The sequence below is a fragment of the Numenius arquata genome, chromosome 3 (assembly GCF_964106895.1).
Source record: "Numenius arquata chromosome 3, bNumArq3.hap1.1, whole genome shotgun sequence".
Classification (NCBI taxonomy): Eukaryota; Metazoa; Chordata; class Aves; order Charadriiformes; family Scolopacidae; genus Numenius; species Numenius arquata.
The window spans coordinates 47292039-47364127 of NC_133578.1; the positions used below are offsets into that span (position 1 = coordinate 47292039).

The 72089-nt window shown below is 43.5% G+C and overlaps 1 protein-coding gene across 1 annotated transcript; it reads right to left on the reverse strand.

Annotated features, from left to right (window-relative positions):
* Nucleotides 1–7925: 7925 nt before the first annotated feature.
* Nucleotides 7926–25045, reverse strand: PAG1 (phosphoprotein membrane anchor with glycosphingolipid microdomains 1). Its single transcript, XM_074145480.1, has 6 exons — nucleotides 24687–25045; nucleotides 21892–21943; nucleotides 17395–17491; nucleotides 14530–15125; nucleotides 10230–10289; nucleotides 7926–8368 (listed from the first exon to the last, which is right to left on the reverse strand). Exons 1-6 carry the CDS (start codon nucleotides 24809–24811, stop codon nucleotides 8018–8020), a joined length of 1281 nt encoding a protein of 426 aa, XP_074001581.1. The 5' UTR covers nucleotides 24812–25045; the 3' UTR covers nucleotides 7926–8017.
* Between the last annotated feature and the right edge of the window lie 47044 nt (nucleotides 25046–72089).

Here is a 72089-nt window from a genome sequence, read left to right on the forward strand (position 1 = left end):
CATAAATATTTTTCCATTATAAAACAATGGATAAAATAATTGCAAGTATTTATCCACTATGTTTTAAGTATGCAGTGTTCCATATATAAAGCAATTTTACGCAGAAGCTCCTATAGCACCCAATTTAAAGTGACTCCTATTGAGGCACGATTTTAATAATAGCTAGTAGAGATAATGATCCATATACTAGACTAGTTTTTGTTGTTCCTATGGAAGTCCTGTAAATTCTCTAACATTAAAGAAAGAAAATATATTTCCCTGAAAATACAAACAAAAATACCTAGCACCAAAGCAAACTTCTTCTAAACTCATAGGGTCCGATCCTGCACCCTTGTCTCATGCAAATAACTCTATTTAAACAAAGTAATCCAGGTTTGTTTGTTTGATTGATTGTTTCTAAAAACCACCTGTGTAAGTCTGGATCTGCACATGGTACTTACATTAGTGCACCTACGTTTGTCAGTTTTGGGTTTATGACAGAACAAAACCATGTATTTAGAATTTATTTATTAATTTCGTTTCTGTTGATCTGGAGGCTTGGTAAAAGATGAGCAAACTGCATCACGGTGGGGCAAAGAGGACTTGCCCCTGCCTCTTTGGGTATAGGGAACACTGAGAAGAATAGTCAGTTCCATCCATCTCCTGTGAGAGTCTCATTAACTCATCCCTTAACTGTAACCTCTTCTACTTCAAAAATCATTCTAAACAGCTAGTCTGTGGCATGGGTGAAGTGCAAATGAAATTTAACTATTGTTCCTTTTACCTTCCTCTTCCTAGCTGCTGCAGAAGACTATACTTGTCTTGCCCCACAGTAAATGCTCTTTTCTGGGTTTGCAGGTGGGTTCTTAGCACACTTCCATCTAGAAAAATCTAGTCAGACTGAGGAGACTGAGGAGAAGTGGCTCACATCTCCCTTTCTTAAATTAAAGGGGTCAGGACTGTGAAGGAAAGGGCCATTCCTAAGCAGTCGTCATCACAGAGACAAGACAGGGCCTGCTGGAAGTCATGAAGGTGGTATGTGTGGAAACTCAGGAGCCACCAGAGTGATCCAGATGCTCATTCGAAGACTTGTTTGCTGGTAGGATGTTCTAAGGAGATTGGTGACGTGACTGTTCTCAAATTCCAGTATCCTCAGACATGTGAGAAGGGAGGTTCTTGTGCTCTTAGGTGTTTTTTTTACTAACACATTTAAACATTGTACCATTTCACCTCTTCATACTTCTTTCCATGCCAGTTGAGTGCTTGCAAGATACACAGCTTCTCGCCTTGAAAGAAAGTGAAGCCATCCACAGAAGTCTGCAAGCCAGGATGTGATTTCTCCAAAACATCTGACTTAAGTCCACGCTTCTAAATCTCCCAGGCACACTAAAAAGGTCCCATTCAGAAGAGTTACGTGAGGCAGTTTCTGTGCCCTCTGGACAGTTGCCGTATTTCATCGAGGACAAAAGAGATACTCAAGACGGTGATGTCTGACCACGGTGGGGAGGAGCAGTTCCTTAAGTAAGAGTGTAGTCCAAATCCAACCTATGCTGAAAGTTAAAATATGAGTGTCTCTTCATAGAAATTAGGAAGTCAAAACATCAACGCTGTCTTTTTTGAAGTCTAAAACTCCCTCCCCAGTATTACCAGATTAGACGGACAAGAGTTGTCTTGTGGTGAATGGGAGGCATTCCGAAATCTCAAAAGAAGCATTTTGAAGTCAAGTGATGCTTACATACTTTGTAAATCATCTAAGATTGTTGCATTATCATAAACTATAAGAAATAACATAGCTGCCCTCTAGACTGAACAATGAATCTCACTTTATATTTTCTGTAACAAACATATGCTTGTTAAAATTAGACAATGAACTTGCAGAGACAGAAACTTTGTCAGATTGTGCTATTGTAACATCACAAATGAAAGCAAATATTTAGGAATGTGTATGGCAAGAGAGTACCACATACAGTAGACAAGATGCTGTGCAGTAACAGTGAGCATCTTTTACATTTTCAGAAACATCTTTATTTTTAGGCACTTTGCTATCGTGTTTGCAGCGACTGTCCTTCTGGCCAGTTTGAAACCGAACACCTCTAGAAACAAGACCTCACAGCTTGAAAAAAACCCAGAACTGTAAGTTTTATGTTACCTTTAGACTGGGCCAATGGGTATGTAATACAAAGATAATCCATGCGTTTGCTACGGAAATTGGGGTGCCCGAGTTAGCTCAGCGAGCAGGTCAGACCAAGTAGAGCATTAAATTGTTCTAGTGATTCTGTTTACAACGTCTGAGCTGGGTCATTGAGAGTTAGCTTAAATATATCTAAATTGTGTAGACACTCTTGCTGACCTTTGGATTACCTGTCAGTTACTTACAGGTCAGTCACTTCTAAGTAACTCACAAGTAAGTGTTATCAATTAATCAATGGGAATCTTGTATTACAAATAAGCTTTCATCTTTCTGTTATCCACAGGAAAGGAACAGTGTCTAGTGTGTGTGATACCCTAATGCACTCCTGGGAAATTACCACAGAGGCATTAATTTGTTTAATACTTTTGTTGTTCAATACTTTTGCAAGCCTGGGATCTTTCTTACTGACCCAGCCAAAAGGGGGGGGCGGTCCTTGAAGAAAGGTAACCCTATGTTTTTATCTTTGTGATATTCTATCCATGGCATTTATCTTTAGCATAATCCTCAACATAAGTTGCTAGCCAGCAAGAGAGAGAAAAATATTTTTTTGAATTTTTTTTTGTTATTATTTTTGAGGCTGAGATCTGCTCTGGTAATGTCTCCAACCATGACCATCCTAAAAGAGATGCTACAAATCAACTTCAGCACCAGGGTATGAAATCATATGAATAGCATTTATGCTTCCCTGCAGGAAGAGACCTGCCCTCGAAAGTCTCCAGCACGCCACCACAGGAGAACCTGTCAGGCTCAGCATCTTTCTGCATTCTCCTGTTTCGAAGTAGATTTCACACACCAAGTTACTTGTGAGACACATAGCAGCCTTATTCAGGCATGTTCCAACCTAAATAAGTAACGTTAGTCTGAAATAACTGGTCGTTTGCCAAACAGCAAAAGTCCCTCATTGGAGTGTGGCCCAAATCAAAGCGCTGCAGAAACAGATTTCTTACAATCGTATTGCAAACACATGTATATGAACAGCAGGACAGAGGAAAAAAGTCCTTAGTCCTTGAGCTGGGCTCTACGATGTTTCCAATCCCACACTGCACAGATGAGAGCCGTGTCTCTAGCTTCAGGCGCTTGGCCTCAACGGCTGCTTTTGAACACCCGTGGCCCAACCTAGTGTTGTTACGCCTGATGACTCCGTTCTGGTTGAGGCCAACAAGAGGCAGGGCAGCACCGTCAGCCTTTTGCAGTCAGAGTAACACAATTAACACTAAGTTCTGGGAAGGAGACAATACTAGAGAGATCACTCTGTGTCACAGCTTTACGCATCAGCTTTCAGAAAGCACATTGAAACCATTTATCCAGCATCTTATAAAAGCACCATTGAAAGGTTGAAAGCACCACACGTACAGAATTGTGATCAAGACAGTGGACAGGAGCTGTTCAGGGAGCCAAGAAGCACGCAGCCCAGAAGAATCCCTGCAGCATGGATTCCCTGAAGGCACAAGAGATGAGGGCTTACACGGCAAGGCAGCTGGTCCTCAGCCAGTTTCTACTGTGGGGATGGTCTCCAGCTCTGGGTGACCCATGGATATGTATCCCCACACTTACTCATCCCTCACCTCATGAATCCTGCTACATGTAAGCAAGCCTGTAATTGATGTTAATAGAAAGACCAAAATGACTAATTGTTCACAGTTGACATGGACAAAGACCACCAACTCCCTGAATCCTCACTGTTGAAAAACTTAGGTTCTTCAAAAGAAGACTGATAATTCTTATTGCAAAGCTTAGTCATCATAGCTACATTACTGGGCTTTTTAGAGAATGTTTGTGAGAGACTATTGCTATTGTAGGGCTACTTGAGGTCTAATACATTTAATGTGTCTCTATAAAGCTGTTTCCAACTTAGACAAGTAAATGTTGGGATCATCCCTTTGTACTTTTGAGTTAAACAAACACAGTATGGAAAAGAGTATGGAAGTACTAGCTACTTAGTAAAAAAGGCACTATAACTGATCTAACCGTGGTAATAGGTACATGCCTGTGCTACAGGTATCTATAAAGAATCTATTTCTCTCTGTGACTGAGAAGGCAATTCTGCAGTCATCGTGGTAGAAAGGGGTGACTGGTTTATGTATAGGGTTAGCATTGGTTTAGGTATGTGGTGTGAACAACTCCCATGGGAGACACAGGTACATGGAAGAGATGTCCAAACTGCATTTCCTATTTCTACCAGTTCACAGAAGGAAATCAGAAATGACCTTTTCACTAGTGCAGTTACACACGTTACAGCTTGTCTTGGCCTTACTGTGGCAATTTGATGCGAGATCTTACTATATAGTTGTGCCAAAAAGTGGAGGCAAAGAAATAGACTGTGAAGCTTCCCTAGAAGATATCACTAGGTAACAAATACTTCCTTTTGGATGTTGACATTTTATTTGGGGATATGGTGAAAGAGGAAAAAGTAGCAATGAAGAGGTAAGCAGAAGAGACTCCCTTTTCTTTACAGTCAGATTAATCTATCCCATGTATTAGTGAAAAGGAAGCATTGGCAACAGCCAGAAAGGAACAGATCTTACTTCTGGGAAGAAGGAACTAAACAGAATCTTGATTTTTTGTCAAGAGATGTAATTATTCACTTAAGAACCTTGGACTGAATTCTAAAACATTTTTCTTTAGCATCAGACTACATAACGGAGATTGTAGGGGAGTTACGGACTCCTCCGTGCATCCTTGTTCAGGAGAGTAATTCCTTTTTGCAGCTGTCAAGAGTCCAACGTGCGGGGGTCTCAATGGCTGAGGGCCGGTACGCATCCCGCAAGCAGCAATCCAAACTCTGAGCTCCTGCCCCACCAGGCTGAGGGTCTGGTGGACAATGACAAGGTTGTGACCAGTCCGAGAGTCACTGAAACAGTCAGGAATGTGCCAGCACTACAGGACTGCACACACAGTGCCAGCTCCTGGTACGAGGCTGTGTGAGGCAGGTTAAAAATAGAAACAAAAGAAAAAAGAGAGGGGGAGGGATTTTGCTGTGGAAAAGGGATGTCTGGGGGTCTCAAGGAAGAGCTGTCAGAACAGGGGCAAGAAAGGAAGGAAGGAAGGACCTGAGTCTTGTGTCCCTTCCTCCAAACCAACCCTCCTGATCCTGCTCTGAAAGACTGTAAAGAGCCACCCGGCAGCCCTCCTCCTCCCTTCGACTTGCTGATCTTGGTGGGGGCACTTCTAGAGTGATGTTTTATTTTCTTCTTTTGCACCTCAAAATTTTACTATCAAGAGTTCAGGGTTATTCTTTGCTATTGTTAACTGGCATTTTCTCTTATCTTTAAACCAGTCTTGAAATCGAATCTGATGAACCTGAAAAACCTCATGGTGCTACTGTTTCTTCAGAAGTGGTCATTCATATAATGAGTAAGACAATCCGTAAGGGATAAACACATCTTGAGATGTATTTGGGAATTTCAGGAGTTGAGGTATACCTGCCACTAAGTCGCGGGAGTCAGACTGAGGACTACATTTATAAATCCGTACCCCTGAGCAAGGAACAGACAGCAAAAAACATAGTTAAAGACTTCAGAAATTCTCCAGACTTAGCACAACAGATCTTCTGAAACATGGTGCATCTTATCTTTGGCGTTAAACAGTGGGAAGAGGAGAGAACACTCAAAGGCGAACTTAATGAATTCACATTCAAGGGAAGAAGGGAAGAGAAATAGAAACTTTTTTTGAGGGGAGAACTCCAGAAAGGAAGACTGAAGTCAGCTTTAAAAAGTGCCGCAATGAAGTGGAAGCAAAGGGTTTGCTGCAGCTGTGGAAGCACGGCAGCAGGGTCATGAACGAGATGGATGTAGACTAGTCTGAACTGCTTCTCCTGAAAGGAAGAGAGTCACAGATCAAGCATGCGGCACTATCCGTCGCGTAAGGTCAAGATCCATGAAGTCTGAATCACCCTGCGGGCAGAGTTTGACTGTACACTTGCACTGCTCCTCAGAGCTGCACTACTTACAGGCAAAGCCCATAAATCAGTACACTTCTTTCAAAGTTATTTCTAATAAATGTGCATAACCAGATCTGTGTTTGCTCTTTATAGTACCAAGTAACATTGAGCGCTGGCCAGTGATCTAAGAAGGACTCAGCCTGGTATATCAAAACCCAGTACTAACTGTGCTGAAACTAAACCTGTTTTAGCTACTACGGAGTAAGACAACCTCAGTTTATGTACTGTTTATTTCAAATTAAAAATAAACTACTCTTCAAGCACATGCCAGATACCATGTATGTGAATGTATTTGACTGTTACCAAGTTTGGACTATAATTTATACTTGTGTCCAAATTACATGTGTATCCTTATATACATGTGTACAAATGTGTATCACACAATGCCGGTTCTCTACTGTTGGACTGTTCTTGTACTGTTGTACTAGTTATTGTACTGTTCTTGAAGAAAACGAAAGTATCAACCCAGTACCTACTTATTTCATCCAAGCACTGTACTGTTTTTAATAGTTACAGAATAACTTGGTATCTTTGAAAAACCAGAGGTTTTCAAACTGCTTTTCAGAGCCCCAAGAAGTTCTTGGTCACCCTTCTGCTCCTTTTAGCAGAGGAACAAGGAGGACCAATGGCAATCCTAGACTAAATCCCACTGTCTCTTCTCCCTCTTTTTTGCCCTTTGGCAGTGTTCTTTTACATAGACTCTATTATTTTGAGCTTAAAAACAGCAAGGCATGCTCCACATCCCTGCTCAAGAAGACCAAAAAAACCCCAAACTAACAAACGAATTGTTCATTTACATACTTCTGAAATAGGAAAAAATTTTAAAGGAAAACCAAATAAAGCCCAAAGAAACAATGGGATTCCTGCTGTTACATAAAACTGTAAGTTAATCTACAAAAACTTTGAAGATGAAAAATATGTTGTAAAAATAAAAAATATCATCCACTCAACGCAGTACACAAATTTTCCTATACAATAAACTAGACAAACATATTAAAATATTTGAAGTTTTAAAAAAAAGGGAAAATTCTTCAAAAAATGACTCAACACTGTTAAGGTTAGACTAAACATCAGGCCAATGCATTCATTTGCACAACTTTTTGCAACATGACGATTGTCTGGTGTGTGTATGTGAAGGCGTACGTGTGCACGAGGGGAACAGAGCAAGAATGCTGAGGGTGTCACTTGCCATTTTAAAGTGGTATTTCACAAATAATCAAACAAAAAAATCTACAAATACCAGTACACATCTCAAATATTGCAAGTCACATTCTACAGCCCTTGACGTTAAAAAAATTAAAAAAAAAAAAAAAAAGCTGACAGAATTAATTCAAGTACATTTGGAGTAGGTCCCTTGTGAAGTTCTTTTGTTTGTACTTCAGTTGCAGTGAATGTGGGCAGAGCTCCTCAAGAGACGGACGTAAGCATGCCTTCCCCAGCCCTGCAGAGTAAGTCGGAATTGAGGTACACTGATCCGTGAGTTGCTCAATGCTGCGGGGGCCCAAACTCAAATGAAAAAAAGATGCTTGAAAACCACTTTGAAGCAAATGACATAAAATAATCTCTTAATACGGAAAGCTATCTTTGTGTAAAGGCAGTCTTTTTGGTATGTATTCCTATCGGGACGACAAGCATGGCACTCCTTCCCAGCTTCTTGGGAGCGAACAACAAAGAAGCCTTTACGTTGTCCTGGTCGTCATTCTGACCTGATGTACCCTTTCCCATGAGACTCCATCTGCCGTCCAGAATAACCTAGCGGGTATCACACCCTGGCTGAAAAGTATGCTGCTGCTTCACAGCTTTTGTTCTCTATTTAGCTTTGTTCCTCAAAAGGAGAAGCACTTCCTTCTCCATGTTTCGCGTTTTCCTTTGAAAATCCCAGCAGAGAAATCTGCCGGCCGGAGTGGTTAAAGTCTGGTGAATTCCCTGTGGTGCTGCAAGTCCCCTATGCTCTCATAGTCATTCTCTCCTGAAAGAGCAGTGTGGTTTGTATTAGGCACAGACAAGGTCCTGTCTTCTTCTTGGCTCACAGACTGGATAGCTTCATAGTCAGGCTCCAGCTCTCCGTTTGGTCTGTCCGCTGACCGAGGCACAGTGGTAGTATTTAGGGTGTTTTCAAAGTCCTTCACACTTGCATAGAGGCCACTGCAAACAGATGGGGACCTCTGCGATGCAATTTCTTGAATACAGGTGTAAGGAGAATCCAGTGCCTTCATGGCCTGTGCCGGCTTACTCACCGACGAGTACATGGCTGAGATCTAGGGAAAGGAGATACCTCCTGAGTATTTAAGCATGGGATAAAGCTTGTGTGCCAGTTTGTACCCCTTCCATCACAAGGACGTTGGTTACTTAAGAAAAGACAGGATCTTCTAATAAAAACATATCCTTTCTTACAAAAAAAAAAGGATTTCTTACAAATACTTTCTTTTCTCACATGCACTTATAAATCGATTTTCTTTCAAAAAAGAATGCTTTATGAAAGAAGTTTATAAACGTAAAAATTCTTTGACCGTAAATCCCCTGCAGGCAAATTAGACCCATGAGAAAAGGGAATGCCTTTGTAAGCAGGAGCTCTTGCAAGTTTTACTACAGTCCTGGAGCCAGCCTGGGCTCAATGGGGAGAGAGGTGTCAAAGGGATGATCAGGTTTAGCTGCTGTAACATAGGAGAAGGATGCTGTTTGATCCTTTGGCTTTTTTAAAATTATTATTATATTTAATGGTAGTGGCTACTTTTCTGCTTTCAGAGACACCTCAACAGGAGAGTAGTTATTTGTTGTATTTATAGGCAGGACCAAGGAGGCACCAAGTCATGTGAAGAGAACACTAAAAATCAGGAATTACCCCCACCAGAAAATAGCAAATAGTCAGTGCCAATCCTGATATGCAAGGTCTGTTCTGTTGACTAAACTCTCCCTACAAAGAGGAGCTGCATCTTAGTCTCAGTGTATCAGAACTTAAGACTTCAGACTGAAACCTCTTAGCTACTATAAACACAAAGAGGGAGTCAGAGCCTCCCTATTAGCTCTAAAAATCCCCTCTGAGTGAGTGGGATGCTTGAGCAAGCGCACGAAGGTGGCCCTTAATGAAGAGGTGAAGGGGAAACTCATGTCCGCACATGTCCCTCCACTCAGGCTTCCCGGGGTTGGTGCACAGCTCTTCTGTTACGTTTAAAGTCTTTCCCAAGGATGCAAGGCCACTCTGGATTTGTATCAATCCAATTAAAATAGTAGATTGGCATGAAAATGTCTGTTACCGTTAAGCAACACTGACTGATGAAGATGAACCAGATTGCTTCTGTTAATTCTGTTTAGTTGGTTGTTTTTTGGTTGTTGTTTTGGTTTTTTTTTTTGTTTTTTTTTTTTTTTTGTTTTGTTTTTTGTTTTTTGTTTTCTTTTTCAATAAGGAGAGACATCCAATTGTAGATGGCAATACTACTTACTTTATACTGATTTCAGCCAAGCAACTAGCATTAAATTACATGAACCCAGTTCAAGAATCAATTTATTCATTAATGACTGGGAGCCCTTTGCCCAGCAGAAAGCATTAGCTCACTCAGCTCATTGCCAAGTTTGTGCTTACTTTTATGTCCGGAGAATGCATTTCTAAATTGCATGCCCGTACTGGAGATGATCACAAGCGACCTTATTTCTGTTTAACTTTTCTGTCTTTGTTTCAATCTCCTCAATTTATTTGAGTAACAGACATTTTAAAGAACAGTTATGTTCTAGCAGTTTTATTGTGCTTCCGTTTATTTCCCAGAGCCCCAAACGCTTTGTTGCACAGGGAAGGTGGAGCATGTTTCAAAAGGCTGCTGATTATTCTTCTTAATATCTTGTCAGCCAAATCAAGAAGCTGTCCTAACGAACAGATATTTGTGGCCTCCTGTTATTTTCTGACACCGTTTTTTAACCTATGGTCCTGATACAGCCATGTGCTAGGATACCTCTGATTTTACGAACATGGCAGTACAAATTCTGTGCAGAGAAACTTTGGCTTTCATTTTCCCTTCAGACAAATTTCACCTTTCTTAGATCCTGCTTAATCATGCACAGCTTATGCTAATTTCTGCCTGGAAAAAGGTCTCTGGTTAGTTATTGAATTTCATGCAAGAAACCTACCTCATCTTCTGTAAGAGATGGATCTTCCTCTCGAGACTTGTAAGACATCGAACTAAGCCTCTGTAAAAAAGAAAGAAGGAAAGGAAAAAAAAAAGGCTCATTACCAGTCAACAGTGTGAAACCTATAATAAAACCCTCCCATTACAATCAACACATTATATTTTATGGTCATTTGCTTACTAGTTCCATCTTACATAGCTAATATCCCTAATATCCAGAGTACATCTCTGGAGATAACAGCCCTGAGGTTAGTAGAGCTTTTTAATGTATCTGCTCTTGTCCTGACCTGAAAAGGGTAAAAATAATGTAGTGGTTAAAACAAACTCTGCCCCATGGTACCCTTGCCTTTACACTTCTAATTAAGCAAGAAAGACTCTGCAAAGGCTTTTGAACAATTAGAAGTCAGCTGTTGTGACACACTAGTTGGCCGTCCATGTGATTTTTCAGATATGCTGTTAGATGACAAAAGAACAATACTCAACTGGCACCTTCCTGGTGACTGTTATCCTTCATTCAGTGAGTCCTGGAAGCGCTGAAAGGGAGATGACATGTTCTCCTCCACCACGAACCGCAGCAGCCATGCAGAGGAGCACTGCCACACAATTGCTCAGACCACAAACACAGAAAAGACCTGCTGCAACCCACCCTGAGATGGGCAGCTCAACCCGCAAAGCATCCCTCTGGGTCCAGTTCACGCAGCAAAGTTACTAAAGGATGGAGGGCTTGGTTTGGTATCAAGTCTAACTTCAAGCATGTAAAGCCTCATGTAGAAATTAGGTCACGAGACACTGGGGGAAAAGCATTTTGCTCTTACGAAAAATGTCTTAGGACCCTTACGGCAACGAAGACCCTGGCTGCCGCACAGCAGCCGCGTGATTCCCCCCGCCCTGGGGCGAGAAGGCTTTGCTGGACTCCTGCTCCACAGTGATTCAGAGGGAGCCTTCCAGCACTGTTTGTAACGGGCTGTAGTTTGGAGTTTAATGCGAATTCTCCACCTACAAGAATTCAGACCTCCTCCACTGCAGACCAAGGTGGACCAGTAGAGCTATTTTTAGCACAGTCAACCAAGTATCACTTCTAGGCACATACTAGACACACAAGACTTTTTTTTTTTTTTTCCACAGAGCCTCATTACAACAGATTTTTTCCTACTTCCATTTTTCTTGGTGTTTTTACTTCTGGTAAATCCCAAGCTTCAAACCCCTAGGGCACATCTGATGAAGACTCTGACCCGAAGCACACTGAAGTCTGCTTGCTGCTCCCAGGGGTCTTCCCTCACACCTAGCAGCCCCCTTGCTTCTTTCTCACCGTCTTGAGAATGAGCTCTTTAACCCGTGGTTTGTTTACTCATAATTTAAAAAAAAAAAAAAGGAAAAGGAAAAAAGAGAAGTTCAAACATATTTTGGCCCTTTATAAGATCTTTAGATCTGCTTCTTTGGATCTGCTTCACTACACCGGCTCAGTTTAGTCTTTCTTATTTGCGGGATATTTTTTCTGTTGAATAAGTTACTAATTTCATCCTCACACATTAAAACAAACACGTGCTTGCAAAATTCTTCAGTGCAGTTATTTTCTGTCATCAGTGTGCCTATAAGCACCGCGTGTCAGGACCCTTCTACAGTTTCCCACTCAAGTTGTTGACAAATACCCCAGGGTGTTGGCAATCCTGTTGTTTCTCTGGGACCTAGCTTGCCTTCTTATAAATGTGAAACCTGTGACACATCAATTTTGAAGGATATTGTCATCTTGAAAACCGAAAAAAATACTTGCTCCTAAACATTTCATACCTAGCATTATTATAAATTATGGTCAAAACCTCAACAACAGCAAAACGCCCAGCATGTGTCCCTATTTGCCTTCCACTTTTGTTCCTCGATAGCCCTTGATTTTTGGTTCTTTGGCTCAGCTGCTGCTCCTGATTCAGGCACCAGAACAAGATGACCATTCTCCTCTGCTGCATTTCTAAGAGATACTTTGCTCATCCTCAGTCTGCCCAAGTTTGAAACCAGATGGCAGCAGCCAAATGTACACACAGAGAGCATTTCTACCACTGCTCACTCTGGAAAGACCCTGATGAAAAAGGAGATCCATACTTCCTTTTTTTTTAATTAAAAAGGAAGAGCTGAAGAAAAACTATTCTGCCTTTCCAATTTTATGAGAAGAACTATGCCCAAGTGCTATTAATGATGTCTTTCTTCACGAAAACCTTCCACAGGATTTGGCTGGGTCGTGGCCAATAACCAATTTAGATACTGCAAAAACCAATTTAGTTTACTGCATGTCTGGCTCTTGAAAGGATCCTTTACCCTTTTCATGCTGTTATATACTAGAACGGTCTCTGGCTTGGTCCACCCAGCCCTCTCCCAAATGAGTGTGCTTCAGGAACTGGCATGGGCTGGGGATCATCCTGGGCAGCATCTTCTACAGGTTGAGGCTGAAACAGCCTGGGCACAATCTGTTCTCTGTCTGTTGGCAGGTACGAGCTGCCTCCCTGCCTGTCCCCTCTTTGTGCTCTACTAAAGCAAAGCCTAATTGTAGCGAGAGAGACTGGCATGACTTACGCCCAACTTCTCTCTTCATCGGGGTCAGGGCAGAGGGTTGAAAAGTTTGGGATAGGGATGTTATGTTAAGCAAGGCAGCTAAGTAGCCTCACAAGAGAGGAAGCAAAAAGAGTCTGTTTAACTAAAAGAGTTATCAGTGTAACATACGTTTCCATAAACATCTTGGGTTTGGTTGCCACATGAGAGAAAACAGGCATTGCTCTGCATTGTTTGATGCAACAAAATAGAGGGAAAAATTATCATCATCACAACAGAAAAACAATCCTGCCACCACCTCCCCACACAACGCCAACAATAATGACATTTATATATTCCATCGATTACCATTTCCAACTCTGCTGCAGCTGTAGCTCTCAAGGCCAGGACAGGCACATGCTTCCATGCATAATGCATGTACCTAACAGCCAACGCAGGAATGATCTGATGCTGCCGAAGCTCTAACTCAGGATGGCTTTAGCTCTGAATAAATTTTAATTAGACAAACACCTTTTTTTTTCTTTTTTTTTTTCTGGCACTTCGGGGACTGCATGTGTCATCTCTTGATTAATCCTTCAAAACCTGAACCGTTCTAATCAATTCCCACTCCTTGCTGTTACTGACGCTGTATACACAATGTACTGGGGAGCTACAGAGCAGCAAATGCTCTTCCTTTGTATCGGTGCCCGGGAAATACAATGATTTTCTGCAAGTCTTTTCACACCTGGTAGGAAAAATGTCACTGTTATGGAAAGCTGTTTCTCTAAAAGTTTAATTAGAAATTACATATGGCCTGAATTTGGGAGGGGGGAATGTTGGTGGATTATTGTTGACAATCACATCTTCCTATTTTACATAATGAGCTCATTATTTGTAAGAATGCGCACTGAAGAGTCTAGATAAAAAAATTTTTATCTATTCTGAAAAATGCAAACTCAACAGTTTATGAAAAGTCTGTGCAATGATATGGAAGGATCCTTAAAATTAATTCTGGTGAAATACTAAAAATGGGAAAATAACTTGTTGATAACGTCATCATGCGATTTTTCAAGGAGCTCACCACTAACTGGTCCTTAGGCTGGGAGAAAGAATAAGGTGCTGACAAAACAGCACTTTGGCCATGATTTCAGCAGGTAGAAATTCATTACTCTGTTTACGTGTGACATACAGCATCTGACAAATACAAAAGCCTACAGTTACAACCTCTCTCTCTTTCTGTCCCTCTCTCCTACAAAGAGAGACGAGACGAGTGGCGTCGAGCAGATGCCTTAATACTTGCACAGCTAAATCAAGGTGGCCCAGCAAAGGAGGCACATCTAAAGTTAGGACATCCACCGAGAATAGCCCCTTTTCCTTTTGTAAATTGAGGTTTCATTAGGAAAAAAAGCAAGGGGGGAATTCTGAACAAGATACAGATGCTGACAGAGATACTGGATACCTCTTGCAATAGCTCCCACAAGTATAACATCACTCAACAAAGAAGCAGAGGCCTCCTGTGCAATTTCTGGATAGTATCTGGGGAAAGCCTTATGAAGTGCATGCTGCAGCAATCCAAATATATAGGCTGCAATAGAATGAGTATGTGCCTATAAGGCAAAGACTATAACGTACATTTTCATATTTCCATATTTTACAGTTTTGTATCTCACCTTGAGTATTTGATGGGTTCTTGGGGTTTTTTTGTTATTAAAAAAAAAAATCCTCTCTCACCCATATGTTCTCTATCATTATTTGGCTGTTTGATAAGCATCTGCAGTATTTACCTTCTCTGGTTTACTTGCTCCTTCCGTCATTTCTTCTTCCACTTCTTTTTCTTGCACATTCTCATTTTCATCAAGAAGTTTCATGGGTACTGGAGGGGGAAGTTCATCCTCTACCTCTGGTGTGTTGTCAAGGGGACTTTCTGAATTAGCGCTTTGGCGACTTTTTTTATTTCGGTCAACAGATGCATATTCTGCTGATTCAATTCTGCAGTCAGGAATCTGATTCTGACCTTCAGCAACCATCAGCAAAGCCTTTGATTTGCTGTTACAGCTCCCTTCCATGCTGGCTACTGTTCCAACATCTTTAATTTCCTTCACAGTTTCATACAAGCAGTCTTCAACTATGTTCTCCTGGGAGGAGCTGTCTTTCAACACTTCATAAGGCCCTTCCATTCCAAGACTTTGATCATTTTCTGCATTTCTAGCTGAGATGATGGTTTCCATGGTGGTGTTAGGGGGAATACTGGGTAGTTCCCGGCTCTGATGACATTTTACAGGCTTTCCAAGACTGTCCTGTGGATCTAGCAGATCAGAGACAGATGTCTGTACTTCTTCGTAAGGCTGGATACAGGCAGTTGTGCTGTCCTCTGAGAGTACTAGAAAAATTTATAAAGAAGTATTTAAAACAAATGCATAACTATAAGGTGAATGCAATTTGGTTTTGTGTCTCATCGGAAAGGATAAATGATACTAATGCCCAGCAATGTCTAGTGATCATCACGCTTTTCATTTATCAAAAGGTTTCAGTTACAGACATTTCTGCACTCTGCTGTTAAAATACCTTTCTCACAACATCTTAAATACTCTGTGCACCCCCAAGTCACATTCACAGTAAGAACCCGGGATGGGCGGGCAGGTGCAGGTGTGCATGGATGTTCAACTGTACTTGGTTATACTGAATGCTTACAGATAGGGAATGCTGGTGGGAGGCCTCAGACCAAGTGCCTTTAAGAAAAAAGCCTTGTTAGCTTTTCCTCTTTCCATTTCTCTGTCCTTTGGAATCAAAAAGGAGAGCGGTTCTTGCTTCGTCCCTACCCAGCCCTCATCTTGTTTAACATGCTGGCCGAATTTTCATCTGAATCTCACCTCGCTGAGCCCTGCTGCAGCCAGCCTCACCGCGCGCTACACCAGAAGCTCCTCACCGGGAGGCTGTGCCGTACTTCTCTTAGTCTCACAGCACATCATGTAGGTTGACAACCTACTAAAGAGCCAGCCATATGCACAAAAGAGAAGACTAGACTTCAGAAAGCAGTGTTAGGCAGAACATGCTGTTTTCAGGCCTGGAAGCGGGTCGTGTATCACTGGCTCTGGAGGGTATTAGGGACTGAAATCTATGGGGCTTCTCATCCTAACAGTGCACATGTATGATATTTGCCTGGGATGCATACATGGGCACATACAAGCATGTTTCAGGTAGTATACGGTATGTAACTTTATGTGACACTACTAGATCTTTGAAAAATCCCTTCTGAGTAGCTTTACTTTTCTTAATACAGTTCCTATGGTGCTCTCAGCAAAATCAACCCATTCTTCTATTTTCTTCAGTGTGTTTGACATAATGACACAATGTGTTGCCAAAGCAATCAGCCACTGGATGGTGCTGCTTCAATAGCCCTGCCCCTGTTCAAAAGGCTAGCAGAAAGAGCAAAACAAAGAACTATTAACAAAAAGAACGCATAAAGTTTAAATAGGAAATTAAAGCACATCGGTTCCTGCTATTCAGAAGGGTTGTTATGCAGAGTGTAAGCTGAGTAATATCAGACAGTCTGAACACTGTCTGCTGGTTGACAGCACGCCTTTTCATAGCAGCTTTGACAGCTGCTCATGTGGTGACCTGTAGCAAAGAGAAACGCTTCCCTTCTGCGGGGCTTTGCCCATCGAGTCGCTTCGTGAGACACACACCTACATGTGCAACGAGCCCAAGGACGGGAGCAGCGTCGGGACCTGCAAAATCAAAGTTTAAAAATTCCTTCGGATACTTGTCTCTGAGGGGTAAAGACTGAAGAGCTCAGCCTCCGGCTGCACAGTGAGATGAGGAGGCAGGAGATGAGGAACGCAGCCCATGGTGTCGGTGCCTGGTGTGGATACAACAGTTGGCTCCTGGCAGCTCTGAGCTGAGTTTATTTTTAGGTGCAGCTGAGTAAAATATTTTCCAGTGATACTTCACTGTGAATCATTTTAAGTGTTCAGCAAAGCAAAAACTAAGGAAAAAAAAAAGGAAGCCTACTTAGGTTGCCTGTTTTCTAAAATACAAAAATACAAGCGATAGCCTTGCACAGCATGGGACTGTGATCCAAAGATGTAGTCCTTGGAGGAGGACCTGAAATATTTCCACAGCCTCCAGGAGCATAGCTCCGAGCTTCAGCTGCATCTTCTGGTCACATCTCAACTCTGTAGCTGGCTGAGATGAGGGAATGCCACAGTCTTTGCCTGATGGCCAGGTCAATCTGCAGATGTAGCTTAGTGGCCCAGAGGAGGACCTTAGTACCCTCCCAGTGTTGGTGGTGGGAAGGACTGGGAGCCGGGGTGTAGGGCTCTGCCAAAGCACGGCAGAGAAGTGGAGATGCAGCCTAAAATGCCAACATCTCCATGGGATGGGCTACTGACCGCCCAGCGAGGCACACATGCTCAGTGTATTTTTTAACTTAATAGTAAGTTTTGTGTGAATTATGTCCTGTGCAAAGAGGACTGACTGCCCTCCAGAGGTGAGCAGAGGGAAACGCAGGGTATTTAGACAAATGGTGTAACTGTGAGCTTGGAAAGCCAATGGCTGGAAAACTGAGGGGACCACCAGTGTGCTGCTAACGTGGGATCAAAGGGATGGCGCCGTTGGTTGTTCCCCCCGCCAAGGGCTGCAGTGCTCACCCTCGCCGTTGCTGAGTGCCCCGTTCTGGTCGCTGCTCGGAGGGGGCTCTGTAGCCGAACTTGTGATCGAGTGGCTGAACACCTCCTTGTCGGAAGGCTGCAACACAAATTAGTGAGATCTAATCACCATTGGATCAGAATAACTGTTGTCATAAATAGATATGTGATGAATTTCATTCTGCTCTCGGGAGCTCTGACTCACAGGTATTATTGGCAGGAGAGTCATAGAATCATAGAATTGTCTAGGTTGGAAAGGACCTTTCGAATCATCCTGTCCAACCATCAACCTAACACTGACAAAAACCATCATTAAACCGTGTCTCTAAGCGCTATCTCTATCCGTATTTTAAATAACGCCAGGGATGGTGACTCAACCAGTTCCCTGGGCAGCCCATTCCAAGGCTTCAAAACCCCTTCAGCGTATAAGTTTTTCCTAATATCCACTGAAAGCCTCCCCTGGCACAACTTGAGGCCATTTCCTCTTGTCCTGTCACCTGTGACCTGGGAGAAGAGACCGACCCCCCCCCCGGCTACACCCTCCTTTCAGGGAGAAGGTCTCCCCTCAGCCTCCTTTTCTCCAGGCTGAACATCCCCAGCTCCCTCAGCCTCTCCTCACAAGACTTGTGCTCCAGACCCCTCACCAGCTCCATTGCCCTTCTCTGGACCCGCTCCAGCCCCTCAATGTCTTTTTTGTGGTGAGGGGCCCAAAACTGGACACAGCCCTCGAGGTGGGGCCTCACCAGTGCCCAGTACAGGGGGACCATCACTGCCCTACTCCTGCTGGCCACGCTCTTCCTGATACAGGCCAGGATGCTGTTGGCCTTCTTGGCCACCCGGGCACACTGCTGGCTCATGTTCAGCCGTCTGTCCACCAACACCCCCAGGTCCTTTTCTGCCAGGCAGCTCCAGCCACTCTGCCCCCAGCCTGTAGCGCTGCAGGGGGTTGGTGTGACCCAAGGGCAGGACCCGGCACTTGGCCTTGTTGAACCTCATCCCATTGGCCTCGGCCCATCCATCCAGCCTGTCCAGGTCCCTCTGCAAAGCCTTCCTACCCTCCAGCAGATCAACACTCCCACCCAACTTGGTGTCATCTGCAAACTTACTGAGGGTGCACTCGATCCCCTCGTCCAGATCATTGATAAAGATGTTAAAGAGAACCGGCCCCAATACCCAGCCCTGGGGGACACCACACGCGACCGGCCGCCAACTGGATTTAATGCCTGGCCCTCCAGCCAGTTTTTAACCCAGCGAAGAGTACTCCTGTCCAACCCATGGGCAGCCAGTTTCTCCAGGAGGATACTGTGGGAGACTATCAAAGGCCTTGCTAAAGTCCAGGTAAACAACATCCACAGCCTTTCCCTCATCCACCAAGTGGGTCACTTTGTCATAGAAGGAGATCAGGTTTGTCAAGCAGGACCTGCCCCTCATGAATCCATGTTGACTGGGCCTGATTGCCTGGTTGTCCTTCACGTGCCGCATGATAGCACTCAGGATGATCTGTTCCATGACCTTCCCAGGCACCGAGGTCAGACCGACAGGCCTGTAGTTCCCTGGATCATCCTTCCGACCCTTCCTGTGGATGGGCGTCACATTTTCCAGACACCAGTCAGCTGGGACCTCCCCAGTTTGCCAGGACTGCTGGTAAATGATGGAAAAGTGGCTCAGTGAGCACTTCCGCCAGCTCCCTCAGTGCCCTCGGGTGGATCCCATCTGGCCCCATAGACTTGTGTATGTCCAGGTGTTCCAGCAGATCCCTCACCATCTCCCCTTGGATTATGGGGGCTCCATTCTGCTCCCTGTCCCTGTCTGCTGGCTCAGGGGTCTGGGTACTCGGGGAACATCTGACTCTACTACTGAAGACTGAGGCAAAGAAGGCATTAAGTACCTCAGCCTTCTCCTCATCCTTTGTCAACGTGTTACCACCTTTATCTGTTAAAGGATGGAGATTCTCCTTAGCCCTCCTTTTGTTACTAATATATTTATACAAACTCTATTTATTGTTCTTAACATCCAAAGCTAGGTTAAGTTCTAGTTGGACTTTGGGTCTCCTAGTTTTCTCCCTGCATAGCCTTACAACATCTCTGCATCCTTCCTGAGTGGCCTGCTCTTTCTTCCAAAGACCATAAACTCTCCTTTTTTCCCCCTACATTGTAACTGTATCTCCTTGTTCAGCCAGGCTGGTCTTTTCCCCCAACAGCTCGTTTTTTGGCACCTGGGGATGGCCTGCTCCTGTGCCTTTAAGATCTCCTTCTTGAAAAACATCCAGCCTTCCTGGACACCTTTGCCCTTCAGGACTGCCTCCCAAGGGACTCTGTCAAGCAGGCTCCTGAGAAGACCAAAGTCTGCCCTCTGGAAGTCCGTGGTGGCAGTTCTGCTGACCCCCCTCCTTGCTTCTCTAAGAATCAAAAGTTCTATCATTTCATGATCACTGTGCCCAAGACGGCCTCCCACCGTCACATCCCCAAGTCCTTCTCTGTACACAAACAGCAGGTCCTGCAGGGCTCCCTCCCTAGTTGGCTCCCTCCCCAGCTGTGTCAGGAAGTTATCCCCAACACACTCCAGGAACCTCCCAGACTGTTCCCCCTCAGCCGTACTGTGTGCCCAGCTGATATCTGGTGGGTTGAAGTCTCCCACAAGGACAAGGGCTAGTGATTTTGAGATTTCTCCCAGCTGCTTGTAGAATATTTCATCTACCTCTACACCCTGGTTGGGCAGTCTGTAACAGACTCCCATCATGGTATCAGCCTTGTTGGCCCTGCCTCTGATTCTTACCCACAGGCACCCAACCCTGTTGTCCCCATCATTAAGTTCTTGACATTCATAAAACTCCCTAACATACAGAGCCACCCCACCTCCTCTCCTTCCTTGCCTGTCCCTTCTGAAGAGTTTGTAGCCATTCATTGCAGCACTCCAGTCATGCGAGTCATGCCACCATGTTTCCATGATGGCGACTACATCATAGCTTTCCTGCTGCACAATGGCTTCCAGCTCCTCCTGTCTGTTGCCCATGCTGTGTGCTTTAGTCTAGAAGCACTTCAGTTGGGCTGCTCCTGCCACCTTTTTGCTAGAAGAAGCCTTAGCTTCTACCTGACCACTCCCAGGTGCATCCATAATTTCTAGCCCATCAATGACCCTTGTGTCTCTGCTGCTGGTTACATCCCCTTCCCCCTTCAAATCTAGTTTAAGGCCCTTTTGATGAGCCCTGCTGACTCCTGTGCAAAGATCCTTTTCTGCCTTTGAGACAAGTGCACCCCATCCATCTCCAGCAGACATGGTGTCATGTAAACCATCCTGTGATCAAAAAAACCAAAGTCCTGCCACTGACACCAGTCTCAGAGCCAGCTATTGATCTGCTGGCCCTTCTTGTTGATTCCCTCATCCTTCCCTGTGACCAGAATGACAGAGGAGAATACTACTTGTGCTCTGGACCCCTTCACCAGTCGTCCCAAGGCCCGGAAGTCTCTCTTGACTGCCTTTGGGTTTCTTGTTAACAGTTCATCTCTGCCTGCCTGAAAAATTAGTAGCAGGTAATAATCTGAAGGTCTTACCAGGGAGGGAAGATTTCTTTTTATATCTTTAACCTGGGCCCCAGGGAGGCAGCAGACTTCCCTGAGAAGTTCGTCTGGTCTGCGTATCGGGATTTCCCCTCCCTTCAGGATGGAGTCACCTATGACAGCGTCCCATTTTTTTTTTCTTAACTGAAGACATTCTGATGCAGGGTGTAGTTTGATTTAACCATGGCGACACCTCTGTGGACATTGAATCATCTTCCTTGTCACGATTGCGTTCCCCTTGCACAGCCTCATACCTATTTTTTAAGGGTACCTGGGAAGGTGGGGGAGTTACTGGGGAGACACGCCTGCTTCGCCGGGCAGGAACATGCTCCCACAGCCCCCTGTCCTCTAAGCTACCCTGTTCGGCCAGGCAGAGAGAGGACGAGGAATCCTCTGTGATGTGTGGCCTTTCTGCCTGCTGGGCCTGGTTCAGGGGACGTAGGCTGCCACTCAAGCATTCCGTCTCCCTCTCGCGCTCCCTGGCGATTCTCAATCTTCTTACCCCATCCCTTGCGGACATACCTGCACCGGAGCTGTGCCTTGGCCAGTCAGACCACACTGACTATACTCAAAGATTTAGGTGCCTGTGTTTAGAGATGTTAAAACAAATAAACGCAAGTATGTCCAGAGTGATCTCCCTTCCATCCTTTATGGTCATTGACATTACCACGGCTTCAACCCGTAAGAAGACAGCAGCTGACAAAGGGAGTGGAAGAAAGGCAGGAGACCTGCAGTACAACAGTGGCAGAAAGAGCATTGAGAAAGTGCAGATTATCGAGGTCTGCACAAGTTCTCCTCCTCTTCCTATTCTGCAACTCTTAAAGTTTCCCTTGCTCAACCATCTCCAAATTCCTGAGCTATTTTCCAACCTGCAATATTTTGCAAGGAGCTCGGTACAAACTAACCACAAGACAGACACAAGCTGCCACAAATAAATACTTACCACCTTCATCAGATTTTCATGATCTCCATTCTGATGTTTGGCCTTCTTTTCCCTTAATGAAAAAGATGTATGAACTGTTACTACAGATTATGCTAATACACAAATCATAGAATCACAGAATCATAGAATCGTCTAGGTTGGAAGAGACCCTTGGGATCATCGAGTCCAACCATCTACCCTACTCTACAAAGTTCTCCCCTACACCATATCCCCCAACACCACATCTAAGCGACTCTTGAACTCATCCAAGCATGGTGACTCAACCACCTCCCTGGGCAGCCTGTTCCAGTGTCTGACCACTCTTTCTGTGAAGAATTTCTTCCTAATGTCCAGTCTAAACCCACCCTGTTGCAGCTTGAATCCATTCCCTCTTGTTCTATTGCTATTTGCTTGTGAGAAGAGACCAGTACCAACCATTAATCATTAACCAGTGCCAATCATTAATAGACCTTACACACCCGCAGGGAACAGAGTTGTGATTCACAATAATATTGAAAATAGAATAACTAAAAATTATTACAGGGACTGGTATGACCTCTGTGTAAGGTCACCATCGAGGCAGAGTGGTGATAAACATATCTGAAGAGGTACAACAAACACACATAACCCATTTTCTCCTTCAGTGTAAGATCACAGTAAGGAGTAACTGATGATAAATAATAGAAATACTATTATCCTTGACTTACTCATATCTGAAATGCTTAGAGAGATACATGTTTTGGTGACAGACTGACTACCTGGGGAGTTCCTTAAAGTGTGTCAGTAAAATGAGTTCTTCCTATGAAGAATTAGAAAAGTCCCACAAAATCCAGCCTACTCCCACTCATGATGCTAGTTATAGTTAATGATAAGACTGAGCAGTTCAAGGAGGCCTCCAAGTTCATAGGAGCAGAGGCCCTCACTTTAAAATGAATCCTGCTTCACTGGGTATTTCACAGAATGTAAAGTATGGAGCACATTTCCAGTTTTTACCATTTTGGAAATACAGCTCTTATTCTGAAATACCGTAATAAACTATGAGCTTAATATAGTAATAGTCCTTCCCCTAGACGAAAAGGCAAGTAAAAAGGTGAGAAAATATTGACAATATGAAATCTGTGCTGCTTCTAAAGCCTGCAATCCACCATACTTCCCCCACTAGCAACTGTTAAAATTCTGCCTAATTAGGAAATAAGAAAACAGACAAACTAAGGCTGTACCAATGCAGAGCAGGGTTAAAGTTTACAAATACTTAATTTCCTCTCTGGAAGTTTTTCTGACTTTGACATTTCAGAAAGAACAGATTTTGTTCAGTTTTCTGTGTCCTCAACCATTTTTGAAGAGTAAGCTAGAAAGAAATTTTACATAATTGCATTTATGCATAAGCAACCTGCCCTACAGAATGACCTGAACTAAAAGATCCTGCATCCAGACTAGCAACACAAGAATTTATTAAAAGCATCACCAGACAGTTTCTGACAACGTATCTCTGTAACTGCAAAGATGTACTCAGTGGTTTGACTCTATTTTAAAAACATCTTTCTAGAGGTGTTTCAAGGACAGGAGTGTTATAAGGCAAAACATAGTACCTAAATGGCATTTTTAAGGATTTTAAAAATAATATTTAAATTTATACTTTTAAATAAATAAAAAAATATGTATTTCTACTGTTTTTACAAAGGTATCACAGGAAACTGTGATGAATAGGAAGATACTGAAATGTCATCTAACAGCTCACAAAGGCTTTTCTTCTGAACCACACGAAATTACAAGTTCCAACTTACACTTTTTAGGGTTCCAACCAACCCTGGGGGCCGGTCTTGCCCACAACTGTTTTGTGGGTTTTTTTTGGTTTTTTTTTGTTTTTTTTGCAACGTGGGCATTAGAGAAACCCTGCTGAAAACCAGGTCCTTCCCATTGTAGACACACCTTATGCCAATGTAGTGTATTTTATGGCTGCACAGCCTCCTCCACACTCCCAATGCTGAAAGGATGAAGGAACATGCTCCTACAGGCATAAGGGTCCAAACCAAAGATTTTGCTGCTGTACTGAGTTATGAACAGTTGTTTTTTACTCCCATACACTTGGGTGACTGAGCCATGCTGCTCCTCAGGGTGAAGGACCTGACCTGTCCGAGCAGGTGGAAGGGTGCCCTGGACGGAGGGCAGCCTGCCCAGCTCCTCCGTGCGACCAGCAGGGCTCAGCTTACGTGTCATGAAGGGGCCTTGAAATGTGAATACACGAAGTCAGTAGAAGTGCCTGTATTGGTGAAATCGAACCCTCTTATGGAGAAGAAAATAAGCATAAGGTACGAGTACAAGACATTAATTAGTATCACTGATTCTTACTCATTTTGGCTTGAACGGCAGGATCAATTCCCTAGTCTTCAGGAATGGCCAAAGCAAAGCTGACATATATAGAAATCATCTTTCTTTCCATTTTATCTAAGACTTTTTGGTCCTGTTCAGCCCACCTGATTTTCTCAGTTTGAGGTTAGCAGTGTGATCTGCTAACAGTCAGTGTCCGCCTGCGCTCCAGGCTTCAGCTGAGGAGGAAGCACCTCACAAACACACCGGTGCTTTTCCTTCACAGCAAAAGATTGGAAAAAAAAAAAAAAAAGAAAGAATTTAGATTTTAGAATGAAAAGAACTGTGCAAATTCAGGTTTGCTCTGAAAACAGATTTTGTGCCATACTTTTTTCATTTCTGTACCTAACTCCTTGGTATTTCTTGCTAACTAGGTAGTAGAGCTATCTCAATCCCCTCACTATTTGACTCAAGAACCGTTACCGCCTGCTGAGCTTCTGAGCCTTTACCTGTTGCAGCTGGAGCAGAGAAAGATGAGGAAGGTGAGGAACAAGAGTGTTGTCATGGCTGCCAAACTTCCCCACAGGATAACGTGGACCTGTCCACTGCCTAAGAAACCACCCTCTGGCCCCATGGTACTGGCAGGAGCTGGTGTCACTTGGGGATGAAGAGGTTACTCCTTGGAGAAGGCTGGCATCTCTGCTGCGTCCACCCTCTGTTTCTGCAAAAAGAAAACACCTTGAGAAGTGAATATAAGTTTTGAAGATAATGAATCCGACAGCTACAAATCTGGCAGGATAGATTTTCAAATCCAGGTCTTACCAAAACACAGTTTCCAATACGAGCCAGACAGCCAAAGAGGTTTTCAGCTGCATTTCTGACCATGAAGCTACATTTCTGATGGTGACACCAAACAAAACCTGTCAAATATTAACGCAAGCTGTTACCCATCTCCAATCTCAATCCCATGAATAAAACATAGTACAGTATCTCTGTACTCATATTGAGGAAAAAGTTTATAAATCCACTCTGAGGGACAGAGTAGTCTGTTTTGCAGTGATGTTTGTTAACATCATTGAAAAGTGGGCTTTCCAAACCAACTACAACTTCTGCAAAGGTAATAAGCCAAAAAGAGAGCCTGCAGCAGGCATTCACCTCCCTCTCTCAACACCTCCTGCCTGCACGTGATTTGGTGCTTAAAGTACAGTGACCAACAAGGTAGGTAAGTCTTTCAAAGTAATACCACAAAACCCTTTCTCGCGGCACATCAGCTCTAATCTTATTTCTAAGTGAAATACTTATTTTCTTAATAGTATGTCTGGAGAGTAATGATACTGAACTTCCTTTTTTTTGCTTCTCCCCACTTGAGTCTAAGAAAACTACTAATGAGAAAGGTAGACAGAGTGGATTTTAACAACTTAAATAAACAGAACTTCTGCTAGAGCACAGCAGCCCCTGGAGAAACATCCCAGGTAAAGGGTATTTACAATATATCAGTTTTGGTATACAATATATTCTAAAATTTTATACATGTTTTTAATGTAATACATTGTTGACATGGCAAAATTAAAAAGCATTATTTCATTTTGCACTGCTGAAGATGTCAGTTTCTCCATAATTTAGGAACAGGTTATACAAAGTCTATTTACAGGCTTTCAGTCAGACTTCAAGGTTGATAAACACTGAAACAGAATACAATAGCAAAAAAATGAGCAGTTATCTTTTGGGAATAAAAAAGTAGAATAAACATAAGATTGAATACTGTCTAAAGCCACTAAGATTTACTTTAATTTTATGCATGTATTTTCACACGTGTATTTTTATATATATATTTATATTTGAAATACATATTACATATTTCACAATCCCAAGCACAAATACAGGTTGGGCGGAGAATGGATTGAGAGCAGCCCTGAGGAGAAGGACTTGGGGGTGTTGGTGGATGAGAAGCTCAACATGAGCCAGCAATGCTCGCTGGCAGCCCAGAAAGCCAACCGCATCCTGGGCTGCATCAAGAGAAGTGGGGCCAGCAGGTCATGGGAGGTGATTCTACCCCTCTACTCTGCGCTCGTGAGACCCCACCTGGAGCACTGTGTCCAGCTCTGGAGTCCTCAACACAGGAAGGACATGGACCTGCTGAAACGGGTCCAGCAGAGGGCCACGAAGATGACCAGAGGGATGGAGCACCTCCCCTATGAAGACAGGCTGAGAGAGCTGGGGTTGTTCAGCCTGGAGAAGAGAAGGCTCCAGGGAGACCTCATAGCAGCCTTGCAGTACCTGAAGGGGGGCTACAGGAGAGATGGGGAGGGACTCTTGATCAGTGGAGCAATAGGACGAGGGGGAATGGTTTTAAACTAAAGAGGGGAGATTTAGATTAGATATTGTGAAGAAATTCTTTCCTGTGAGGGTGGTGAGAGCCTGGAACAGGTTGCCCAGGGAAGCTGTGGCTGCCCCATCCCTGAAGGTGTTCAAGCCCAGGCTGGATGGGGCTTTGAGCAACCTGGTCTGGTGGGAGGTGTCCCTGCCCATGGCAGGGGGTTGGAACTCGATGATCTTTAATGTCCCTTCCATGCTAAACATTCTATGATTCTATACTCCAAGAAGAACCAATTCTTACTAATTTATCCCTGGTGGATAAATGCTTGTATTTTTTTTTTCTTTTAGATATTAATGGCATTGCAATAACTTGAAATGGGAAGAAAAAACCAAAAGCTGGAAAAAGTTGCCAACCCTGGAAAGACAAACTTCAAAGTGTAGTTAAACATTTCTAGTTTGGCCGAGTTATAAGAAAGCCAGATAACCTATAACTTCTCCAAACCCATAAATACACAGGATAGGAAGAGTAGGTGTCACAGACCTTGCCAAGCACAGACGTGTCTTACTGGTAGCCTTGAGCATTGACATCAAAGAGCCATCGCTCTTTGGGGCTGACCGCTGCCAAGCAATGTGCCCATGTGGTTATCTTGGTAGAGCTTAAAAAATTAAAATTTAAAAAAATTTAAAAGCAATGGCAGACTACTCTAAAAATGATGTATTTTGCAGTTGTGAATCTGATACAGCCCTGCCTCATCCTTATTTTAAAGCAAACTTGGGTTATTTCTACACTGAGTCACAGTCACATCACTGACTGTGAAATGGAGAGACCTTAAGAGAAGCAGAATGAGATTTAGTGGGAAGATGCGGTGGAATGCCTGCAGAGACCTCTCTGATGAGGTGCAAGGGAACTGAGCACTGGGATGGATTCCTGTAGAGGAGACGGGACTGTCCTTGTTCAGAAAACACTACAAAACACACCGCGCTGGCTGCCTTAACTAGCTCCAAACCTTTGTTAATTGTTTTGAATAGAAAGTATTTTTCTTTTCAACTTTTATTTTTTATGAATTTTCAAAGACATTTTCTGCCCTGTTAAAGCTTTTAAGAATTGTTCTTAAAAGATCTTTTACCTTCTTTTTTCCCATCCTTTTGCCTTTAAAAAATTACAGTTTTTTTCCTTCCTTGGAAAAAAGGATGAATTGAAAATGAAATGTGAAAAAAAAGAAAACTGAATCGAATCTTTTTTCAGCATTTTTGTTGTCTTTTCTGCCTTACTTTTCCCAAGAAATAAAAAGAGAGAATGCAAACGAAAAAGAAACCTGTTGGGTTTGTTTTTTTTTTTTCCCCAAAATATTTGGCAAAGAAAAATGCAAGAAAAAGAATAGGGATTTCAAAATATTTTTCTTTTTTTCTTAAAACAGAATCACGTTTATTTTTTTTTAAAGCAGACACAAAGTTGACTTGAAAGATTAAATTATTTCTACTAAGTTCATGATTTTATAGCTACTCTGAAGAACAATATTACACTCCTCTCAGAAGTCTAAGTAATGTACCAAAAGCTAATACAGTACAAAAAGTTATTCTTTTATTCTACATATATATTCTTAAGGCTGCTGGCTTTTAAATAAAGATAATATTTGAGCTAAGGAAAGCTAAAGACACATGGGGAGCAGCCCCATGGAAAAGCTGCACCTTTGAAGACTGCAGTACAGAGTGTGGAAGTGTTGGGATGAGCAGGAGTGGATGGAATTGAGCCTGAGCTTAAAAAGGAGTGAGATCAGAGAGAGCGAGCCGAGGGAGACCTACATGTCCATGGCAGGAGTGAAGTGCAAGACTGAAGCTAGACAGGAGATATCCCACCAGGCAGAAGGCAAATGGAGCAAAGAGAACAACCAAGGGCAGAAGACGTAGTTAATTTACAGCAAAAGAGCAGGAATTCAGATACCAAAGCTTTGACTGTAAGTTGAGAGAAAGAGGTCAGAAAAGTTCAGAAAAGTACAGTGGCACTTGAACCAGGAGAGGTGACTGCAGGAGACACCAGTTATCTGTGCAAGCAGAATAGAGTAATAAATTGGAACCGATTGATGACAGATTAAGCCCTACGTGAGGGAAGCTGAGCAGACAAGATGTGACTAGTGACGACTCTTAGCTCCTTGAACGGCAAGAGTTTGGCAAAAGTGCTAGAGGACCCAGAAGCTTCTCAGCACACAGGACCAGAAGTAAATATAATTATAATACAAAAAAAGCATGCCTACATTCACCCTCTGTGAACCCTTCTCACAAAGTGATATCAGAGGGCTTACTCCTACTGTTAAACGCCTTCCAAATGATGAGGCTAAAATAGCACTCACTCGGGATGGTGCCTGTAACACGGGAGAGCTTCTGAAATACCTGAAGCTGGACAAGCACCCCTCAGCTGCCCTGACCAGCCCCAGACAGAAACCTGGCAGAGAGATGCATTGAAAATACAACTGTCGGAACTCCCTCTGCTGAACGCCTGGGCACTCAAACATCAATGTATGCCTAAGGAATGGATTTTGGAGCTGCTTCAGAAGCTAGCTTTAAAGAGAAACTTATTTGCAATCAGAGCTATGGAACAACAAGCAGGTAATTTCAAAAAGCTCTCAGACGGCTGAAATGGTTTAACTCCTGCTTTTACAATAAAAAGCAATATTGTGCTGCCCTCTGGTGAAGCTCTCCGTTTTGGGACAGGGATTTGTGGCTCTTGCGAGGGTGCTTCAGAGCTGAATGCAACCCCTGCTGCTAAGGATGGAGCTGACACAGGGCCTTTCCACCCACCACTCTTGAAAGACTGCCCGGCTTGAATAGCTGAACCTTGCACAGAGACATCGCTGAGACGGAACAACAGTCAGCTGAAACAGGTTTTGGGTTGGTTTTTTTTTTTTTTTTTGTACATGAAGATCTCTTAAGATGAAGATTACTTTTGTTGTACCATTTCCACAGAAATCTCCACACAAGTTGTTGGTGATGTTGAACTCTAAAAAAAAAGAGCCATAGAGACAGGCCTGGAACACCCGGATGAAAAAAAAAAATGGTTATTTCACCTAAAACAAAATGCAAACCACAGTTTGCCTTCACATTTCAAAGCCACTGTCAATTCAGAAAACTAATCCTTTCGCTACACTGAATAAAATTTCTCCTTCTTGGGGCAACTTTCTTTTTAGACATCAATATTTGCCATTAGTGGAACCTATATGACAAATGCTGCCTGTAGCCATTTCCTCAAAATGGCACTTCAACGTCCAATTGCATTTGCGGTTTCAGAAAGATGGATATTTCATTGCATGACCCGCACTTTCACGGCAAATAATGTGTTATTTTTCCTTGCAGCTGTTGCAGGGATAAAGCGGAGCTGAGGCAGATCAGCTGGAGCCGGTGAGGAGGGGAGTTCAGGATGTGCAAGTGCAAATTCGTTGCCAAACTGAGGAATAAAAAAATGTATTGGGGGTGAAGCAGTTTGGAGCGTAAGATACAGGCTGCAGTTTCAAGGAGCACATGGAGTGACAGTTTCAACTAGTGAGGAAAAGCTTGGATTGAGACTTGAACTCCTTCGAAGCCCGGGAACGGAGAGATCCAGTGTGTTTCAGGTCTGACCTGGATTTTCTGAGCAAAGGTCTGCCCGAGATTACAGTGAAACACACACGGGATGTACCTTGTGAGAGGCGGATGCCGTGCCCCAGTGGCCAGGGCAGCCTGGCAGGAGATGGCAGCGTGTCCATCTCCCACCGCCTTCCCCCTGGGCTTCTGGGTTTTACAACCACTCATTCATGTCCTGCTGCAAACCACACTCAGCCCACACTTTCCAGAGGGGAAAGAGCGGGAAAAGCCCTCGGCTTTACCTCTGTGCTTTTCTTGATGAATTATAGATGGAGCGTAGGCAAGGGAAGAAATTGTTTTGACAACTGAGCGACTTTGAACGTGAGAAGCCAAACACAACAGGACAGGAGAGAGTCGGGGAGGGTTGCGGGATGGTGACTCCCTGTCCTGGGCTGTCAGGCGGGATTTGGCTAACGGGGGAACTGCCCAAGAGTTTCACATACTTGCTTCTGTGCTGGGCTTCGGTTACAGGGTTCCTTCTTGGGCCACCCCACCTCCTACTGCCCTCTTCTTCCCATCCTCTCTGTCTCCAGTGCTGTCAGTTACCCGATGCTAAACGGCAAAACAGATCAGTCAGACCATTGCTTGGAAGATCCCCTCCACCCCAGCAGGGCAGACCTGAGAGGGAGAGCAGGGAAGAAGGTCGTAATTGTTAAAGGAGATTTTTATTGGTCTGGTAGCAAGCCCACGGAGAGCTGCGTTAAACCAGAAAATGGTGAAGTACAACATACGTGGAACCACAAACTGAGACAGGAGCCGAGAAGTATGAAACTCTTGTCTACACACAGCTGCAAGTGCTGCCATTCAAACACAAAAAAAAGGAACACAAACCTAGGCTACAACAAACAGGCTGTGGCAGAAACAGTCCTGCAGGTGTGAGAAACATCTGTGGATGCTGATTGTTTTATTTTCGGTTCCTCCAAGTACTGAAAACAGACTTTGTCTGTGAAGCTAGAGTCTTACAGGAGACCTAATGAGGTCCTGTTACCTTATTCCGTCTCCAGAAAACTGCCTCTGCAACTTCAGACCCAGCTCAGGCTGCAGTGTCACAGAATCACAGAATGATATGGGGTTGGAAGGGACCTCTGGAGATCATCTAGTCCAACCCCCTGCCAGAGCAGGTCCACCCAGAGCAGGTTGCACAGGAACGTGTCCAGGTGGGTTTGGAATGTCTCCAGAGAAGGAGACTCCACCACCTCCCTGGGCAGCCTCTTCCAGGGCTTTGCCACCCTCAAAGTGAAGAAGTTCCTCGTCATGTTTAGGTGGAGCTTCTGATGCACAAGTTTGTGCCCATTTCCTCTTGACTCTCCAAGTGTCTCTCCAAGTGCTCAAAGACTGAGCACCTCCCTTGAATGTGACATCCCCACACCACCCTAAAGAAAACACGCGAAGGAAGGCAATCCATTACCAAACTCCTGCACCAAGAGGAGTTCACACCAAAGTTCTCCTTAGGGCCCATGCGTTTGATTTAGACAAGAGAGAGGATGTGTGTCAGATGCACTTTGCTCAATCCAGAACTGTTTCCATGTCAGGACTCTGCCTGTTCTCTGCATGCATGGAAACACCAAGCTGCTGGCAGGGAAATGTCATTCGTGCTCCTGGCAGGAGCTTAAGCGTAGCCCTATGGTGAACTAGGTTAAAAAGAACTTACAGCACACTTCCCTCACCTAAACATCCCTTCTCTAAACCTCTTGATTTTAAATTGAAACTGTTTTCTGATCTTTTTCACCATGTGGCCTCACCATGCTTTAATGGCAGAGCAGCTGGAGGCAGCTCCCGGCTGTCCCCTCTCCGCAGCTTGCCACAGCCGGTGGATTCCTGACAGCATGACCCGACCTGGCATTACACCCAAATGTCACGACACCACCAGGACTGCATTTGTCCCCACGTGGGCAAAATACTTGAGCCAAACTTTTCACAGGTATCTCCTACTGCAGGTCCTGGTTTGGAGCCTGTCTGCAGAAGTCGGTGAGGGGTTGTGTTCTGAACATTAAGATTATATCCACAGCAGTAAATTAAACTTGTTGGGGGTAATTATCTTGTCAGTTGGCAATGGCACAGCCTGAGCCCATATTGTTAAACTTCCTTATTCTCCACAGGATGGTGGTTGTATCCAAATTGTGTCTTCCAGGAGCGGTCCCTGACCGGAGCTAACTCCTGAGCTGTGCTTGGGATTAATTGGGGAAAAAGCCATTTGACTGCAGCCAAAATTATGCTTCACCTGGTAAAACCAGATCCTTCATATCTCAGACTGAGAATCTGGTGACACTGGGTCCTTTTGACCTTGATCTCCCTGTGCTGGAGCCCCTACTCTTCTCTCAGTACTCCTCCAGCGGGGGATGTGCCCAGCTTCCTACTCACCCCAGCTCCTCTCCCCAGCTCCTGTCTCTCTCCCGGTTCCCAGTTCTGTTTGCTGCCTGGGGCAATCACCTCTGTTATGTGTGACAAAAACTATATTAAGATATCACTACAGCAATAAGCATGTGTGGGTTCATAATAACATAAGTAGAAAGAAGTTGAAATTTTATCAAAAAGAGAAAATTCAGATAATTTGCGGGCATTGCTACATTAAAATAAGATGATACTGTGGAACAGCCTGAATAAACAAACATTACCCTTGTTTCAAATTGGTGCGAGGTGCATAAGAGCAATTGCAGGGTACTACATGCTTCTGGAGACAACAGGAGACAGGACTGCTGCCTGAACTCAGGTCCTGCTTGGCAGAACCTCTCCTAACACCACAGTGCCACCAGAACCAAGATCTCGAAGTTTCACCAAATGCACTGTTAAAAAAGTTGCAAGGCCTATTTATGTTACTGTTCCTGCAACTGCCTTGCCTTGTTTCAGCTTTTAGCTGTTTATATGCAGACCCAGTACTGAACTACACAAAACTGAAGACCAAGATCACCTTCCTCATGCGCTGCTTCTGGGGTTCCCGTGCACTAAATCGGGACAGATCCTTTCCTAGGACAGACCGACGCTCTTCTGGTGCGGTTGGGTTTTTTGAGCTGCCCATTTAACAAGAGCAGTTAAAGACAGACACGTCTTATTCCAAGCAGTGAAGAACTGCTGCCGGAGACCAGATGTGCCTGTAATTAAGGCCTGGTCCTGGAAGCCTGATGCTGGAAGGAATTACTGCCATGGACTGTGCTGCTGTTGCAGGCTGTCAGACCAGCTTTGCAGAGGCTGTGCATGCCATAAGCTTTCAAAAAAGTTAATGTTTCTGCTTTGCGAAGCAGCAGAATAATGAGGTTCTGATCTAATTCCCCACTGTATCTACTTTTACAGAAATCATAGCTGGCTTATCAAAGGATGTGTGTGCTCTATAATGCAAAAACAGATCTAAGATAACACTGAACAGTGCCAAACCACCGGTCACTTTTAACCCTTTCTAAGTCTTAACATCTCTGAAAGAGAAACCAAGTCCCTCTGAAACCATCTGTCTGTGGCATTGCAGAAAAATTAAAAAAGGCCTTTGCAGCAGTAAACACTGACCTACACCACGACCTGCATTCATAGTCCAATCAACTCATTCATGCCTTGTCAGACCACATCACCTCAAGGTCAACATATTCAAAGTTGACCTGACTTCTCCTTCCATGCTTTTCCTCTACTAGAATTTTAGCAATTCCACACGAGCCTGCATCTTAGGCTCCCTCTCCTCCTCAGAAAGACATTTGGAAAAGTGGGAAGAATGCAGACAGCAGTATGAGCAATTAAGCGTGTGAATCCAAGAGCTCGCTTCAAGGCAGTGGAATAGTTTCTATTAAAATGGTGGAGAATTTTAGAAAATAAGAGACGTCACCATCAAGGTGACATCTTAGCAGATGTATAACCAGCACTTAGCAGACTTTCTTAGCAGACTGTAAAACTAGGTTTTCAAAGGAAGGTGAGCATAATTGCACGTGAACATCGTTATGTCCCAGTGAAACACAGTCTGCATCCTAGGGTTAATGCATGTGCAAAATTAAGCATCTAACTTGTCACATGGCTAGCACATTTATTTGCCATGTTCACAAGGTCTTTCTGTGTATAAACCACATGCCAAAGGTCTCTTCCATTATAAATAAGGTCCTGAGCAAACAAGTTTTTAAACTAATAACTTAAAGCTCACAAATTCATTCCACAGTGAGTAATAACGTCACCCCCATTCCACTACCAGCAGCACACCCCCCCGCCCCCAGCGCAAGCAGGGAAAAGCGGAGGGCTGCGGGGACAGCTTGGAAACAGAGAGCATCGGCTGGGCTTGGCCAGCTGCTGAGGAAGAGACCAATAATGAAGCCTCTGTGAAACGGCTCCCAGGAACACCACCACATATTTTCCCCAGGCTTTAGCAGCCAAATAATGACTGCCTTGAATGCGACAGCAGAAAAGCTTTCTCTGACGAGTGACCATGCCAAAGATTACAGCTTAATTGTAGCATATTATTCTCTTTCCCACACCCCCACAATATCCCATATTGCTTTCTGGCTGCACTGAGGTAATTAGACCATGATTACTGCATACTTCAGAGCATATAGAAATGAAAGCTGTCTTTGTGAAGTGTTTTCTAGCTCTGACAAAACTACTCCTGAGAGCTTTGATTTCCGGGAACTAGATTTCATATTAAACAGCCTGTTTATAATCACACTTTGCTGTTTATGCAATTCTCCCATCAAATCATAGAATGACAGAATGGTTAGAGTTGGAAGGGACCTTAAAGATCATCGAGTTCCAACCCCCCTGCCATGAGCAGGCACACCTCTCACCAGACCAGGTTGCTCAAAGCCCCATCCAGCCTGGCCTTGAACACTTCCAGGGATGGGGCATCCACAACTTCCCTGGGCAACCTGTTCCAGTGCTTCACCACCCTCACAGGAAAGAATTTCTTCCCAATATCTAATCTAAATCTCCCCTCTTTCATTTTAAAACCGTCCCCCCTCATCCCATCGCTCCACTCCCTGACAAAGAGTCCCTCCCCATCTCTCCTGTAGGCTCCCTTCAGATATTGGAAGGCTGCTATAAGGTCTCCCTGGAGCCTTCTCTTCTCCAGGCTGAACTCAGCCTGTCTCCAGGCTCTCTCAGCCTGTCTTCACAGGAGAGGCGCTCCAGGCCTCTCATCATCTTCATGGCCCTCCTCTGGACCCGTTCCAACAGGTCCATGTCCTTTCTGTGCTGAGTCCCATGCCAAGTCCCCTTTCAGTCTTTGCAAATTCATGTAATAATAAAGGAAATAGAGAAATTCCCCCTAGCCTGGGAAGTGGGCACACACAGAGATTGCCTCTGTCATCGGACCTAAAAGACCTGTAAAATCCATGGCAATCATACTTGTTCTCAAACTCGTGTTTGAATCAGGCCCATAAAATACAACAGATGGATAGTACTTTTCCAGAGGCTACTTCCAGTTTCCAAACGACCCTGAACTTATAAAAATACAGAAGATTGCAAAATATGCAGCAGCAAAACACAATGCTCTGATTGTCCCCAATGAAATACTGCTGAAGAAGAACTGGGACTTTTGTTAAAAAAACAAGACTACTACTTAGAGTAGGATTCAACTTCTGTATGTTTACATCTCTAAAAACAGGCTTCTATTCACCCAGACGTTAATTACGGGATCCCACCTGAGAGATCTCACCTCTGTTCTCATCACAGGAGAAGGCTAAATGACTTCCACCGATACTTAACTTTTAGACTGTTAAAATTTTCGTAGTTATAGTGAGATTAACTCTACCTAAACTGAGAAATTTAAAAAATGCCTTGTATCCAACTGTCAGGACATTACAGCTTTTTAATGTGCCTTGAGTGAGATCCCCCCAAAATGAAGCACACTAAAATCATTCCAGTTTTGAAAAACCTAAGCAAAAAGAATTTTAAATCTAAAAAGCCCAGATTACTGAGTGCCTATACACTAACACTAGTGTATAGACACTAGTATATATGCATAGTGTAACTAACACTAGCACATAATCTATAGATATCAAATTCTAGAGGACAGGAGTGTTCCAGGGAAGCTAAGTGATGGTCCTCGGAGGCAGAGTACAAGTTACATATGAAGGGTTTGTTACAGTTAAGATTAAATAATCTTCAAGCAAAAGGAATTAGTGAGAACTGAGCCGTGTAATATCCCACCGCAAGAGAGGCAGCAGTCAGCCATTCAACTTCACGACAGGCGATAACAACAGATTCAACAGATATTTAAGATAACAACATTCACCTTGCGATGCGCTTTGTAAAGGTAAAGAGCTATTTCAAGCTCAAATTTCTCATTATTCACTTTAATTGATTCAATAAAGTAATTTGTAACTTTTTAGCATTTGTATTTAATTAGGAATGTCAGCTTTTCTTAAATACTTGGTGCATATATGCAGAGCCTTCTTCATTGCTGGAGGTGCTCCCCGTCCCGAAGAGTTTACATTTTACCTAGATAAAACAAGGCAGCACATGAGAGAATCCCTGTGTAAATAACTCCTTTTCGTTAAAAAATGTTCAAGAACAAAGAAGGATTTGGTGGCTTTTGAAGAGCTCTTTGGCAGAGATGAGAACTGATCCCAGATACCCAGTGTCCTCAGCCAAGTGCTGCGTCTACGTGATCTTCCTTTTCTCCTCCGAGCTGGAAACACAGCCATGTGGTCCTCGAGGAAAGGTGCTGCCTTAACTTCAGTCATGTAAAAATAATCTAAACTGGCTGCCTGTGTGCTCTGCATGGTCAGTAAAGACTAACTTCTACCTGTGGAGAGAGGAGTACCTTCAAAGGTAGAGGAGACTATGTATGACCTTCAAAGCTGGTCATACCTAGTCTCTTCCTATAGACCAGTGAACTTTCAGACACCTAGAATTCAGAGAGGAAATATCTATAAGTCACGGACAAAAGCACGGGAGGTTAATGTGTGGTGACCTTCCGGGAAAGGTGATGTACAACAGACATGGTTTGAATTTCTTGAATTCGCTCCTTTGAGCTGACTTTCTTGGTTGACACATGAGAACAGAAAACATGTCTAAGCCTTTGCACGGTAGGAGCAGCACTGACGAGACCAGGTCTTTTCATGGCCTCACTTTGCACCATTTCATTTCAATTTCTCCCCAAGACTAGCATTATCATGTAATTCTGTCCTTTCCATTGGAAGCAGAGCTGGGGCAACTGAATACCACCACTTGCTTCTGACAGTCCAGCATATCCTGCAGCTTCACCTCCCCACCGAGGCGGCAGGGCTGCCCTGCTTGCCAGCTGGAGCAGCGTGGGGTAGCGAGGCAAAATAAACCCCATTGTTTCCTGCCTGCCCCCTGCAACGTCCTGTCACACAGTGCACTTTACCCATTTGCTCTCCTGCTGTGGAGAGGGAAATATAAAGCCCTGGGCTTGATCCCAACGGACTGAGACAGTAGAAGTTAATCATGGGTCCCGTGGGAATGATCTATGAGCTGGATTCCCCCCATGCACACCCAAACCCCTCACTGCCTCATCATGACACAGCAAATACGATTACAAGATCTAATGAACTGCAACTAATGTAATTCTGAAAGTCTTCACAGCTAATGAAAACCAGGTCTCCCCCTTCTCTATTTAATTGAGATGTTTGGTTCATACACTGTGGAAAATAAACCCTCCATAAAGCTATGTATGAATATTGCATTTACATATCTAGCAAATGCAGTTGCCTGTCATAGTTTTGGGGCTCTTTCTTCTCACTACTGGATATTTAATGGTAGGAAACTATCTGTGAAGGGAAACGGACTTCAGAAAAGAAATACTTTCTCATGTTGTTTCAAGGGAAATCTCCAGTTTGAATGTCATCTACTAACTACTGCTTTGCAATCTGAACTTGGTATGAGCAGAACATCTCCTCAACATGAATAAATCATGATCCCTAATAAAAATACACTCCTCTTGCACCTAAGCAAGAATCAGAAGCCAGCAGCTGGCCTATAGCTTGTAAACTTGGATTTGCTGAATAACAAATTACTAAAAAAAAATATACCCTTTTTTCCCCTTCCTCCTGTCTGTTCTTTTTGCTGCCTGTTGGCATCAGTTTTTCTGCAATTTAAGCATCACTAATGCTCCAAGGCTTCCCTGCCTCTGTGCTTTCCCGTGTTACTATCACTAGCGTTATTTTAGCAGGAAGCGCTACAGTATGGGCAGCGCTGCGGAGAGAAGGATAAATACGTCACGCCTGCCGCAAAAAGTTCTGCTACTCCTTTGAGTTAAGAGCTACCAAAGCATGATGGCAGAGAAGCAATTGCAATTGCTCTTAGGCAGGACAAGCAGAGCAATGCATCATTTCATGCAATCGATAACCAGCCTGGCTTTTCTTCTTCTAGGTTTCAGTGCTGAAACTTCAGCACTAGGAACTTCAGTTTCTAGGTTTTGTGCTGACCCAAATTGTTACTTTTTCCCCACTGACCTTGATCTTGTTAGGGTTTCAAAGCAGAAGAATAAGACTGGAATTTGATGAAAACCCATATTGCATACAGGATAACTGCTCTTCAGGGACAGGAGAGAGAGTCAAGACAGACTAGGTGAGGAGATGAACAGCCTTATGCTGGTGATATACGAGGGGAAAAGCAGACAGCAAGCTCAAAAACTTTGTACAGTTGGTCAGCAGTAAGCACATCTCATTCATGCAGCAGCTGAGAAGTCTTTTAGCTGTGCAGATGTGACCACATCATGCACACGCACTAGAGTCCTGCGCTCATGTCCATGTGCACGCACACCACGTGCAGCTACTGCCTCCACTCCCGCATGGCCAGGAAGCCTCCACCTCTGCTGTCTTGCCTTCCTCTGGTACCTTCACCCACCCTCTGCCACCTGCGGAGCCTCATTCCTCCTTCCACAGCTGGCAGCTCCTCCTTTCTCGAGGCCACGGTGGTGTTGCCACAGCTCACCTCCACCTCGTGGCTCCATGAGCTGCCATCAGTTCTCCACCCACCTCCAGGCTTAGCCCTCCTAGCAGGGCACTGCCACCCTTGCCATTAGCTGAGTATTTCTTACCCTGGGCAACATCTTTGTTTTAGCAGTTCTTCCCCCCGGAATTATTTTTCTATAATAATACACCAATCAAACGTACTCACATAAACTCCTTATAAAGTTACCAGTACCGGTATCAACATCTACTGGTTACTTTGGTTATGGCCTATTAATATTAGGATGCCCAAGTGGTGAGAAAAGGCAGGGCATGTCAGAAATACAAAGGACAGGTGACAAAAAACACATGAAAACACTCTCGGAAAAAGAATGAAATAATATGAATTAAGGAATAGGACTGCTTACCTAAAATATGATAAATAACATTAAGTAACATACAAGACATAAACATTTACGTGCTAATGAGAAGTCAGCTCAAGAATACACACAGCTACAATACAAACAGCCCCCCAGCAATTTCAACAGCTGCTTATCTTTTACAATTTAGAATTACATCACTGCTACAACACCCTGTTTGGGTCTGATTTTCCTTCACCAAACAGTCTGGATTTCACCTGCTTTATCTTTATTCTTTGAGAAATTTGCTGTGCTCAGGTCTGTTGTAATACCCTCCCGAACGTGGCTCATTTTAAAGGATAATCTAACACTGTAGGGTGAATGAACCTTTTTTATCCTTTTCCATTACTTAGGGAGACAGTTTTACTGTAAAGCAATCAGATTCTGCAGAAGGAAACAGTTTTCAAAGAAACCATTTACAAATCAAGAGGGTTATTGAAAGCTGAAACACAGATTAATATGATGGCAGAAATAGTAAATTAATTTTTTTCTTTCGTTGAAAGATTTTCTCGATGACAAGGAACAGCTGGCTAACTGCCTGAAGAGCAGAGGTCATCCAGCTCCGCATTTACTTAGACGCAACACCAAACTGATGTGCTACTTGCAGGAAAACAACCGTGCCACCTCCTTTTAGAGAATCCTTTTTGAATTTTCAGCTGACTCGTACCCCACGACTGTACACCTTAGTTTGGGGCAGCTGCTAAAGTATGTGCTTTGCTATGTATTTCCAGGACTAACAGGAGAAATGTATTTCCTATGCAGGAGAAATGCAAGACTAAGTTTGGCTGGAAGAAAGCAAAACCAACAGAAAGACTCATCACTCTCTTTACCCCAGTTTCACAAGCCTAAAAATAGCAGAAGGGAGCTAACAGATATTATGTGGGCAAGAATGAGAACCAGACTGGTGAAGAAGAATTTATTCTTAGAAAATCCCTCATTTTGGAATGGTTACACACAGGCACGCACTGACCCAAATAGATCATGGCTCATATCATTCCCTAGTGCATGCAAACAGATAAAATGCTGACATGCCCCAAAAAGGGTTTGGGGCAAAAAAGCAAGCAAAATCTGCATAGAAACTGCCAAAGAAAGAAAAAAGCACAGCAGCCGGTACACAACTGCTAATAGGCAAAGACAGCACTGCTGGCAAATGCAGGTGAAGCGAAGGCAAGGAAAAGGCAAAACAATGACGGAAAATTCAAAGGTCAGCCCAAACAGATGGAGAAAACAAGCCAGTTACCATAGAGTGCCTACTGCTGTCTCAGAAGGACTTCCATTTGACCCATTTCAGGACACCCAATTTATTCCACTGTGCTGGTGCTGCCCAGTGAAGGAGCCTCAGTGCCACTGATTTCCCCCGGCGCAGCTTTCTGGCTTGGCTTGATCACCCACGTCACTGTTGTGTGGCTCTGCAGATGAGACTGGAGGACTGGGACACCACGGGTCAAATCCACAGTGCGTCCCACCAGCTGAGTTACAGACCACAGCAGAGCAGTAACATGGGCAGCAACTACCGTTTCCTCTCTATTCTTCCTCCGGCCCTTCCTTTTGCATTTCCTATCAACAAAGTTCCAGGCGGCCCTGCAGGCTCAGTGAAATGTCACACGTGTGATGTGATGTGATGCGATGGGTGGGACTCAGCCACCCATCATGAGATGCGTGAGATGCCCAAGTATGTCTATGCGTGAATGATGTGTCTGAGCCTCCTACATTCCCAGGGGCTACCAGGCAATGGAGCCTGGCAAGGGATGCAGCTGACTAGCTCCCAGGGATGCCGTTTAGTTGCCTAAACACTGGCAGCTAGGACCACTTGAGTTGCCAGAGGATATCCAAGCTATCTGGATATTTATGCAGGAGATTTGTGCCGTTCTGGAGTGGCAGCTGGAGGCCAAAGGGCATTGGCATATGGCATTTAAAACAGCATTCAATGCCCTCTCTTTAGGCAGATGAAACCTGCATCTGAATGTGGTTGGCAGAGATGCCACAGGACCTACAGAAAACTCTCGTGCTTCCCAAATATTGATTATAGACTATGAACAATGGCCCAGGGCATCTCAAAAGGCACTTCTGGGTGGGCAACTGAAAGGGGCTGTGATCACCACTGACTATAAGAGGGCCTGAAGGTGCCTTGCAGGTACTTGCCTAAATTCATGAGTTTTCATTTGCGCTTGAATCTCATACCAGTAACGTCGTGCTTAATTGTTACACTGATACAAGCATTTTCCTCTCAATGATTTCCCACACAAGGCTGAATGCTCTTAGCACTAAATCCTTCTCAGAAAGCTGTAAGGATTTGTGTAGGGATGAAACATTTTAGTCGAATATCAGAAGAGTGCTATTTTGCAAGCAGAGCAACGCCAAAGCCTCAAGCTCCTTCCAGCTGTCAGGACAAAAAAAAAAATGCATGTCCAGATTATCAGAAATGCTCATTACCACAGACCCTATAATGTTTAATTATCTGACGGTGCTTAGGACTCTGGGCAGAGAAGAAAAGAAGCAAATAAACCCACATGAATCTAGTCATCATATGAATATTTAAGACCCCTCTGCTGGAGCATCAATGTGTGGGCTCGTATCAACATTACATTAAACATCCCCATGCAGCTACAGAATGCATGTGTAAGCATAAGATTAGCAAACAACCATCAAAAGACCCATATTCAGGAAAAAAAAAAAAAAGTTGTTATTCTCCCTTCATGAATATGTTTAAACAAAGTGTCCATTTCCCTGTAATTTTTCAACACTAAAATTTATGTTACTGCAAACAGATACGTATGCAGGGAACTTCTGGCCAAATCCTGATCCCAGTCACTCTCGTGTAATAACTGCAGGCAGGACCGCGTCCTCTCTGTGGAATTATGTGCAACTCTAGGGTTTTTTTTTTTTATTTAATGCAACATTAACATACACATCTACGTGCTAAAATATTAAATCTGCATTATAGGCAACTATTTGCCCAATTAATTTACATAGAAGTAGAATATAGAATAAAGCCTTGTATTATCCAGTTAAAGAGACCAGCACCATTTATAAAGTTAGAAGAAAATGCAGAGACCTTAAGAAAAATACAAAAGCATTCTTGCTACAACAGAATGTTTCCAGGAAGATTAGAAACTGTAAGTCAAGTCATGGACTTCTTTTGTAGGCTATTCTTGCTTTGTCTTTAATACTGGTGTACTGCTACGAGTAAAATAGCGTAAGTGTCCTGCAGTCTGTGCTAAGCATTAGTTACTATTTTGTGAAAGTAAGTTGGAACTTAAATGTCAGCCTTCAGTGTGAATCTGCTGAGATTTAGTCTCTTCCCAGAGTAAATCTATTATACTTCAGTAAATAGATGGGATATAAATAAAGCAGGACCTCTGCAGAGTTTAAAACAGCAATTGCCACTGTATTAATAGGCTTATGGCAACGTTATTTAGAAGTATTTGTTTTAAAGTCTCAGCAGGCTTGTCCTGACGCCTATTGTGTAAAACCATCTGCCGAACAGACAGAATCAATCTCTGAGTGTGTCCTGCTTAGTTTGTAAATTTACCTACTGTGACTAAGTACATAACTCATTATTAAAAACAGTCAGACCTGGTCTTTCCTGAGGGTAAACTAATGTTTCTCATCATCCTTAAAAAAACCCATACAACAAGAGATAAGGAATAGGTAAGGCATTTAAATAAGAGCTGTTATTTGAAAGGCTTACTCCCATGGCCTGAATCAACATGCAAACGCGGACTCCCAATCATCTTCACAAGATAATTATAATTCATAATTGGCACTTCTAAAGCGTTTTCACAGAGCTGTGCAAATACTGACTAATTAGCCACACCAGAATCCTGTAGGGTAGGTGAGCAGCTATACTAACCCTCTTGTATATGTTTGCAAATTGCTGGGGAGAACCCCCCCGATCCTCGCCTGCCGGAGGGGCTGAGAAGATGGGGAGGTTTCCAGCCCCAAGCCCCTCGCCCAGCCTGTGCTTCTCCAACTGCTGGGATGTCACCTGCTCCTCTCTTCCGGAGAGCCGATGAGAAGAGCTCTATTTCAGCAGAGCTCTGGAAATAGTGGCCAAACCTCAGTTTGTTATCCAAAGTCCCATTAAACAAAAGGTCTAGCCATTCAAATGTCAGAATAAAGCCTGAGGGTTTGAGACGTGCATGCAGTATTTACATGAGGATGGTACCCTTTTCTGCTGAGGAACATTTAAAAAATGATGTACTGCACAGTTATGGCTTATTCCCAGAAAAAAAAATAAAATTACACAGAATCACAGAATCACAGAATATTTTTGGTTGGATGGGACCTTTGAGATCATCAAGTCCAACCAACAAAAAAAAACAAAAACAAAAACAAAAAACAAACAAACAAACAAACAAAAAAACCCACCCAAAAAATCCCAGAACACCAAACACCAAAACCAAACCAAAACGAACACCCACAACCCCACCCCACACCCACCCACAGACAGACACAAACCAACAATCCCTGGCACCAGAGCATGCCCTGAAGTGCCACGTCTACACGTTTCTTAAATACCTCCAGGGATGGCGACTCCACCACCTCCCTGGGCAGGCTGTGCCAGTGCCTGACCACCCTCTCAGTAAAGTAATTCTTCCTGATATCTAATCTAAACCTCCCCTGCCCCAACTTCAGACCATTTCCTCTGGTCCTGTCATTATTCGCTTGGGAGAAGAGGCCAACAAGGTACTTGTAACTAAACAGCAGAAAAAAAGCTCTAAATGTATGGAGTGAGACACTCCTTTACTAAAAATTCGGAGGAATCTTATCCACTGTGTACCCACAATGAAGGGTGAATAAAGTGTGGAAGTCCCGTTAGAGCCTCCAAGAGGCTCTACCTTCATCATGTAATAAAACACAGAAGGCAAGCAAGTCATTAGTCCAGAAGAAGGGTCTAAAAATGGAGTGAAGTTCCTTGAAAGCTACAGCATCTAGAAAGTCAAACCTGCCTCTGAATATTGCCTGCATTAAATCCAACTCTTCAATTAAATTGCCCTTAGGAAAGCAATGATTACTCATTAGTGTCTCAGGTTTTCCAGTTTGAACCAGCAAAAACTAATGATGGCTTTATTCCAGAGCTTTGTTATCAATCGTGACGTTCAGAGGTGACAAACAGGTCCTTCCCAAATAATTGTATTATCACAAGCTTACAATGTATACAATATACATAAAGAATATGAGTATTGTTTTATTTGGTGTAATCCTGCTTTGTCTATTGAAGCCATTGGATATATGTTGTGTCTAATTTCAGCTACAATCTCTTTAGGGCAAAGATTGTGTCCCTGTGGTTTTGTAAAGCCTCATTCACAGTTATAATGGCATATAAATCAAACGAATAAGGAACTGCGGGAATTTATTCTCCATTTATCAGGAATTCACAAGTGAGGATTTACATATTTTTAAATGGATTTTATTAAGATAGTATCTTCCAGAGATCCAGTTCACTTCTGTTGTTTAGAAATTGGGAAATGGCTTTTAATTTAACCACAGCAACTATTGAGGTAAAAATAACAACAGGCCAACTCAAGTTGGCGTGGTGTCTGGCTGAATACTAAATCCAGTGTTACTCCACTCTGAAGTTCATTCTTCAGCCTGGTTCACGTGTAACTGCTTCTGAAATAAGCAGTTTTCCATCCCTGGTACAGAGTATTAATATGATGGTATTTTAACTACTGCACTAGTTATCTGCTCTGAGCAAGGCTAGACAAAACAAATAGTAGGAGTAGGGCAGAACTGGATGCTCTAGTGAGCAAAATTCACCAAAAGCCGCCCAAACCAAAGGAGTACAGATTAGGTGGCTCGGGCTGCAATATGATAAAAAGGACAAAAAGGGCTTCTGTGCCCAGAAGGTTTATTTATACTGGTGGAAAAGAACAGAGAAACAGTCCAACAAAAATTATTAACATTTTCTACATTTGGCACTCCTGGCCACTTGTCCCCGAAATGCTGGAGCAGGGGCTGGGGGATCACAGCCACAGCCAGAAACACACTGCCAGTAATAATATCAGAGAATCACAAGCCAAAGCAAGTCTATGATAAGGCTCCATATGTGACTTTTTTGTGCACACATTTTTTTTTCCTCTTCAGGAGGAAGAGAGAAACAAACAGTGGCAATTTTTATCTCTCTGTGGAAATATGCTCATGAAAACAAGCGTTCAGTCTGCTCTGAGGCTTTGATGATAAGCTCAAAGGACCTCAGGAGACTGCTGGGCTCTTCCACCTGGAGCTGGCAAGTCAGTGAAAACATAGGGTGACTTTGGTCTGTAAGAATAACGGTTGAAGGCTAGGGTGAGTGGCTCTTTTCAGGTACACCAGTGTTCACCTAGAGTAGGTAAAATACAGCAATACTGGTCAAATGAGTTGGCTGTGTTACTACAAATGTTAATTGTCCGTAGGGTTTGGTCCCTAAGACCAGAGCATTTAATTACAGATGGACATTCCCCATCCATCAAGATGCCAAGATCAACTCGTTGAACTCATTATTTTTCTCGTTTTTCTTCTCACTTAACAAAACTGAAGCCAGCAAAGGGAACAGCACGGGAGGTCAACTCCGCACACTAGGATGGAAAATGCACCCATTTCCGCTGCCTTAATAACATGTCAGGCCATTCACCCTCCAAAGACTTTAGCATGTAATAGCAGCTACTCATCCTCTGAGCTCAGGCAAGTGTTGGAAAGAGATACTGAGAGGCTTTGTCCTAGAATTACATGTCACTGGTTTAAACATTATGTGAGGAAATTACTTCAATTGCCTGTATCTGAAATGTGACTGAAATGGTCCTGTATTGGTCGCTATTTTGGTAGGAGTGATGCAAATGTCTTTCTCTGGTCATGGTGTCATTTGAGAAGAACTTGTATGTATCTAAATGTCTAGAAAGCCTCACCACAAAATAAAATGAAAGCAAATTGCCCCAATAAAATAGCTTTGCAAAATATTAGCTAGTAATGATAGTTTTTGACCACAAGTCTTACATATGAAGATCCAATCTGTTGCAAGTACGAGAACTGAAAGAGCAAGAATTATTATTTTTGAGAGAAATGTTACAGTTCAAACATCATAGGCCATATTAAAGGCATTCACAATTGGCTCTGAGATTAAAAGAGAAAAAACCCAAAAACCTGACACTGTGGTAGGAAGGTTAGTGGTGATCAGAGTGCTAATGACCATGAGAGAAACACGAGATTTTTTTTTTTTTTAAGCATCATTATCTAGTGGCCTTGAGTGCTAATCAAAACAAGGACTATAATGCCTGCTTTAATGGGGTTTGTCTCAGTAATGCTTCTAAATGGAATAAACTACATTAAACCCAGACAAGCTACAAAGAAAGATAAATGGCAAAACAACACACTGAAAACCTAAAGATTCTTTTAATCTACTATTAACTGAGTTAGCATCCGTGGCATTCACAGTTAACTGCGGTTTTGTAATCCATTTGCTGAATTGCACAACTAAAATAGAAATGTTGCTGTCCTTCTGTTTAAAACAACAGATTAAATAAGGCCCAAATTAACCTCCAGAATGGCTGATTTGGCAAATACTGTACTAGAACAGGCTGTGTATCTATTTTCTTCTGTAAAAACAAGGAAAGCAGCTCTCCTGGAGTTTTTTCCTAAAGTAAACAGAGGGAATCTGTCCCTACCAAGGTAGTTCTGCACGTAAGAAAAGCCGGAGAGGGACTCTTTGTCAGGAAATGTAGCGACAGGACAAGGGGTAAAGGTTTTAAATTGGAAGAGGGGAGATTTAGATTAGATATTAGGAGGAAATTCTTTCCTGTGAGGGTGGTGAAGCACTGGAACAGTTTGCCCAAGGAAGTTGTGGATGCCCCATCCCTGGAAGTGTTCAAGGCCAGGCTGGATGGGTCTTTGAGCAACCTGGTCTGGTGGGAGGTGTCCCTGCCCATGGCAGGGGGGTTGGAACTCGATGATCTTTAAGGTCCCTTCCAACTCTAACCATTCTGTGATGCTATGACTCTATAAGCTGAGCCTCTGTGCATCACAAGAAGGACGCCCCAGCAGAGCAAGGACCTGGCACGCTCCCTCACCAAGCACTGCCATTCCCCAGGGCTCCAGTGCTGCAGGGACAGACACCTTATAACTGATCCCAGTAGGCTTTGGATCGTTCTCTTCATGTTTACGGGAAGGGGCACTGAATGCCAGGAAGATTAATGCATCACCATCCTCCTCCTCCTCCTTGTTCCTTTGGCCTTGCTCATCTCTCCTCTGCATATGCTGGCCTAATACATCGCTACACCGAATTTCTTCAGCGTGGTACCCCAGCAGATCAGTTACATTTGAATCCCTGGAAAGCAATTAAATAGCTTTTCTATTTAATTTTGCTATCTATCTACCTATCTGTTCTGCTGTACCTCTCACGCTGAGATGGGAGGATCCTCAGCAGTTGAGGGGGGATTTTGGGCAGATCCTGCAGGAAGAGGTGACAATTTACAGATAAAATGTCATCCAAGGTATACAGGTAGTGATACTTTTATGTTCATTCAGAGGCAAGAGTGAAATGTTTCCAGGGGCCCAGTCTTGGAAAGATGGATTAGCTCTTTGTTCATGGTGTACACATAATGTAGCATCGTGCATCTTATCTTGAGAACATTTTCAATAAAGGTCTTTACAAACTGAAGCTGTAGCTTAGTGAACAAAAAATTCATTCTGTAATTAATGGGTTCTCTGGTTTACAGAGAAAAAATTCCTACGGTTTGTATTGCTTTTGTAAAACAGTTGCTCTCCTGCTCTCAAGGGACTGGAAAGGTCAGTGGTGTTGAATATACATGATTTATAAAGTACTCTGGGATGAGAGGTGCTGGGTAAATGTAAAATATTATTAAAGCATACTCTCCTTAATTGACATACACTGAAATGGAATTGGGTGTGCCATAAAAGCAGAACAAAGAAACCAAGTTAGTCTGATGATAGCGGATTGTCTAAGGCTACTGACAGTCCACGACAGCACAAGTATAGATTAATCTCACAGAAAGATTTATCTAACGCTGAAAGTTATTGCTGTTCATCTGGAATTGGTGATATGCAGATATGAATTCGAAGACTGCGTTATCGAGAAATGACTTAAGTAGGAAAAGATCACAAATTACTCCGTACCATGATGAAAAAGCAGCTTCTGAATGAAGCAGCTGTAGCCATGGGAGCTCCTGTGTAGCCTGTCTACCTTCCACAGAAACACTGCCGTACACAGGTCAGTTCCCAAGTGTACGCCAGGGATGCTTGGGATGCCACAATCCTCAAGTGCTTTGCAAAGCCACCCTCAGATGGCACTTTTGGACTCAAAATATGCATCCTATTTACCCCTGGCTTTGATGGAGGCTTCCAAACTCCCATTGCAGATTTGAACCTTGAGATTTGTTCACTTACAGCCATATCCACAGAGCCTTCCTAAAACCCAGTCCCTTACCAAACTAAGCAAGAATGAGGGGGACTGGACTAGTGGCCCCATCTCCTCACAGGGAAGCATAAATTATGCTTTCACCCCACTTTTTGGGATAGATTCCAATTTCTCTTTTTCTTCTGACCACAACGGTCTATAATTTGACACTGCAATAAATAATCAGTTTTACGCAGATTTTAAAATATTTTAACAGCTGAGGCAATGACATTATTACTCCACTTTACTGTAAATGGAAAAACTCCCATTCCCTCTCCCAAACAAAGACAGAGATTGCAGATCATATTCTGAATTCTTTTCAAAACCTAGGCCAAAAGATCTCACCAGCACAGTCTGTTCCCCTTCACATTATTATTCCCACTCTCACAGATTCTTTTATCTAATTCCCTTTCTCCCTGAAGTTTACACTGTCATTCCAAACATTTTTCAACTGCACTTCTCTTCCCTCCTCTTAAATTCCCTCTCATCAGCCATCTAAACCCCTTCTTCAAATAATGCTATTTTCTTTTAGAAAAATGACACTATGAATTCAGCAGTACAAAGTAATCTGTCCTACCTTTTCTCCTGTGCCAAAACAAGCCATTTGAGATCCTTTTTTTTTTTAAAAAAATCCCAACCAAAGGCAAACCAAAACGCACAATACAGCACTTTAGCAAAAAGTATATGAGCTTCCTGCTCCTAAAGGGAAAAAACGAAGTTCTTGCTTTTGAATGCATTCATGCTTTCCCATGAAAATTCATACCTCTGTCTGGGAGGTAAAGAAGATTCAGGTTATCTATATTCAAGAGAATAGTTACAAGAAGTTATTGCATAAAATGATTGAATTTCTAGCAACAGAACTTTTCTTCAAGGATAACATCAAAATTATTCTCATCTATGCAAAACATTTCTCATCTACATGAAAAAAGGCTCTTAATTTCCTCTTTACTGAAAAAATGCTATTGTATTTTTCTCTTCACTGATGACTTAAGTATTTGGTTTCTTCTACTTTCTTTGCAAAATTTTTATTCTTAATAGATCTGGTCATTTGGTTACAGCTAAACGGCTGCAGTAATGGCAGACAATGACACTCTTAGGCTACGCTATATATGATTAAAGTGGGTTCCAACTGAAAGCGTTTACCATCTCGGGGCTACCCTTCCCGTTTGTCTTTTCCCTGTGTTTCCAGTTCTCCTTTCCTAACAAGGAGAATCACAAAAATCAGTATGGCTTTTTAACTGAGGGAATGACATTTTTAGCTCTGAGGCCTACGTGTAAATGTAAATTTCCAGCTGTTAGAACAAAGAAATAGCAAATGTGAGGCAGATGTTAATATATTACCCATTGTTGGTTATACAAGCAAAAATCAACTTTAAAAATCCCCCAGCTATTCCAGTAGTGAAAGCTTACTTGCTTGGGCATTTGCCTACATAGACCATAGACCTGTGCCTACAGAAATAAGATGTAACTAATTTCTTGCAATCCGTGGAGTCTAGTCAAACCCACTGTGTTGTTTCTTCCTCTTCTGATATTAACAATCTGTAGGCTAGAACATACAGCCAATGGAATAATCTGCAGGTGTTTATTCTGCTTAGGAATCTGATGAATGCCCAAAAACCATGTAGGGTCTTTACTTCATAGAATCATAGTATCTGGAGGATTCTGTATCCTATGCTATAGCACCATTTTTCAGGACCATATTCAGCACGAAAAGTTAAATTCCATGTTTGGTTTCCATCAAGTACCACTTGACCGTAAGTGAAGTAAGACTTCAAGCCCTCATGAAGCCAGTGTAGGCCAAGCAAGTGCTTGGAGATCCCTAAGAACTCTGCTTTCCTTTGAATCCACCAACTGAAAAACCCACAGCATGCCTGTGAATGAAGGTGCTTCTTCCCGTATCTAGTATCTTTGCTGCTTCTACTGCCTTCTAACCCTTGGAAACTTTTGAATTAACTGTTCTGGCAGAGTGAACACAAGTCATAGCCAGAGGCATGGAGCAGCACAGATATTCAGAGCCTACTTATGGTTTAGACTCTCCTCCAGAGTCTCCAGCCTCTCTCTAGCTCTTACCATCTCACATCACTCCTCATCTCATGTCATCCCTCCCGTGGATCTCAAATCTCCATGAATCCTGAAAGTCCTTCCTTCTGACGTTAATACAGCAGTGACTTCCGATCGTCTTGTGTCAGGCACATTTGTGTTTGTAATTCCTTTCGCACTAGGCAATTCATTAAGGGCTCTGTTTTGATTACCAAAATGTGTGAACACAATTTTGTATCTCATCTATACAGGGTCACTCTTATGTCGGCTCATTTTTGACTGTGACAGCCTTTTCCCATCCTAAAGGCAAAACAGTATTTACATTTGGTTAGTTAAAATATTTACATTGCACATTCAAATGATGCGTTTTCCCAGTGATAAGGCTCTCTGTGGTATTTCCTCCTGTACCTACTATGCAGCGGAAACAGATGATTAAGATGGATATTCCGCGTGTCTCTAAACAAGCAGATTAAGGAAACAAGCAGCACAGCTATACTATACTAACACTGCTGGACTTTCTAATATCCATGCAGGCTGTGCAATCTGCCTAGCACTGCATGAAAGCCTCTCTTTTAGGCTCCCAAATTGGAAGAGCTACACAATTTCCAGCCATCGTATTTCAAATAGATTCTTCATTCATTGACTGTTTATTTGTTCACTTGGTGCATGAGGTAGAGTAAAACCAACAGAAGGAGGTCCTGGGAGAGGCGGTAAGGATGATGCTGTTTGCTGAAGATCAGCCTGCCTGCAGGCAAAAGCCTGGAGCCCACCATGTCTGAAGCGGTGCAGAGATGATGGGGGCTACCACCCAGCAGGAGAAGAGAGAAGTGAAGTGGAGATGGAAAGGTGACGCTAAAGCTGGCAGAGGAAGGCCACAAAGCGGTATTTCTGGGAGCCAGAAAACACTCGTGACTCCCCTGATTTGATTTAACACTTTGAAGTTGAATAAAAGACTACAAGTCATGCTGCACCGGGACCGGCTGCACCACGAGGTACAGCGGACACACAGCATGATCCTTTCCTCAAGAGGATGGTTTGAGGCTCACAGGCGAGAAAGAGTACACATATAACACTTCACACAACAGTGAAATTCACCATCATTTAAGACATATTATCATCTACACAGCAAACATTTTTGCTCCTGTATTTGTCACTGCTGAACGTTGAAGGACCACCACATGCAAGCCCTTCTGAGAAGAAATCGGACGCAGAGCGAAGCAACTTCTCACGTGAGAGCTCCATGGCAATGCAAAATTAGGAAGAAGAGCTTACAGAACTGGGCTCTCAGCATGGGTATTCCTTACCTTACACCACCATCCAGGCAGGTCTTCATACAGGCTCTCCCAGTGAGGAAGCAAAACCTTCTGTGCTGAAAAACACGACGAAGCGCCGGTGAAGGAGTTACCGCCAAGGCCCTGCCTGTGCTTACATCCCCCACAGACTCTGCTGCATCTTTTTGTTTACAGAAACATATACAACAGACGAAAGTTGACTGTGTAAGCAAAAACTATCTATTTTAAATGGACCCTGGCTGCCTAGTGTCAAATACCCTGGAGGAAATGGGTTATAAATGTCACCGTATAAAATGAGGCACGCAACATTTAGCAAACGAACTTTAAGTGGGATAATTTTATGTGCGGGACATGCAATTGCTCCACTTCCTTAAACTAACAGCAAATGAAACTTTGTGTTTGTCAGTTAAAACACAGCAGTAAAAATAAAGTAACAGGCTCTCCACCAGTGTAAGCCAGCATATTCACAACGATATATGACCAATTTTAATGCAAAATCATATTTATCCATATATATTTTTATTTCCTGACAAGACTGCCTATAGTAAAGCATCCACTGAAAAATAGGTATGAATTGCAACTCCTTTAATTATTCCAGTCCCATTTTTTCGCTTGTGTAGACAAGCTTTGAGTTGGGATTTCCACACTTGCTGGTCCCTGACAGGCACAAGAAAATAACTCAGGTCTCACTCTCTAGGGTCTCACTCCTCTCTCTCCTGGAGGTGACCACAGATACATCTCATTTAATAAATTAAAAATAAATAAACAAGTCTAAATATGCCTATTATTACTTTAAAATGTCCTTCTTTACTGTAGCAGGTGTTGTCTGGAACGTGTCTCCCTAATAAGAAGGTCATTGTTAAGATGCTGATGTCCCAACAGCAGGATGTGTGGTCCAGCACCATCCTTCTAGCCCTCCTCCCCAGCGAGGGGACTGCCCAGGGATAAGCCTCTGTGGGGGGAGCGCGAAGGCTCATGACCCACCTGCCTGGTGCCACCGCTGAGCATCCTGAGGGGCTGCACGCGGGTCAGTGGGGCTGACACGAAGAGGATGCCATAAGCCCCGAGGCTGAGGGCCAGGATAAATGCAGGTGCTGCGTTCTGAGCGAGCTGTTAGCAGCCTCGCAGTTTCCCATGGATAAACGTCCTTTCCTCCAGCCATCCTTGCTCACTGGCCCTGGGCACCTCGCAGCTACAGGGCTTGCATCTCCCTGCCTTCGGCTGGCCGGCTAGCAAAGCCCCGCCGGTTTTGGCAGAGGGACACCTAGCATGATGGGCAGCAGCTGCCACTGTCACTAACAGGATGTTTTCCAGAGTTTCTCCTATAAGGCAATGTGTTTATTCTTCGAAACAGTTGCTCCCTAAAGATCAGAACCCAACAAGAGCACAAAAGCAGCATGTGTCCTCCGGGGCTGCGACGTGCCATTGGGCAAGCAGGAGGTAGGAGCTGTGTTCTCCCAAATGACACACAACGAACAAGTGCCGGGCTGGCAGGAAAGAGTAAAGTCCTGCAGTGCACAAATTATACTCTCCTCCCCGCAATCTTTAGGGGGGAAAAAAAAAAAAAAATCAACAAAAAATGCCCCAGTGTCTTTCAAATGCCACTTGTGACATTAAGAGCCCCAGACCTGGAGTTGTGTCGGGGGGTCCCTGCCACAGCTGAGCCCATTCACCCCAGAAGCACCTCAACGTGGGCACACAAAACGAACAAACAGCCGCAGCACCAAGGCAGGCACCTTTAAGACCACGTTTGTTATTCATCCCCGAATAGCAGTACACACTCTCAAAAATATAGTTAACAATTACAAGGGAAAGGCAGCGATAAGAAGAGCTAAAGACTTAGAGAAGCACTCAGACAAAATATGCCTTTACTTTAAAACTAGAAAATAATAGTAATTTAAAAACCACCAAAAATTTCATTGAAGTAGTAAGCACACAGGAGAAGTATCTGCACAACAACGTAAGATCTTTTTAGCACAGTCTGTGTAATCTTTGTTACTACAAAGAGACCGAAAAAATAAACGCAACAACGATTTTTCTTTCTGCTGAGGTGTGTGGAACAAATGTTAATTTTTTACCGCTGTACAGGCTATTTCCTACCCCAGGGACTACCTGCAGTGGGGAGGAACTCTCTCTGGTAACAGGAAGAAGTATTTACCTTGCCTAATGGCTATATGTTAATGTATTTCTATTAGCAAAATCCATTTAATATTGCATATTTGTAATAGCTTCTGGCTTAAAAAGAAAGCCGCAGAATGAAACTAAACGGTATTTTCTTCCTGTGATGGGAACACATACAAATTTTCTCATTACTAGTAATGCGAACTAAGCCCACATAAAGGGGAACAGACAAACTTCAAAACCCCTCAGCTGCAGCACAATGCCACCATGAAGCCCTATTCTCTGAAGGAGTACGGCGGACTTCGCAACTTCTCCCCTGGGTCCTATCACCCATACTTCAATTAATAACCAAATAGCAGCTGTCGCTACCATGCTACTGTAAAGATAAAACCCTTACCTTAAATTAACGAGGACTCCTGGTGCCAGACCCTACTGGCATTATGCAGAAGCCAGCAGGAGAAGCCCGTAGCGAGGTGCTCCGAAAACTCCCTCTGGTCGTTAGGGCAGCTCTAGGAGTTTGTCCACCCCTGTCCCCAGCCACTGGCCCATTCCGTATGCGCGGCCACCCATCCCCACCTTCTCCGGCTGCCAAGGCGGCCACAGCCCGTGAACAATGCCGCCTCTGTCAGCCCGCCGCACAAACGCTGGCACAAAGACACGCTCCTGTACAGCCCCAGACTTTTTTTTTCTTCACCCCCCCCCGGCCCCGAGTACGGGCCTGATGAGAACAGATGGGAGAAAAATGCTTATGTATTTGTGATGAGCGGAAGCTTCCTTGTGTTCAGGAGGAGCAAGACGGTGTGGGCGCAGGACGGGCACCCAGCGCCGGGAGGGGAGACGAGATCTGCAGCAATGGGAGCGCTCCCTGCCTCGCTTCACACATTTTTGTTTCAGACCCGTGGGTGGCTGCGCGAGCAAGCAGCCGAAACAGGGGAGGAGTTACACAAAATACAATTTTATGACTTGGAGCTTTGTTTGTCTTTCCGGGAGCAGGACGGAGAGGCGAAATTGCAGGGCGATGAGACAGCAGTGTGCCTTCTACATCCCACCTGCCACCACCTCCCCTTCCAAAACTGCCTTGGGAAAGCTCCCCTCCCTGCTGAGGCGTTACCCCTGGGACGGAGCAGGGATGCGGGATGTGTTCTCGCACCGCTCGGGAACCCCGCTCTGGAGACCCTCTGAGCACACCGTCGGTTCATGCCCTCCCCGCGGCATCGCCAGTGTGATTTTCAAGAAAGCACGAAGCTTCACAGTCTTAACAAGCGACTGTAGGATGAGACAATGAACGACATCCTCAGCAGATGTTTACAGCTGTCTCTAGGAAGGGAGGAAAACGGCAGCATTTTAAATCCCAGTTTTCTGCGGAACTCCCCTTGGAAACGGGTGAGGCAAAGCAGAAAGCCTTTTTAAAATCAGACGCCTGTATTTTTTCTTGTATTGAAAGGACTACCATGTGCAGGTTACACACATTCCACGCAACTTCAAGTTTGTTTTCTTTCCTATCAGAAAACAAGAAGTGATCTGGCCTGGCTCCAGAGAAGTCGGTTCTGATCCCTGCTGAAACCAATTGGAATTTTACCGTTTAACTCAAATATTCCCAAGCCAAGCTCCATGATAGATAGTAGCTGTTTCAGATTCCTCTACATTAATTATAGTTCCGATCTTCAAACACTGCAGCTGAACAGAGCAGTAAGCAACAGTGCATTTCCTTCTAGAAGCAGACACCGAGGGATACATAGCCCTGAGATGCAGCACTGCTATGAACTCATTCCAGGTCCCTGGTGAACCATCACAGCGTTACAATGATTTCCCATGCAATTAGTATTAATTGGTGACTTGCTGGCAATCCCCAGCGGCCCTATCTCACCCTTTTAACAGGTCCTACCAGGTCAGGCTTGAGGATCATCAGTGGCTCCACTGGTGCTCCATCTCTTGCAGCTCTTTTTTGCTGTTAAATTTTTGGGGAACTGGCCAGGGTTATCTCGAGTAACGAACAATCACAGCTGTGCCACTTCCAAATGAATGCACATGAGTTTGTAACATGAGGCAGTAAAATAAGAGGGAGAATTCTAGAGGGAATTTATAAACCTTTTTTTGGAAAATAACTTGTTTCAAAGCATTTCGCAGAATCACAGAATCTTCTTGGTTGGAAGGGACCTTTAAGATCATCGAGTCCAACCACAAAAAAAAACCCCAAAACAACCCAACAAAACCCCAAAAAACCAAAAATCTCATTTCACTGAGGCCAAACTGCAGCACTGCTTCTCAGGAGAACTAAGTGGCAGCGCCAGTGGATAGTAACAGCCCAGTAAAACTCTGAATCTTATGCTCAAAATTAAGCTGAGAAAGGAGAGCTGTGAACGAGCAATCACCTCTTCTAATTTTATTCTTTAATAACAGTTCTTAAGGAAACTTCTTCATTTTGTCTATTAATAAGATCAAGTTATTTGTCTTAAGTGTCTTGCCATATGGACTTAAGCAGGATCAGGACTGCTTTATACCAGCAGAGCCCCACAGCAATGAACAAAATCAGATGTTCTTTGACAAAACATTGTAAATATCTAAAATATTTCAGAATAGTTTCCTGTGTTTGTATTACAGCTGATGTATCTCAAACATGATCTCTTTTTGCCCTGCAGAATTGCATAAGTAATCTCAAAAATTCATATACTTCTACCCTTTAAAAAAAAGCACCGAGGCAATTATTTAAAGTAAAAAAGATGCCCTAAAAGAGAACTGCAGGGAGACCAGCCTACATACACCATTCAATAACTAGTAAAGGATGCCAGCATCTAATGGTAAAATACATTAGGAAAGGCTTGTTGCTAGAGGCAAGCAGAATTACTTCAACTGAAACAGGTCAAGTATAATCAAGAGCAACGTCCGACAGGCCAGCTTTATTCCTCCTCCCTTTTCAGCCACTCCTGTTTCTAGTTCACATCAATCAGTGGTCCTCGACATTACTCTCCTTGTGCCATTTTCCTCCTTTATTGGAAGTGCAACATAGCACCAATAGGCTACCTAATGCAAAATGTCTAATAAATGGCATACTTTGGCTTGGAGGTAGTTGAGAACATTAATGATGGTTCCTTCTCTTGGAAATCTTGGGTCTGGAGTGGAGGAGACTGCTGCAGCCTGCCCTGTGCCATCTCACTTCGTCTCTAACAATTTGCACCTCTAGATTCTACTTAAGGACTCATGTTTTACTTCGTGTACACAAGCTCAAATGTGAAAACTAAAATTCATAGCATTTACATTGGTCAGCAGATGTAGAGAAATTTAACATTTACAGATACATGGTTTATATGACAAAGTTAATCTATTTTTTCCTTCGAGATCCTTCTCTTTCTGGATCTTTGTGATCCTAATCGATTTTGATTTTTTAAAGTCCTTATTGTCTTTTTTTCCCCCCACTTCTATGGCGTGTAAAGATCCAGCCATTATTTTTTAGTGTCGCGTGAAAAATGAATACTTTCAAACTATTCTCACAATTATTTTAAAAGTACAGAAGATGACCTCTTTCTCACTGGTGTAACCCCACAGTGATTCCATTAACTTCCAGTATCTTTGGATGTACACCATCCATCTGAGATGTCCCTCACCTCTATCTCACAAATCCTTAGCTCTCAAAGAGTAGAAAAAAACCACATAGATATTGCTCAGGGCAGTTCACGTGGCAAAAGAGTTTTGTCATTCAGTGGAGGGATGGATTAAGGAACCACAGAATGAAAGTTTCAGAGATCTTTTCCGTAAAAACACACAAGAGGAAGGAGTGCAGTGTGCACTCTGGCAGGGACAGTAAAGTACAGTATGTGTCTTTGGAGTTTTAGGATTATTAGATTTCTTAGTATGCTGCTACTCTCAAAAATCTGGCTTGCTCACAGGCTTTTACAACACGTGCTTTCACACTCCCACTTTACATCTACAACTAAGAGAGGGATACAACACTCAGTTTTCAGAAGACTCAAGATGAAGAGTTTCTTTCTCCAATGAAGAATGCCAAGACTTAGTCACCACCACTCTAATACCCTGATATCAAATTCAGTCTTTACAAATATAAAGCAAACATCTTTATGCAAATTATGAACATCTCTGTCCATACAGATAAGAGTTACACTTGTAAATTAATTCTCTAAATAGATGTTACATCAAATCTTCAACTAGACAAAGATAGATGTGTTCAGGCTGCAGCAGGTGGTAATGAAGCCTTAACCCTAGAGATCTTAGTTAAATTTGGATTAGCTGTTGATGAAAACCAATTTGATAAGACTGATTCTAGACTTCCCTTAATTACTGTTTTTCCAGTCAAACTTGTCACAGCTGTTCCTTCCTGCACTAACTCTGTAAGAGCATTACTTCCAGTGACAGTTTTATTTGTAGCATCGCAGGGCATGGGCACATGCATCTCATCAGGTCCTTCCACCTGCCTGAGCCCAATGCTGGACTGCACCAGGTTCTCTCCATCTGTGGGAGATCCCAGGACTAAACACATAATTAACGCTTCACATAAACACTTCATCAAGCAACACCTTTTGCTCTTGCTGGGAGCCTGTCAGTCCTGAGAAGTACTTGCAAATCTCCTGCGGATGCTGAAGACACACACACGCTAGACTGCCTCCACTGCTGAAGAGAGCTGTATTTAATTTTGAGCTACCTATCTTACTGAACTATTTCACTTGGACATAGATCTTTTGGGTCTATGATCTGTTCTCTGCTAAAAGCTCTTGACTAACTCAAGTGAAGACATCACCTATACAAGTTACACAAGATTTATGGCCATGTGGATTTTCATTTGGCCTATCTAGCGTGTGTCTAACGCCCCTCCTCAGAGCACTGACAAAGATTTAAGGTGTACCAATGCAATCTGAGTTTAATATTATGTAATACACGAATGAAAATAATTTTCTTAAATCCTTTTTTTATGGAAGTTGGTTTGCAGCATTATAGTAATTATGAACTACTATACATTCAGTGAAGCATTTTTATGATGCCATTCACAAATTTCTTTCTCCTCTTTCCACCTGTCAGATTAGTACTGATAATGGAACTGAAACTTTCATCTCTGCTTCCAGTATTTATCAAGCTTTTGAGCACAGCTCTTTGGTGTCCATTTACAGTAACCAGAATTTCCAACTGTTTCTTCACCAAAATACTCGATAGATTTGGGCTTGCTTTGTCCAGACAAGACCTAACACATTAAATCTGTTACAGTCAAGACCGTATGTAAGTATTTACATACGGTTTCCTAACGCTACTCGTAAGACGTGGATGGGTACAAATTTTCTTCCTTCGACTTCAGCTTGCCTTTTATTCTTCTCTGCAGCTTCCTCATTTTTATTAAAAATGAAGAAAGAAATCACATTATTAAGTTTGCATTTTTCACTCTTCCTAATCTTCAAGTATTTCCCAAATATTTATAAGGCCCAACTATTCTATGAGAAGAGCTTTTTAGACCATTTAACAGGAGCGAAGTCTTGAATGACCAGGGATTTTCTTTTTTGTTAAATCCTCTCCTGTATCCTCCCACTTTTCCTATTTTCCTCTCCTTAATTAAATTTCAGGTCAAAGCTCTTTCTGACTCACAACATTCAAATGTTTTCAGATTTGGTTAAAAAATCATGCAAATCCATCATCCTATATTGTCATAGCTAACCAGGAAAAACTCCTGAATTACTCGGGTATATAAACAAGATCTGATTATCTAAATCAAATTGCTAAACTCTAAATGCACAAGGGAATCATAATTTTTTTTCTTAATGTCAAATCAGATTAAAGTGTGCTTAAAATAATTGGCCAGACTATAGGATACTAGTGGGCAGAGGTTCTGGAAATGGAAGTGACACCATGATAATTGGCAAAACAGCCACCAGAAGATATAAACCTATTTAGGATTCGAGGATTTCATTTTGAGATTATAAATGCAAGAGACAAAGAATGACATCCTCCAGTCATGTGTTGACAAGTTGCAGTAGAGCACCTGAGAAGGACGCCCATGTCACTACTTCATCACCAGCCACCACTGTTCTGCATCCTGCCTCCTACGGCTGGCTTGCATCTCCAAGTCCTGATCCTGTCAGACCTGCCTGAATTATCCTGGTTTTGCTGCCAGGATTGGTGGCATCATATCATACTCAGCAAAAGCATAACAGATATGCTGTTTGTATTCAGCACATTGCATTTATATGAAAAGTAATTATTAAGATGTCATTTTCTCTGTACAAGTAAGTATTTGCACAAACTATACAAGTCCTCTTACTAGAGCTACTGCTCTGCAGAAACTGTTGAATTCGCATTTAAGTATTGAATCAGTGATAAAGATGGCAGTAGGATTTATTTATTCATAAAATCAGGGATATTTAAACAAAAGAAAAAAAAAGAGAGAGAGAGAGAAAGGGAAACCATTCTTAGAAATTTTGATTTAACCACATTGAACTGAGATAGCCTTTAATACTGGAAGATTCATTTCAGGAAAAACTGGATGGGACATAGACTGTCAGGTAACAGTTCTTGGTCTCTTTGATTTTCATCACTATGTCCTTCACAGTGAAAACTGGTTTAAAAAGGAGGAAAAACAAGATGAACAACCTGAATCCCCTTCAAAGTTGGGGGTATAAAAGGTATAAAAAGGAAATTAAAAGGTATAAAAGGGAAAAAAAAAAAACAAACCAGCCTAAAGAAGCTGCTGGCACCTCAAATTTATAGAGCTCATGGAGCAGATGAACAACAGATCAGCAAGAAATCAGTGCTGAGAAACTGGACCCAGCCCTTATTTTCAAGTATACTTTCAACTCCATGGCACATTTGAAGCAAATGCATCTCAGGGTGAAGTGGTCCAGTAAGCCAGAGGTGCCTGACCACCATGGGAGCCCTCTGAAAGCTCTTTTTTTTGTTACATTGAGCAGATAGAAATACACTTGAACTATTTAGAGAAGTTTCAGGCCAGAAATGCTCATCCCCCTGCAGAATGCCACTGAAGCTGAACATTCAAGCCTTTTTCCACTTGCTTCCAGCAGCAGTAATTAATGTGGGAAGTGTGAAAATCAAAATAAACCAAATTCCTCCAGTTCCTCCCTCCTTATATCTGTTCATAAAAGTTTTGCCCTGATCACCCAGCAGAGCTGGGACAGAAGCTAGTTTGGGTTATGTTTTTGTTTTTTATAACTAGTAACAACATCATGAAAACTATCTCAAGCATCAAGAGTCAATCCCAGCCAGCAAGAAGGGGCTCAGCTTTCGGCATGCTCCACTCCAGCAGACTTTGGTATATGAAAGTATCTGCAATGGAGACTTTACCCTCTCATTATTAAGTCTCTACAGGACCACGGCTCAATGCAGCAGGTGATGCCAAATGGAAGCTGCTGAGACAAACCACCACCACCAAGGCTTCATCTACCATGATGTCATTTCAGCGGATGAGTTTTGCAGCGACCTGCTGTTTGCGTGCCGTCACCTACTGTCTTCCTCCTGTGCGTGGGAGGCGGCAGACAGAGTGGATTGATGGACAGAGAATGCAGAGCATCACTGCTCCAACCAGAGCCTGGACCAGGAGGACTTCCCAGAACATTTGTATGTCTCTTCCTTGGGAAAATAACCTTTTAAATCACTCTGCCAGCAGCAACTGAACACAACACTTGCAGAATTCTGCAATAGTTTGTGGATGACAAGATTTTTTTTTAATCTTTGAACGTGATCTCTGTCATTTTAACATAAGTTGCTGAGACAGCCAGCAGGTCAGCAGAACCCTGTTCACCACTTTCACACTCTGTGCCGGACAAAATACACTGGGAAAGACAGTAAACAGAATTAGCTATGCCAACTTACTGAACTGGGAGAGATGCTGGCATAAAACCCTAAAACAGAGATCAGAGGAGGGGCTTGTTTAATCAAGCAAGCTTTGCCAGATGATGAAATTGCACAGCGCAGATGATGCCATTAGCCTACCTTTGGAAAAAAACCCACACTTAACCAAATCCTGAAATTCTTGTTCAGTATTTGCATTAAATCCATGGGAATCGTATGGGCTTCAGCATGTGTTTTCTCCCACACCAAAGCAGTCAGATGGACAGACAGGGATGTGAGAAAAACATTTTTTGTCAAGCCTAAGGGGAGATGAACAAGTAGAAAAGCCCCCATGTACATCCACCCTCCCACCCCAAGCATGCACACACCCCCTGTGCTCAGCGCCTGGCTTTCCCACAGCTCCCTTCCCTCGAGCACAGAGAAGGCAGTGGCTGGACAGCCAGAGGGGCGCACTCCTGCCAGCACCTCCACCGCAGTTGAGAAGCATTCCCGGGGTGCTCTGAGCCATGTTGGAGTGGGGAGCAAGACTGGGGCTCCCCACCTCCACTGCCCTGCCACCCAGCATGGCCCCGGGAAGAGAGGTCACCCTGTTTCGTAGCTGTCAGTTACTGCAACACAGAAGGTGGCTTTCTCTAAATAGTTGTTGTTCTGCTAAAATTCACCTTCCCTAGCTTCCCTCCTAACAGTTGTTAATGGATTTCATGGAATCACAGAATCAGGGAATTGTCAGAGTTGGAAGGGACCTCTAGAGATCATCCAGTCCAACTCCCCTGCCAAAGCAGGGTTGCCCAGAGCACATCACTCAGGACTGCATCCAGGCGGGGCTTGAAGATCTCCAGAGAAGGGGACTCCACACCCTCCCTGGGCAGCCTGTTCCAGGGCTCTGGCACCCTCACCGGAAAGAAGTTCTTCCTCCTATTTGAATGGAACTTCCCATGTTCCAGCTTGTGCCTGTTGCCCCTCGTCCTCTCACTGGAAACCACTGAAAAGAGTCCGGCTCCATCCTCCTTCAACCCACCCTTTAGGTACTTGTAAGCACTAATAAGGTCTCCCCTCAGCCTTCTCTTCTCCAGGCTAAAGAGCCCCAGCTCTCTCAGCCTTTCCTCATCAGGGAGATGCTCCAGTCCCTTAATCATCTTAGTTGCCCTATGCTGGATTCTCTCCAGTAGTTCCCTGTCTCTCTTGAACTGGGGAGCCCAGAACTGGATGCAGTATTCCAGTTGTGGCCTCACCAGTGCAGAGCAGAGGGGGAGAATGACCTCCCTCCACCTACTGGCCACACTCTTCCCTATGCAGCCCAGGATCCCATTGGCCTTCCTGGCCACAAGGGCACATTGCTGGCTCATGGATAGTTTGCTATCCACCAGGACTCACAGATCCTTCGCCTCAGTAGTGCTTTCCAGCAGGTCCACCCCTAACCTATATTGGTGCCTGGGGTTCTTCCTCCCCAGGTGCTGGACCCCACACTTGCCCTTGTTGAACCTCATTAGGTTCTTCTCTGCCCAGCTCTCCAGCCTGTCCAGGTCACCCTGGATGGTGGCACAGCCCTCTGGAGTGTTGGCCAGCCCTCCCAGTTTGGTATCATCAGCGAACTTGCTGAGGATACACTCTGTCCCCTCGTCCAGTTCGTTGATGAATATGTTGAACAGGACCGGGCCGAGTATTGACCCCTGGGGGACACCGCTGGTTACAGGCCTCCAACTTGACCCTGCTCCATTAATCACAACCCTCTGAGTTCTGCCACACAGCCAGTTCTCAATCCACCTCACATTTCATTACAGCTTTTCTCCTTGTTAATGCGCATTCCTCCCTCTGCAAAGAAGGTGCCCGAGCAGTCGCAGCCAGCTGTGAACCTCCCCAAGGGGAAGGCTGACTGCTGCCTCCGAGACACCACGGACACTCCTGCCATGACGCAGAGCATCTCAACTTCAGACAAGATCACTTGCCGCTGCTGCGGGAATCCACACGGTAAAGTGCTCCTCAACTTACAGCTGGGGAGACGAGTGTGCTTTACACAGTGCAAGCAAGAGAAACATTTCCTTTGAAATCAGCAGGGCAGAGGAAACAAATTAATCATGCAATATGTTTAGGAAAGCTTCACCTCTTCCGAAGTGTTTCAGCAATAATGTTCAACAAATGGTAATTGTACCCACTCCACCTTTGCTTTTACTGTCTGAGGAGGGGAAAGACAAAATATTGCTTCTCTTTTTTCCCACTACTTTCAAAATCAGATTTTCAGGGTGGCTGTTAGCATCTTCTCTGTACTAGACACCAGAAGTCACAGGCACTCAAAGCCTGAATCTTTGCTCAGAGAGATCTCCCAGGAAGACCAGCTTGGAAAGCACCCCCTGGGAAACCAATGCCCTGGTTGCCCTGGTTTCCCTGCCACCACAAACATCACAGCCAATAATCCCAATCGGGCCAATTAACGTGGGTCTCCTTATTTTTTTACTTTCCTAATTTTATGGAACATAGAAAAAATAAACTCAAATAAGGGCAGGTTATCTCATGTGTGTAGGCCCTCGAAACTAAACCACAGACATTAAGAATGTGAGATACCAGCCATACACAGATCTTCTCCAAGAGATTCTGTTAGCGCAGAGATGTAACTGAGCTAGCAGATATGCCTTAAAAAATTGCAGGTCTGAGCCACTCTGAGAAATTATCTTGCCTCTCTTTATGAAGCTGGTTTTTTGAGTGGTGGTTTGGGTGTGGGGGGTGTTGGGTTTGTTTCAGTTTTGGGGTGGGTTTTTTTAGCTCCAAATTTTCATTAATTCCAGATCTTGATTTAAAAAAAACCACACAACCCCCCTCAAAATTCATTTTGCTTGGGTTTCATGATCTTAGGACCAAGAAAAGCTCCACGCAAATATATGAATATGTAAGGCAGTCATTTTAGATATTTGCTCATTTAAATAGGAGGCCACTCTTTGCATGAATTTAACATTGTCAGTAAGCATAGGAGGTGTCAAATGCTTTGGCCTTTTCATTGTTTCTTACTGATATAATAATAATTGCGAACAGCTCCTTTTTTAAAAAGTAAAACACTCACAGTGCTATTTGGGTTCTTTATAACAGTATTTAACATAGGCAAGGGCGTAAAAGGATAAGCAGCTGAAGTCATACCTCCAGATAAAGTACGTATCTGTCACCCAATATAACTGCACGGACAAAACCACTTTTAATGGACAGAAAGACGAGTTAAGGGCCTCTGTTACCTGTGGCCAACCATCTCCGACTTCTGCTTCCATTCTTCAGCCGCCTCTTTGCTGCAGTCACATCCCTGTCCTTTCCCCGCTGGCTGCTCCATCCCTCTCCTGCCGGCAGCATTAGAAGTACCACTCACAGCACTGGATATTGCCTACTTGATTCATCACTGAATCAACACAACACAACATAAATCCTGGGCACGCCAAAGGAACACTACATTAATGCTTCAGCTGTGCTGCAAGAGCATCTCTCAAAATGCCTAGAAAATTGTTTCAGATGACCATGGCTTTGTTCTTGCTGCACAGCGGTCAAGAAGTGGTTAAAATGCATGGTGAAAACCACTGCATTCCCATCACGTTTGCCGCTTTAAATCCTGGTTTTGCCTATGTAAATCTTAGTGCCATGCTGTTGTGTTGAAATCTTGAGAAAAACTCTGGCTTTGCGCAGGTGGAAAAGCCCAGAACCCGACCCAGCGTGCAGAGGCTCCTCCGCTCCGCCAGCCAGGAGCCTGTGGCGCCGCGGCACTCAGTCATTTCTCCAGACACCCGCCTGCTTAGGATGACGCTTTTATAGGAATTGTTTTAACTGCATTCTGTCCCATCCAAGCATGCAGCCAAAAACATTTAAACCCTGCTCTTGATACAGTCTTTTTCAATACAGATGGAGCGCACAGGAACCATTTATCCTTCACATTTTTATTTTCAGCTTTATCACTTCCATTTGCTCAAGACCCCTTGTCATGTCTCATTCTTATTTCAGCGCTACCCCTACGAGAGTTACACACGTGGTTATTTTGACCCAGCAACATCCTCCCATCCTCAGTTCCGCCTTAACGTAAAAAGATAAAAGCAAAAGTGTAGTTTTATGTTCTAATAGTGCCTAAAGGGTGGACAAACACGTGAAAACAACAGCCGCACACGTGCAACATGAAGGATTCCTATTGCTGCAGAGACCTTACCTTCTGTGTTTTCCCGACCCTACAGTAAATTAGAGACCCCTCTGCACTGTGAAAATTAGCGAGGAAGTTTGCCTTGCAAACAATTCCCTTTAAAAACGCCTTGTAAGGAACTACTCGGCAGCATTAAACTTTTTGTCTCTTAAACACGCAATTCTCTACTGAAAGCGGATAATGTGAAATAAAGTACCAGAAAATGAAGTGGTTTAAGATTATACACAGTCAGTTGGGCTTTCTCTAAAGAAACATTTCACGGACCCTTTACAGCTTGCAAAGCTGAGTTTCTAGAAGCCGAAAGACGCAGCGTGGATAACTGCAGGCTTGTGTCAAAGGACAGCAGCAGGCAGGATCCCGCATGATGGGTTTGCATTGCAACCGCGCTAATACCCATGTCACATAAAAGCGCAGGAGCCGTAAACAGGAAATGAATGGGAAGATTAATTCCTGGTGGCTTTTATAGCTAACAGCCATACCATCAGGGCAGCAACACCGGTCAGGAAGTCTTGCTCCCCACGGCTAGGTTGGTTCCTGCTATGAACTGGGACCTTGACTCTGTGACATCGCAAGCAGGAGATGCTACAGGTGAGGAGGCTTCAGAGAGCTGAAGGTGGAAAATATACAAGGATGCAGCACTCTCCTTGTTGCTTGGGGAGACCTGATTCTGGCCACTGGAGCAGCCTATCATTTCTCCATCATCAGTGTGGAAACACTTCCTGCAGGCTCACGCTCCTCGGAGCACTGCAGGAGGGTTTGGCAGCTGGGAAAGAGAAAGATGGGGATCTTCAAGCCTCTGGAAAGATAGGAGGCAACTCAGGATAAACAGGTTAGATGGGTGTCTGTGCTAAACCGACACGCAGTGAGATCAATGTGCTTGGTGGCTAGGCTGGATGGCCACCTGAGATTCACCAGGCTGGAGCTCTATGTCCAGCAGCCTTTCAGACAGAGTTTAGGAAAAAGTGCCCTGAAGCACGATTTAATATCTTTCCATTGGAACAAAAGGTCAGAAACCTCGAGATAACCTTGCACCAGCTTCCTTTCTCCAGTGAGATCCAGCTTCTGTCTGGCAAACGCTCAGGAGCTGCACAAGGCCAAAGCTTTATCGCTCTCTCATGGAGCCTGTGTTGGAAATCTTAAAGCAGTGGGATGCGGAGTTCAAATAATCTCATTCATGGCTTTAACTTTTGAAAGAAGCAAAAATAAAAACAAAGAAATGACATTAGTGATGCTTGCGATCACTGCCAAAAAGCAGAATCTACCATATGAGCTGAAAAACTAAATATATAACATATGAGTTTAAGAGTGTAGGTGAAATCAGAGCAAAGACGTGTCTTACAACAAAGCTATGAAAGGAATAGTAAATAGAACTGGCAAAAACAGTGGTGTATTTTAACAAAATAAACCCAATAAAAATTATTTAAATCAAAACTACTTAGACTTAGCTACAAGTATGAAAAGAAATACACTTGTTAGGAAGAAAATAAAGTATTATGGACCTGACTATGCTAAGATAAAGCCACATGAAACTGTGTGCATGCTGAGAAAGATGGTTTGCCTTTTTTTTTTTTTTTAAATAGTACAGCTTCCCATCTGCTTGTGGACAGCAAACAAGAGTCCCAAGGCCATACCAGAAACTGTACCAGAAACCTCCACACTCACTCTGGTCTCCCATAGCACAACCACACTAAGCTTCAGCTCTCCTATGTCGCTGGAGATGTGTCTGTTTTGTGTCCAAGCTCTGCGTGGAGAGGTGCTGGACCCTTGAGGAGCCCACAGGCCTCTACAGACAGAGTGCTCAGCCTCTACAGTTCAGAAGCGCCAGCACCCAAAGGAAAAGACCCTTTAACTTTGGAACTGAGCTCACTTAGGGGTTTAACACAACCGTCCACAACGGCTGCAGAAATTGATTTCCCTCCTGGGTGTGAAACCCCGGCGAGGTGCATCATGGACAGGCAGTGGCACTGCTGCTGTCCCCAGGCAGAGCCTTGGGAGCCAGGCTGCCTTCCTCGGCAGGCGCTTGGGGCTGACCACAACGGAGGGGTGGCTGGAGGAGAAAAGCCAGGAAATACAGTGAAACTGAGACAAAAGTTGTTCCTCAATTCCCCTCCACACAAGGACCCGGACCTTTTGGAGCCAAATCAGCACTTTTCAATTTTTTTATCCTCTCCACCCTGGGCACGGATACTGTGAGCCCTTCCAGGCTGAGCAGACCACTGCCACATCAGTAGCCGTAGAGGAGATCCTGCAGAAAGTTCATTTATTTTCCAGCATTATTATAGTTAATTGGAAACATCTGCTACAAATATCTGTATGCCAGAAGCATCCCAAGCTACTAGGCAGTCTCTGCAGGAATACCCACTCTGTCTTTTGTGGATAGGTTTTGCCACCGGCATCTTTATTGTCAAAGAAAAGACACCATAAGACTAATCGTCCAAACGCACAGTGTAAATTGTCTCTGCTCGTTTTCACACAAAGTAGTAACATATGTTGTGCTGTCACAGCTGTGAAAGATATTTTCATCTCCTCGTTTGGCTTTTAACTGCTTTCTTGCAGTGAACCAGGTCATGGAGTTTTGGGAACACTGCTCCCCTCTGACACCCGGTAGCATCCTTAACCTAATACAGAGCTGCAGGAAGAATATTCAAGTACATGCAATTAACATTTTACATTTGTATTGAGATTAATGTCAATATATTACGTTAATGTAAGCCCACTACTTAATGTGAACGTTAAAACCTTGTGTAAGTATTTATGTGAATAAAGGGTAATTATTTGAATGTCTAGCAGAAAAAAGTGCCTGTGGGGATAGAAGACAGCCTAAGTATGAAGTCTTTGCAAATCCCAATAAATATATTCATTGAGACCTACTGAACATCTGGGCTGGAACTCACAAACACAGGATTTCTAAACAGGTTGTCAAAGATAATGAAAAATTTAAGTGCAGACTGGACTTTCTAAATATTATTAGCCCTCTGTCTGAGTCTCCTGTAATTTTCTTTTTAATAGGCTGAAATGTGAGACACGACCACTTTTAGCAAAACAAATCTGTCAAAATTGTGAATAATGAAAGAAAATCAGAATGTCAAATTTATTCTTTTTAGGGAAAGTAATGAACAAGGACATTCATATGTAGTTATATCTCTAATCTTTAACAAAGTTAGAGCAAACCAGACAATGTCTATACTACAGAGCTTGCCCACAACAGCTGGAGACTTCTTACTGACTGTACAAGGCAGCATGATGGAAAAAAATGTTTAAAAAGGTAAAGAGTAATAACTCAGAACTTCCAAAGACATCTTTGAAGCAGATGCTCCTCCCTAAGATGCCAGACTAGGAAACTTCATTCACAGAGACAAAAAAAAAAAAAAAAAAAAAAAAAAGCTGAGATTTTGAGCCTGATTTTTTTAAAAAATAAATTGCCGTGGGTAAGATTTTCACGCAGATGGTCACTATGAATTCTAATCTCAAACCAGATTAGAAACATATTTTCCTTTTGCATGAAAAGCAGAAATCAACCTTCTGTAATAAAATCTTTTTAGATCCTCTCCCGCCCCAAGGGTAAGAACAGCCACAGATTTCTCATTTAACAGTGTGGGAATGGACATTTCTTTGTCAACACCATTAAGAAGTTCCAAATCATGCTGAAGGAACTTGCACTCATTGACAGACAGAAAAAATGAACTGTGAAAAGCAGAAGATCACATAATGTCTGGATACATACTTTCATTTGGGAGAATCATGACGCCGATAGTAATAACACAAAAATAGTAAGGCCTCTGACTGAAAGAGCAAGTATTCCCTTATTCCCTGGAACAGAATAGTTCCCACACGACATAATAACTGCAGCAATAATTAGGATGTGAGCTTTTGGGCCGTTTTTCTTCATGTTGTGCAAGGAGTTTATGAGGACCATCATCCCTTCACCTCTCACGGTTGAACAAGGTAGTTCGTATTTCTTTCTGCTTTCCTCATGAAGAGGCTGGCAACGATTATCACCTGTACTAAATTAAAGAGATACTAAGTGAATAAACCCACGAACCTCATTGCTCAAGTTAGAGTTCAATACTGGTTAAGCAGTATTCTTGAACCCTCACCATACTGCTATAGAAAAATTAATACAACCGCTCTACAATTTTAAGGCATCGATGAGAAAAATTATCCAGTGAAGTGTATAGTTCCTGAGCACATTCATAGGTCTTGAAGCCACAAAAAATAAAATTACGCCCTTTCGCTCATTTGGTCTGTGAAGCAGCTTCCTCCCAGAGAAGCGGGAGGCTTGGTGGCCAGTACCACAGCTTCCTCTGTCCCCCTGGGGAAAGCTGTACTCACACGAAGGCAGGACATGCACCGGTTTTGTTGGTATTGAACAGAACTAGATGAAGGAAAGTAAGGGGAAAATCGCACATTCTTGTTTGTAGCATCAAGTCACTCTCGATTCTCACATTTGTTGGCTTGCCATGCTTGCACGTCTGACACAAAAGACAATCTTACTCTCAGAGAAGAGTAAATCAGCAAGAAAATTCTTGGAATAACAACAGTGAAATCTGTCCCACACTTGCCTAAAAACGTGTATTTAACCTGCTTTAGCCATGAAAATTTGATTAATGTGTTTAATGCATTTGGAAGAAATAGACATTCATGTAAAGGGTAAACAATGTAAAGATGGAAACTGGGGGAGAATCATCTTAAGAAAAAAAATGAAGTAAATGCTTCAGGATACAACCCCATTAAGGATAACCATCGTTATGGCTGATCCAAAAAGCAAGCTTCACATGCCCTAAGTGGAATAAACCGTCATCTCCACTCTTTCCTTGCACGGCAGTTAAGGAAACACGAGCATTAGCATATGAATGGATGAAACAAATGGCCGATTTTCCTGTGAAATCTTAACTTCTGCTTTTCCAAGATTAGGGAGAACAGAAATCGTGACACACACTTTCTCCTGAAATCCACAGAGCCCTACAAACCTCAGAGGACCACATACAAAGAGGGAAGATGAGCACTGACAAGAGTGGAGAAGAAACAGCACCAGGGGTGACCTGAGCATCACAAGTGTGGTCCTGACACAGAGCTGCCACCCCCGGGGCCTGCCCATACATGCACCGCCTGAACCTGGGGCCAGCCAACCACCCGCTACGTCCTCCTCTCACACCCAAGCTCCCTCTTTCATGTGTCCAAGGTCCTCTACCAATGGCAGTGATTAAGCAGCAGAGAAGCCATGAGAGCCCTGATGGCATCTAAGGGTACCTATATGCCTGCTTTTGGCAGCACACACCACTGGAAGGTGGCACAGCAAAGCCGGAACTTACCTGTAGCATGCCTGGAGTGGGAAGTCAACAAGACCAAAGAGTCAATTTAAGAGCCCCAGCCTGCCTTTGGGAAGGCAATCAGGTAAACACAGGATGCAGCACTTGCTGCGCTGCCTCAGGACTTAGGTCTCTCTCATCTCCTGCATCTTAGCTACCTAAACCTCACTCCAACCCCAAACCTCCCTGTAACTGATGGGAATCTTCCCATCTATTGCTCACCTGCCTGATTTCAACCCACTTCCACAGAGAAACTTCTACAGGTGGTGAAGTCTCCATCCTTGGAGATATTCCAAAGCCATCTGGACGTGGTCCTGGGCAACCGGCTCTAGGTGGCTCTGCCTGAGCAGGGAGATTGGACCAGATGACCTCCAGATGTACCTTCCCACCTCACCCCTCCTGTGATTCTGTGAAACTGCTGAAGTTTCCTTCACAGCACAAGTAGTCTTCCAAGAGGGAAATCTATGTGTTGGAGGAAGAAGATTTTCTATTTCTCTGCAGGCAGGTCAATATTTAGGTTGTGCTCATTTGCAGCGATCACTGATTATCAAAAAAGGAGCAGAAACCCAGCACGTTCCCACAATAGCAAAGGACCTGGGATGAGCAGATGCAACTGACACCCCTTCAGGAG

Coding starts and splice junctions, on each gene's coding strand:
- PAG1 (XM_074145480.1), bottom strand. CDS start 24,811: ATGGGGCCAGAGGGTGGTTTCTTAGGCAGTGGACAGGTCCACGTTATC. Junction 21,944..24,686: donor CTCTGCTCCAGCTGCAACAG/GTAAAGGCTCAG, acceptor TTTTTCATTAAG/GGAAAAGAAGGCCAAACATC. Junction 8,369..10,229: donor CATCTCTTACAGAAGATGAG/GTAGGTTTCTTG, acceptor TCCTTTCCCTAG/ATCTCAGCCATGTACTCGTC.